This window comes from Erythranthe guttata, chromosome 10 (assembly GCF_056151865.1).
Source record: "Erythranthe guttata isolate IM_541 chromosome 10, IM_541, whole genome shotgun sequence".
Classification (NCBI taxonomy): domain Eukaryota; kingdom Viridiplantae; phylum Streptophyta; class Magnoliopsida; order Lamiales; family Phrymaceae; genus Erythranthe; species Erythranthe guttata.
In genome coordinates, this window is record NC_142542.1 from 1,278,061 (window position 1) to 1,330,804 (window position 52,744).

Below are 52,744 nucleotides of genomic sequence, written 5' to 3' on the forward strand. Positions count from 1 at the left end.
CAAAATAAACTATGATAACATAGTATTTATTGGTTGACTCGATAAGTTATCTAGTTAATCAAAATTAATGTTTCCAACTAAACGAGGCATTGGTGTACGAATGTTGGGGTGATTCTAGATGACAAAATTATACTCACACACTTCAATTTAAAACGGGTGGAAGACATTTTCTTCATTTATAGTATAAATCATGTCTTTCAAATAGAATTTCTTTTCAATAATTAATTGTATCTAATTAAGTATATGTGCCTTTCAATGTATTTAAGTGATCTTCAAATCAAATTGAAGTTTCGATTTGATGCAAACCAGACTAATTCAACACCAAAATTACTAAATAAATAAATTAATTAACCATGTTCACTTACATAAACAAATTAATTAATTAATTAATTAGTGAACACTGAACACAATCAACATTCTAAATACTACTTATATAGTATTTCATAAATAGAATAAAGAAATTAAACAACACAAATAGTCAGAGTAAATTCCGCAATCCGACGTGGAATTACAAAAAATTACGAACTTTAAAAAAAGTCAAAATAGAAAATAATGAATTTGGAATGTAGACAAAAACCCATTGACCATAAAATATCAAAGAATATAATAAATAAATAAATGCAAAGAAGAAAATCACATAATAAGGCCAATCACACCACACATGATCGTCTCTTCTCTTTCTCTCTCTGTGTTCTCTCTCTCTCTCTCTCTTCTGAGTTGTTTCGTTTGCACCTTAGATTACGGTACCATCTTCCGATGTAATAAAATCAACAAAATTTAATTTAATTAAAAAAAAAAAAACAGCTCCCTTTTTTTCCCTTTTGCCACCGTACAATTACAATATACATATACAACACACAAATTCGCCACAGAGAAAAAAAGAAAGAACAAAGCAAACGAGCGGCTGAGCGTTAATGGCAACTTCTCTCTCTCCTACTTTCTCTCTCTAAGCCCATAGTTGGGTTCTCTCTCTCTCTCTCTTGTGTTTTCTTTCTTTCCTGACTTTGTTGACTTCAAAAAATAAATAATATAATTCCCCCACCTATGTGTGTTTTTCGAGCAATGTCAAGCGGCGGAGCCACCACCAATTCAGGAGCCAACAACAACGCCACCCAAATCCTCGGTGGTGCAAGCGTCACGCACCACCGCCGCCGCGTTGCCGAGCAGATGAACGACCCGGAGAAAATAGATAAGCCCGCAGGCGGGGGCGCCGCCGATCAGGCGGCGGTGCAGATCGCTCTGGACCATTCGAAGAGCGATGTGAACGAGGAGGCATTGTTCAACAACGGCAACAACATGATTTACCAGCACCACCCGGTGGTGAGGTATTTCCTTTCCCGGAAAAGGGTGCCGGAGAATTGGGTTTTGTGCGTGGAGGAATGTTTGTTGAGTGCTTGTGGCGCTTTGGGTTCTTTGGCATCGAGGAAGAATATCGGCCGTACGGTTTTCATGTGCCTTATATTGATGGTGGTTGTGTCGGCGTTTCTCAAATTTTCCTTCTTCATGGGCGGCGGCACGGCGGTGGAAGCCGGCGCCAAGATTGCCAGGATGGAGAACCAGATTTTGTTCATACAGAATTTCAAGAATAATTTGCTGTCTAATGCCCACAGCGCAGTTTTTGATTCGGAATCTTCTTCCGGCGCCGCCGGTCAGAAGCGGCAGATGAAAGAATTTCCGGTGAGTTAAAAACTAAAAATTTTGATCTTTTTTTTAAATTTTTTTTTAAAGTGGAAAATTGAAATAAAATAAAACTGAATTTTTGAAGTTTTATGGAATTGCGGTCAATGATTATTGAATTTCTTGGATTAATGATTCTGATTTTCTAATTCAGGTATTTAATGATTCAGATAATCACCAAATTTTAATTGAATCCTGATAATTAATTCAACTTTCCATGTTTTTTTCCAACCAGTGTTCCAACTTTAAAAAACTCAACAGACATTCAAGAATGGGTGAATTTAATAATATTATCCTGGGAATAATATCATTAATTCATGGGTTTTTTTTTAATATTTTATAATTTAAATAAATGGAATAGTAGTTTGGAATTTTAAGTTGTTTATTGACCCAAAAAGAATGTCAGTGGGGACGGCAAATAAATTGTAGCCAGACAGAAGTTTCCTATAATTGCTATCCATGTGGAATTCTACTGATTATTTGACCGTTGTGCTGCTATTTTTCCCTATTATTTAACAACCAAAATAATAAAATAAAAGGAAAAATAAATAAATAAATAAAATATTTGATTTTTTTTAATTTAATTTTATGGATTATTTCTTGACAGGTACCAGAAATATGGATGAAACCAAACAGCGACAACTATTACCAATGTATAGCTCGTCCGAGGAATCGCATACGTACGTAAAGATTCATTTGTTATGTGCAAACGAATTTTTTTTTCTCGACATTTAATTTAATTTAACTGTTTTTCGAACTCGTTCAGGGACGAAGGCTGCAACGAACGGCTACATTTTAGTTCACGCGAATGGCGGATTGAATCAAATGAGAACAGGGGTAAGAAATTTCACCGATAATATGTTTTATTTCGATCCCCGTTTGTCGTTCGACCATAGCCGTACTAACTTTTTGTTTCGATTTTTTTTTGAAAAATCCCAGATATGTGATATGGTGGCAGTGGCGAAGATTATGAACGCCACTCTCGTTCTTCCTTCCCTCGATCATGACAGCTTTTGGACAGATCCTAGGTAACGGTTTGGTTATTCTTGTTACTTTTTAATAATAATATGTCGTATGTTTTTATATATTTATTTCGTTTCTTTATCAAAACAGTGATTTCAAGGATATATTTGATTGGAGGCATTTCATTGAAGTGTTGAAACAAGATATCGAGATAGTCGAAAAATTGCCATCGAAATATGCATCGAAGAATCCCTTGATTAAAGCACCTGTCTCTTGGTCCAAGGTATAGTACTAAAAAAACTAACCATAGTTTACTTCAGATTCTTGTTTTTTTTTTTTTGGCGTCGAAGATTAACCTCAAAATGCTCGTTCGATAGGCAAGTTACTACAGAGGAGAGATTCTTCCTTTGCTAAAGAAACATAAGGTGATCAAATTCACCCACACAGACTCGAGGCTAGCAAACAACGGCCTCGCTTCCTCTATACAGAAATTAAGGTGTCGAGCAAATTACAAAGCCCTTCGCTACACCCCGGAAATCGAGGATCTCGGAAAGAAATTAGTCGAGAGATTGAGAGACGAAGGAGAACCCTTTATTGCTCTTCACTTGAGGTAATTAAAATAATCTTTTATGTTTATATAACTAGACTAGGGGTAGAAATCGGACTGATTGGACCGTAATTAGCATTTTCGGAAAAATTCTAATTTTTTTCGGAAAGTGAAAAAAAACTAATTCCAATTCCGTTCCCAAAAAAAATTGGAAAAATCGGAATTTCGAAAATTGGAAAAAAAAACTTGTTCCAAAATCGGAAAATTTCGGTTCGGAATAGGGCAGAATTTGGAAATTCCAACTTTTATTCGTTTGTAATATGAAATACATATTATATTGATTTAAAATGTTATTTTGGGGAAATTTTCGGAAGTTTTGGAAATCGGAATTCGTATATATTCCAATTCCGATCGAAAACAGAAAAAAAAAATCAGTAAGAATTGGAAATTGGAATGAAAATGGAGTTCCAAAATCGGAAATTATGTGCTAATGTCTATCTCTTTTTTTTTTTTTATTCAGGTACGAAAAGGATATGCTAGCGTTCACCGGCTGTGACCACAACCTAACGAAATACGAAGCCGAAGAACTGCGTGTAATGCGGTACAACGTGAAGCATTGGAAGGAGAAAGAAATCGACAGCAAAGAGAAGAGGTTACAAGGGGGATGCCCAATGTCACCGAGAGAGGCAGCACTATTTCTCAAGGCAATGGGGTACCCTTCTTCCACCAAAATATATATAGTTGCGGGCGAAATCTACGGTAACAACAGTATGGCTGCTCTCGGAGCGGAATATCCCAACGTATACTCTCACTCAACCCTCGCAACGGAAGAAGAGCTTGAACCCTTCAAGCAATATCAAAATCGACTAGCTGCATTGGATTATATTATTGCATTGGAGAGCGATGCGTTCGTTTACACGTATGATGGGAATATGGCTAAGGCTGTGCAAGGCCATCGTAGGTTCGAAGGATTTAGGCGAACAATAAATCCCGACAGGTAAATTTCAAAAAAATTCAATATATTTTAACATAATATAATTACGGGTGGAAATTCCGATCGGATTGGAACTAGCATTTTCGGAAAATTAATTCCAATTTTGATCCAAAAAAAAATCGGAAAAATCGGAAATTGATGTATTATAAGTGCAATTTTTCGGAAATTTTGTCGGAAATTAAAATCGGATCGGAAATCGGACTTTTTGGTCCGATTTGCACCCCTAAATCGACATATATAAATATATATGTGTATACTAAATGCATTGCTTTTTTTATTTTCAGGTTGGAATTTGTTAAACTGATTGATTCATTGGATTCGGGCTCGATTTCTTGGGAAGAATTTGCTTCGGAGGTGAAGGGCCTACATTCGGAGAGACTCGGTGGGCCGTACCTAAGACAACCGGGGCAATTACCGAGGCTCGAAGAGAATTTCTACGCTAATCCATTTCCTGGATGTGTATGTAATAAAGATCAACGGCCTGGTGGTTCGACTAGCGCTGCTTCACAAAGATAGGTTTATTTTTTTTAATTTTTTTTCGGGTTTTAGTTTTATAGTAAAAAAGAAAAAGGAAACATCGAAAACGAAATCGAATACTGTATAGTACACAATGTGAATTGAAATTGGTACAGGTAAAAATGGGGTGTACCATAGCAGGAAAAAGGGTCACACAATAGGGAGAGAGAGAAAGAAATTAAATGTGATCTGATTAATGGTTTGTGAGGTGTTGTTACAATTGGTGAAAGATTAAATAGCACCAGCCTTTTGTGAGCTGAGAAGTTGGTTAAATATTTTTGGTGATAACACACACACCACAGGGTGTAAAACTGTGTAGAGATAGATAGATACAAATGTTTTTTGTTTTCTTGCTTCAGAGAAGTACAGTACATATAATTTATTCAATTTATTTTTTCACTATTTATTTGTGTTCAAGCAAACATTATTATGAGTATACTTCACATGCTCTGCAGTTCTTGCAAGAAAGTTGTAAAATTCTTGCTATTTCGATTTTGTTATGTAGTCTCCCGTCTTGTTAAAAGTTGCCACTTCGTGACTCGGCTCAACTAGGACTTTCTCCAGTGCGCCGTTTACGGTTCCGACGACTCCACTGCCCGTCTCATTGGAGTGGAGTACATCGTATCGGGTAATATCTTCGAGAGTTTATCTCCGGATGAACAGAAACTATGGCATTCCCATGCGTACGAGATTAAATCAGGGTTTATGGTGAATCCTCGGGTACCAGAAATGGTTCTGAAACCCGAACTTTTGCAAATCTCTCGAAGACCTACGACAAGTTTTGGTGTACGTGGCAAACTGAAATAGGTGATAAGCTTCCGATGGGTTGGCCGACGCTAATGATGTCGTCGCAGCCGGTGAATATTGGGGTGGTGCGGCTGGAGTTGGTGGCGAAAAAGAACGAGAAGTACAACATATTGAGCGAGGGTTTGAAGAAGTCGAGGATTGAAATAGAATGAATTAAATGATGCCAACAGACCATATTAGCAAACATGGAATCTTTAAAACTTTGAGCTCGTGACTCGTGAGAAAGAGTTGGAGGAGGAATCTTTATGACATTCTATGTAGCACGGAAACGGGGATACGGGGAAACTGGGAAACGGATACGGGAAAGGGCATGTTCCAAAAATGGGGATACAGGAACTTGGGGGAAATTTGTAAATATTAAAAGTGTAGGGGTTATATTTATAAATATTCTATTTAAAAAAAGTATTTATTTATATATAAATTCTTTTTTAGGGTAAATTAGTAAATTACAACCACCCCTAGGTATGGTCAAATTACGAAACCCCCTCCTGTTAGGGTAATTACGACCACCCCAACTGTAAATATTCTTACACGTTCATCCTTGCGGATTTCAAATTTAGTGGAACTTTCGAGATTATATGGAATATTAGCACTTTTATATCCGCTTTATCCCATTCGACCTTCATATTTTGAAGCAAGATGAGTATAATATGTGTTTTTCGGCTTGTAGATATCAGATGTGCATCATAAACTGTATTTTACACAGAACGGGTACAAACTATAGCACATTCCACGAAATCTAAATGGTTATGTTGAATTTGACACCATAAGGATGGATGTGCAAGAAAAAATCATAGTTGAGGGAGCTAGATATAATTATTCAAACAAAATGGATTTTTTTTCGTAAATTGACCATTAGAAGTGATTGTAATTTACCATTCTTTTTATATATTATTTTATTTTATACACACATATTCAAAATAATTTTTTCTATCAACTATCAATTTGCAAATTGATCATTAAATCATTTAAATAATTTGAAATAACATAAAATATTTTAAAATTTGCTATTCAGATAGGTTTCTAACTTTTCAAAAATTACAAAACAACCCATAAAGTGTTGGACACGTGTCTTTCGAATTTCCGACACAAAACACATAAACATTAACATGTTGAAATTTGAAATTTCCGTACAATATACTCCACATGACATTGCTTAACAGGGAAGTGATTAATGTAATTAATTTTTTTATTAAAATAAAATCACAATTACACGTAAATAAATTCGACATAATTAATCATTCACACTGAAAATAAAACCGGCTCAACGGATTCCCGAAAATCACTCGACCGGAATCCTAACTTCATTTTTCCTAAACGGCGGCAGAGTCCACGGCGGGTTATACCTAGCCAGCACAAAATCCCCGGCCGCCTTACACCCATCTCTCTCCAGAAACTCCGTCAGCTTCTTCACCTTCTCCGCCACCACTTTCTCACCCGCCACCCCGCTGAACGTCACCACCGCGTACTTCTTCCCCTCCTCCTCCCTGATCACAACCCTCTCATCCACCGGCCGCGGCGCGTCCTCCGCCTTCACGTACGTCGACGGAAGTATAAACCCCATCGTCACCAGCTCGCCGCCGGACTTGGTCACCACCGGCACGGTCATGGCTATCTTCTCCGACGGAGGCGGCGCCTTCGTTATCACCGGAGTTGTCATGGCGATGCTCTCGGCTTTGGTGTTCTGGGCTTTGCCGAATGCGCCGATGTAGTTGGCTAAGATCGGAAAACCAGCATCTTTGTCGTTTTTCAATTGGGCGGGATCGTAGGTTATTTCGGCGACCACCGCCGGCGGGTATTGTCGGATCTCGTAATCGTTGTTGGAGGATACGACGTCGTACTTGGGAGTTTCAACACCGATTTTCCCGAACACCATACCCATTTTTTGTAAATATGTTTTGGGAAATAAAAATATTAAATGTTTGAATTGTTTCTGTATAATGTGCTGATATAAATCAAATATATATAGATACAGATTGAGTGATTGAAGTAGGAAGGTTCTTGGAATTGAGATTTACTTGAGGAAGGAGTAATTCGGAAAAGCCTTCTCAGTTTGACTGTGAGGAAAATGAATGGCGAAGAAATAAGGGTACAATTGTGGTATCAGTTATGCCACGTTGCTCACACATTAAACCCCGAATTCGTATTTATTTACTTATTTTTATTTATAAATGTGCCTCATTATTCGACGGAACCTATGCTACACTATCAAGTCCAACCAACGAATCAACTTATCTTGCATAACCATATAAATTAGGGTAAATTACAAACACCCCCTGAGGTATGGTTAAATTACAAAAACCCCCCTCTTGTTTGGATAATTACATCTACCCCCCCTCAACTATGATTTTTTCTTACACCTCCACCCTTATTGTGCCAAATTCAATATAATCATCTAGATTCCGTGGAATGTGCTCTAGTTTGTATTCGTTTTGTGTAAAAATGCAGTTTTCGATGCATTACAAACTGATATACACAAGCTAAAAATCACATATTATGATCATCTTACTTCATAATGTAGAGTTTGAATGGTATAAAACGGGTACAAAAGTGATAATATTTCATATAATCTCGAAGATTCCACTAAATTTGAAGAGCTGAGGGGGTGGTTGTAATTATCCAAACAAGAGGGGTGTTTTTGTAATTTGACCATACCTCAGGGGGGTGTTTGTAATTTACCCCATAAATTACAACCATCTCCCTGAAGTATGATCAAATTACAACAAATTCCCTCTTGTTTCGGTAATTACAACCACCCCTCACCTATAAAATTTAGTGGAATCTTCTAGATTATATGAAATATTATCACGTTTGTAACCGTTTTATCCCATTTGAACTCCACATTTTGAAGCAAAATGATCATAATATGTGTTTTTTGGCTTGTATATATCAGATTGTGATGCATCAGAAAATGTATTTTTACACAAAAACGAGTACAACCTAGAGCACAGTCCACGAAATCCATGTGATTATATTGAATTTGACACCATACGGGTGGAGGTGTAAGGAAAAAAACATAGTTGAGGAGATAGATAGAATTATCCAAACAAGATGAATTTTTTCGTAAATTGACCATGTCTCAGGGGATTGGTTGTAATTTACCCTATTATATGAAGTGATAACGATGAACTTGATTCTTCAACAAACCAAAAACACTTTGGCTAGTAAAAAACATTCTTAAATCATTCACCGAACCATGCATCTACAGTGTTGAATAATACGAGTATGATGGTGGATTGAACTGTCAAACGGCAACAAGCAAGCAGGCCCACGACGAAATCATTCATGAGTTACTATTTTAGATAGTGTTGGCCCATTCTTTTACAAATTCTAAGGACATTGGATTTGGGCCTATTAAAATGACAACCAGAAAAGCATATTTCAAATATAAAATTACATTGACACATATAACTAATTCGACATATTTTAGAAACATATAATTGTTACATAATGCCTCAACATTTTAACGAACCGGCCCAAAACTAAGTCGACCGGAATCCTAACTTCGTTTTTACGTCAACGTCACCAGCTCGCCAGCAGCCTTGGTCACCACCGGGAGTCATGGCTATTTTGTTATCTTCATTTATAATTTTAATAAGACAATGAATTATTTGTCTGAACAATTCCACTTAGGTAATATCAAAATCATATTAACACGATTATGATACCAAAGTTAATTTTTTATTCTGGTAAAATAAATTGGTTGAACGTAATTGAAGAACTCTCTTAATTCAAACTGGTGGAGATTTCAAGCATTTGCTGCAGGATCTCATGAACCCCACGGTTTAAAGTAGCTTAATTAATTGATTGATTGCAGAAACTGGATTACATCAAATCATATACAAAAAATGATAATTTAAAAATCATAAACTAATAAGAGAACTCAAAAGATTAGTAAATACTGGAAATATTTGGATTTCAGAATCACGAAATTGTCATCAAATCTTTCCAAGAAAGAGCAGACAGACAGCGTGTATTATTTGACATCATTAATCCAAATTAAATTTAAATAAAATATATTAAAAAAAAAAAGGGTGGGGGAAGCAGATCTCAGAATATGGAATATTCCCCGTGAGTTTTCTTCACTGACAATCAAAGTGCAAGGATAACATTTTCACAGTACTCATCTTCGATACTCTTCCTCCCATCAATCCTTTTTTTTTTAAAAAGAAATAAAAATAGCGAAGGGATCTCAGAAATGCAAAGTTGATCTTCAGATCCAAAATGGACAATCAGATAGATAACGCAGTTTTATAAAACATCACCGATCCAGCGCCAAAAATCCAAAGATAAATAATTGAATCGAAAAAACAAAACCAAATGAAATCAACGTAGAATCAAAAATTCCCGTAAGAAATAGAATGAAGTTAATTTAATCTCGGAGGTTTCATTTCAACCAGGCTCGGCAGATAAATTAGCTTCTTCGAGAACGGATATTAAAAGGGGCGATCGAGAAACCCTAGGGCCTGTGATACGACGTCGCAAGGCGTAATTATAGGGGCATTCTGCGGCCCACTGGATTGGACCTAATTTTATTCATCTAGAGGCATTCTGCAGCCCACTGGATTGGGCAATTTTGCAGCCCACTGGATTGGGCCTAATTTTGCAGCCCAATCTATGTGTTATATATAACTGAACATGTGTCAATTGACTCATATTCAATTCTACTCGCCAACAGTCGCTAGGCCGAGATTGTCACATATAGTTAACCTAGTCTGATTTACGTCTCTCGTATAATTTATAAATACGAGAGTGTAAGTTTACTAATTGCACCTATATATATGATAGTGTACGAGAGTGTAAGTTTACTCATTACACCTATATATATAATAGTGTATGAGAGTGTAAGTTTACTCATTATACCTATATATATGATAGTGTAGATTTATTCGTTGCTCCTACGTTATCCAAAAAACACTATGTATATAATAGTGTATATAATGTTCAAATAGGAAGAAACACCATACATTATAGACAATCCAAATAATTGAACTCTTATCTCTTAAAGATTCATATTTTCTTTCTTTTTTTACCAAGAAAATCCAATTCATGTTTCTTACTTGTATTCACTAACAAAATCACTATGCAAAAGCAATAACACTATGCAGAAGCAAAAAGTTAAATCCGAATGAAGTTTCTCACACATGAATAATACTTCCAAAATACACAAGAAAATTCATAATCATTGAAAAAAATTAATATAGTCCCAAGATAGATATAAACCATACATCTTCTCAAAATGAAGCTGTATTTCAATGATCAAGCCATACATAATAGGATGATATTGCAAGAATGGTTGATCATTTTATTACAGCACCATACCAAAAACCACAAGACTCTCAAATTACTAGCAAACATGACATGATTTACAAACAAGAAAACACACACTCACACACATACACATTGTCTCTAATCTGCAAATCCCAACACCTACTTCTTACCATCTTCGACGGTTTTCTTATCTAACGAAACGCCCGATTTTTTTCCCTCGAACTCGTCTTTTTCCACAGCAAATTCCTCAGGCACGACTGGTCGCCTATTTCCGAAGACAGTCCACACAAACAGCACCAAGAAAGCCCCCAATGCACCGCATCCAGTTCCGAAAATTAATGCAGCAAATATTCTTAGAGCACAACTATCACTTCTCTTAGGAACCTTAATCTCGTCTCCCTTCTCTGAAAGACCCTCCGGATCCATTGGCTCTGAGTGCATCCAATGCGGCATAGTTCTTGATTTGAAGCTCCACGAATAAATATTAATCTTCTGCGAAGAATTCCCACTCGACGAACTCAATCCCACGCTAACATTCTCGTTCCTCCACATTCTCGACAAATCAATCGGGTAAGAGAGCAACGGATCAACCGGCCGATTTTGGCCCAATTCACTCAACCTCACTTCGAATCTTTTACCACTCGCTTCGTAATCGATCCACGCCTGCAACTTCTCTCCGCTGTTTAGCAACAACCTTACCGACGAAGCATTGCTCACTTTAACAGAGACAAGGCTTTCGACATCTAGCCCGACATGGTTGCTATTCACATCGCCGTATTTTTCATCCTTAAACGTGTCGAATTCGACTGCAAGAAACTTTGTTTTTCTCTCCCCCAACATTCCCATAGACCCACCATCGAATAAATTCAAAGGAAACCCAAAAGGGAGCATGACAAAAGCCAAGCCATCCCCTTTTTCCTTAGACATAGAAAAAGCAAAGTAACTTGAAAAAGACACCATTTTTCTTGATTTTCCTTCAACAAGATTAATGGGTTTCTTACAAATGAATCTCCCAGAAGTAAAAACCCCAGAACCAGACATTTGGATGGATGCATTATCCTTAGCAACCTTAGCATCCCCAAACAGTGAAAGCTGGGACCCAAAGTTTGAGTCTTTACCAAAATTCTTGAAAGAAAAGGTTATATTTGGCTCGCCATTGATAACTTTCAAGAAAATATTAAGTAACAAGAAAGCTAAAAAGTACCTGGAAGAGGAAAAAACAGCCATATTTGATCTGGGTTTTTCTCTATGAACAAAACTGTGTGCTTTTTATTCTGGATTTACAATGGGTTCTTGGAAAAAGCCCATGTAGGAAGAAGTAAATGGTGAAAGCTGGATTTTTTAATGAATTTTTCTAGGGTTTGAGAGCAGAGGTATGGAAGAAGCTTGGGGAAATGGGTAAGGGATGGTGGGTGGTGGGTGGTGGTGGTGGTGGTGGTGGAGGGAGGAGAGGGGCTGTGTTTGGGAGGTTGTGAAAATTAAATACGTTTTTTTTTACTTGTTTCTGCTACACTGTCTGTTTCACTTTTTTTTCTTTTTTTTCTTTTTTTTCTTCAGAGTGGTTGCTGACTGAGGGAATATAATATGAGATTCTTTACGATTATGCCCTTGTATTATTCTGAATTTGCAGTCATGGTCCTCTTTTCATTTACATTTTGCTCTCTAGTGCTTGTAGTGTTGCACTTTTGAGTTGTCCTTTGAAGATTTTATAAAAGAATTATGTAATGTCAAATGACCAAGAATAAGACAATTTAATAGAACATTTAGTTTTTCAAAATCAATGCTTCATACCTAACCACACATTATTAATTATTTAATTTCATAATTGGATTTAATTAATAATTTCTTTTAGTTATTGAATATTCAAATTTATTGTGAAAATCGAAACATTTGAATTATTTTAAGAAAAGTATATACAATAAAGATAATTGCTACTTCTCTCTTAAGTCCTAACATAGTAATATATATATACGTGGGGTAAATTACAACCATCTACTAAGGTAGGGTTAAATTATGAAAAAACCTTCATGTTTGGATAATTATAACTATTCTTAATTATGAATACCCAACAGGGGTAGGAAGATTCATGAGGGGTTTTTTTGTAATAATTTCATCCGCTCTCCTGATGAAGGACGTGTAAAAAGATTCATAGCTAATAGTGCGATTGTAATTATCAAACAAGAGAGATTTTTTTATAATTTGACCGTAACTTATAGATGGCTGTTATTTACCGCATATTTATGTGTGAGTAGTGATTAGTGAATTGATCACTGTTTACTGTAAAGCCTTACCATTAATATCTTTATCAAACTTTACTTAATATTTTATATATATATATATATATATATATATATATATATATATATATATATATATATATATATATATATATATATAAAAGAAAAAAAAAGATACGTTGAGCAGTGAAACGTATATAAATACTACAGTGACTTCTTGGTCTTCACCCGACAATAAATAAACCTGCTCTGAGCTTTTTGGCTACTGTGATTACTCTAATCACCCAACACTTCTTTTAATTTCCTGCAATAATAATTAATAATAATAAGCTTTATAATTATTTATCACACACACACACACAGCAAACAGATAATAACCGCGTGCATGCTCATTGTCTTCTTGATTGATACAACGGTCTACTCCATGTATAATACTTACAGACAAATGTGTATCTATAAATACTGTGTGTTTGTATAAAAGAAAAGAAAAAAAAACACACACACTTGAAACAGATATATATGACAGCTTGGCATGTGGACCTTTAGTTTGAGGAAGAGGACGGCTCACTGTATTTGTTTAACGAACTTTCTTTGTCTTGGTCATGTGCCTCTCCCAACATGCACATGTACATTTTTTTCATTTTATTAATTATTTATTTTCACTATTTGCTTAATTAGCTGTTTTTTTTTTCATTCTCACATTTTCATTTAACTGAAATGCTAAATCCTACACTATTTTTACCAAATCATGCACATAATTAAAAATATTTATCTTTCTAAAATCTTCTCTCTCCTTTCCCACCCTGCTTTTTTTTTCCCTAATTTTTTCACAAAATCACACACTAAAAATATCCCTAGCATTCCAAGTTCGAATTTGACAAAAAATTTAACATGTTCAAACTAAAATAATTTGGAATTTGAGGAAAAATTCGAAATAATATGAATTTGAATAATTAAAAAGGCTTAATGAAATTGAATAAATATTAAATAAAACGGAGCTCATTTTATTTTATGATTATTCACGTAAAAATTATTGAATTTTGAGTGTCTTGGATAAAATTATTTTAGAGAGAATTTTGGTAGAGAGATAATATTTTTTTTTTTAATTTATGTGTGGGATTTAGTAAATTTTAGTGTAGAATTTAGCACACCCCTTCATTTAATTATCATAATATTTAGTTATTTGTTTAATGTACTATAGTTTATTACTAAATATACTAGCCGAGGCCCAACCCAAATTGGGCCTGGCTCTGGTAATTAAGTACTGAGTGGTCCAATTTGTACCTTATTTTATTTATTATATTTTACCAAACACATACATTGGTTGAAACTTTTTGTCCAATAAGAAATCAAGTATTGCAATTAATGCCTCATTATGACAGCTAAGGCAAAGTTAAAGAGCTTTAATTTTGGTGGGTCCCTACCCACTTAAATTTATATTCGATTTTTTGTGGTGTGACTTTTGGTTTTTAAATTTATTTTCATTAATGGAGGAGAATTGTTGCCAAAAAATCGTGTTTGGTGACTCAAATTATTAGTTCCTTTTTTATTGTCTGGAAACTCCCTACTTTTAGGCTCGTTGGTTTGATGCTTTAAAGAATGATTAGATTAGGATTAAGATTAGGTGGTCTTGTGAAGAATATGTATCATAAGTATTATGTTTATGGTTTTAAACCTATTGATCATGTGCAATGAATATCCTACAATACGAGGATAGTAATCTGCTCTGATCATTGCTTTAAATTTGAATTAACCATAGAAAATCATTTAAATAATCTAATGAAAAACCCAATTATTTTATTGTCACTCGAAAAAATAAAAATCCAACAAAAAAGATTCACTAGAAGGTATGACAAAGCGTGATAACATAATATTTTCAAATCGACCCAATAAGTTATTGGGTTTGCCAAACATCAAACAAACGTCCAACTATTTAATTAATCATGGCTAATCATAGCTTATCTCTACCATTTCAACAAATCCAAGTCACTCCCAAAATTAATAAAAGATTTAATGACCACTTAAAAACCAGAAGGCCTGACATACATTTCTCTACATATTCCCTCGGAGTGTAAATATTACAACTCAGATCCTGTAATTTTAACTTTTATCACCTTCCTATCTGATCTTACAACAACATAAACAGACAGACTTTAACAACACTAAGACAAATTTCGTGATAAACTAATCTCAACGAGCCTATTTAGTTAATCATGGTAGCATTTAATTCGAATTTTCGAACATCTAGTTGCATGTTTATTGTCCTTGAGTTTTTTTTCTTTTTCATTCGTATTTCCTGTGCATTAATATATGATTTACCATCTAAGAAGATCTGCAGTAATTGCACGTCAATTCATCTCGACGGTAATTTCCTTGGCATCAATATCTGCTAAAGTTTCCTTCCCAAACAGTGTAAATCCAACTGTTGCCTGCAAGAATTCTTAGATAGTGAGACCACATAGACGCACGATTATCGCCAATTTAATTTAAGCTCGAGGTATAACTTTTGGCAGTTTACAATTCGATTTCAGTTTCTATCTGTCCATTCTAATTTATTATTGTTTTCAAAGTTCTTGTTCTTGAACAAGAACTCGATTGATTTTTTATCTATTAAATGGTTGCTCGTTTTGGGGGCAAAAGTAAAAACTTCACTACGTAAATAAAAGGATCAAACAAGAGTACATACCAGCCCCGTTTTCTTATCAAGCTTCTTAAGTGTGCCTGAAAATCCGGCAAATGATCCAGATAAAACTCGGACAGTTGAACCAGTTTTCAAGGAAGTAGATTTTCCCGCTGCAGCAGCTTTTCTACCTCGTACACCACTCTTTGTCTGTGTAACCAGAGGAGAGTCTACAGCCCCGTTTTTCTTCGCTTCACTCGCTTTTAGCTCTTCTTCTTCAAAAGCTCGATCGGCTTTCTCCTGCTCTTCCTTTGCTTGCTTTTTCATTGCTTCTATGTCATCTTCATCTACTGCCCTAGGTAGATTTATCTGACGCTTTCTGCACATTTCAATATTTTATCTATCTCCCATCACTACATGCAAAACGACAACGAAAAAAAAAAAAAAAAACCATGCTTCGCAATAGTTTACGGTTTTGTGATCGATTCACAAGCATCAACTTTAGCAATATATATTCATAATACGACTATGCAATATTTACGTCATGCATTGCAATTCGTTATAATGAACAAGAGAGAATGCTTACGTATTTCCGACCTTGGAGCCAATAAACCCTCCAACACCGTCACATTCTCTAATGAAGTCGTGTAACTCCTTGTTCAATACAGCTCTCAGAAACACGCATCCGGGAAATAGTGGTTTCGGTTTTACAGAGATGATTCCACTCTTCAATTTTTTTTTGATTTTCACCGATGGAAGATAAAGCTGCAGATCACCATTAATCCACAATCAGAAGAACAAACAAACATTTCCAGCTTCAACTCTACTCAAAATTTGAACAAACCCTAAGCAAGGAACTCAATTACAGCAATTTCAATTCGATCCATTCAACAACAAAAAAAAAACATAATAAGAAGAAATTGGAACAGAAAAAACAATGTACCTTGAAATCCATACTAGGGAAAGTTCGGATCATAGCACGGGCCATTCTCTCGGCGGTTTCTTCACCCGTAACCCTAGAAACCCTAATAACCCACCATTGCTCCCCGAGCAAGGCGAGGTTATCCAAATTGAGCTCCTCCGTCCACGAGGCGTAGCGTTTGGTCGGCTTCTTGATGAGCTTCGTCTCGACATCGTCCTTCCAATTGTACGCAGGTTTGCTCTCTCGTCTCTCGTTCCTCATCTGCCTTCTCTCTCGACCAGTAAGCGGGCTTTCATCTACAGAATTGAGAGTTACAGTGATAGTTGATAATTTAGGTTTCGTAAATCTGGGTTTAATGGCGGTGGAGAAAGGGGAGAAGAGGGGTTTTGGGTATGGGCAGTGACTCCATGAGAGGAGCCCTTGCTTCATCTTCTTCGTTGAGCTTCTACAGCTGATGATGCTTCTTTTTTTAGCTTTGCTCTGTTTTGAGAATTTGGTTTTTGGTAGTGGATAACGTTGCTGGAGAGAGAGTGAGTATTTGGGCTTTGTATCGGGCCTATTTGGATCCAGCCCGAATTTGTAAAACTAATTCTTTATTGGGCTGGACTTGTTTACTATATTGTTTAGGGTAGAAATTGGAAGGATAGAATCGTAATTAATACTTTTTAAAAACTTGATTTTTTTCATAATAAAAAAATTGGAACGGCGAAAAAATTTCGAAACGGTAATTTTCGGTACCGGATCAACGAAATTCAGAAGATTATATTTTTAATCACCTAAAATATAAAATATGTTGCATTTATTAAATTATAAATAGTTTACTTCTTTTGGACAAATTGAAGTGTTCACAAATTAAAATGGGATCGGAAATCGGATTTCTCATATTTATTATGACGACAATCCTACAAAAATAAAAAATCGAAGTTCTTGAAATTCAGAAAACAAAACATATAACATAATTCGGAGTTTTAGAAATTCGGAATGAAAATAATTTGTCACCTAATAATTTTTAATTACTTAACTCATAATTGATTTTTTAAATTCCTTTGATTGTGATTTTTGATATATTTTTCTCCAGTCAATTTCCAAATATTTCATTTTTAGAAAAAAAATGAAAATATATACGTATACACTACAACTTGTATTAGGTAAAAAATGTTTTGAATTTTTTACCAGAAAATTAATAAAAATAGTATCAAAATTATTAATATTATAAGATTTCCAAAAAAATCAAAATTTATTGCTTGTTGAGATTTTTTTCCAAATAACAATATTAAATAGTAAAAAGAAAAATATTCAATATTAAAAAGTTGAAATATTTGGTCAGAATGAATACAATTCGAATCCGATTGTGGATCCAAATAATTAATTTTGGAGGGAAAGTAAAAAAAGTTAACCCCAAAAATCACCCGCTAAAAATAGCTGAACGAACAATGGAGCAAAGCTTACCTCCAAAAAATTTGAAATGCTCCCGCGTACTCTTCTCCCTCCTTCGTTTTTTCTATTCCCTCTTTCACACTATTCAACACACCGTCTCTCCCATTTTTTCACTCTATCCCAATCTCGCATCTGCATTTTATTCTCCGGCGGCCGATGGGAAAACAGGTGGAAAAGGGGAAAATGGTTAAGCAAAGCAGATCTAAGAAACAGGAATTCGTGGGCAAAGGTAAGGTAACCCCTGTTCAGATTGCGTTCATCGTCGATCGTTACCTTTCCGACAATCGTTACGCCCAAACGCGCACCGCTTTCCGCTCCGAAGCGTCAGATCTGATTTCCAAATCGCCCGTTCAGGAGGTAATTTCGTAGTATTATGTTTATTTTTTTTCAGCTGAAAATCTGTGGTCGAATTCGTTTGATTTATGGATGTTTTTTTGTAGGCTCCGAAGAGTTTGTTGAGTTTGGGGGCGATTTTGGAAGAGTACATCACGCTGAAAGAGACGAAGGTGTGGGTTGACCAGGAACGGTGTCGTTTGGAACAGGAAAATCTCCGGGTGCAGAATTTGCTTAGCGGCATGCAGGGTGTCATGAACGCCTATAATTCCGGCGGAAGTGGCGTTTTCACCCCTCCCCTGCCGCTGCCTCCGCCGCCTGTTGGATCTGCGCCTATGTCTTCCCTGGCTGAAGCTACAGTTGTTGGGCCCGCAGGTAGCAATTTTGCCCTAATTTTTCTTCTTAGTTGACTTAGATCTGATTAATTTGGATATCAAAATTGGCTTATGTTCTTCTTAAATTGGATCAAATTTTCCAGTTAATAGACTAATTGTACACCATTCATGTTTTTTTTCTTCCTGTAATTGACAATTTATTTATCACTAATCTCAAAAACTGTGTTGTTCTTCAGGCTACAATCCCATGTACAACACCCCAGCTATGATGTCTACATCCAGGCCCTCCAATAATCGAAAACATCCGGTCGATTTCTCGACGCCTGTTATGTATCATAACACAACAAAGAGAAAACAATCCAAGTGTGTCTCAGAAGGTCCTGCCCCTTCCAAGAAATCTCGCAGAAGCACGCAATCCAAAGGTATATATATTGTGTTTTTTTATTTTATTTTTAGTTCAAGTGTGATGCTTGTGATTGGTTGGTGCTGATTTGTTGCACGGTGTCATCGCAGATGTTAACTCAGAAGAAAACCAACAAAAATCAGTGATAACTTCTGCGGCTCAGTCGTCTGCTTGTGATAATGCTCGAAGCAATTCGCCAGTACAAGGATGTAACAATGTGGCTAAGTGTCTGTTCAATCAAGAAACTCCATCTCCTCCATCTAATTCGTCTTTCCCCAAAACACCCCCACGAGCATCTTCTTCTCAAGCTGAAAAGTCAACTTCCCCGTTAGAAAATCATTCAACTGCTACTTCCAGTAAAGAAACCACTCCTCAAACAATCACATCTTCGAACCGCACAATTATCTCTTCGGAGACTATCCGTGTTAGCCCCAACAAGCAAATATCTTATTACTCGATAGAGAAGAATCACACGTTAACTTGCTCACCGCTGAAAACCAACTCGAAGAGGTCTAATGTGAAGGAACACGTTAAGGGAAGGCTCGATTTTGGCACTAGTGAAATGCCGGTGATTCCAGAGAACCAAACACCGGAGGGTAATACCTCTACTTCTGAATCGGAAAAAGAAGGGGATATTCTTGGTTTGGATTTTCCTAATTTGGATGCTTTGGGTGTGGATTTCAACCTTTCAGAGTTTCTATACAACTTTGATTTAGGAAGTGATGGACTCGATTTATCTTCGAACGAAACACTTGATGATTCTTCTCCAGATTCTCATTCAGGGTACGTAATTGCACTGTCGTTTACATGAATATTCCTCATTGTTTTTTTTTCATATATATATAAATAATCTAATCTACGTGGTTATTTCAGGTCACCGCTTACTTCCGAAAACGTTGAAACGGGTACTAGACAAGTTACATCGGAGTTTACATCCACCATTTCAGAATATCGTAGTGAGAAAGACACGAGTTTTGTCGGTAAGAACTTGAAAAACTTCAGCCTTGCTTTTTTTTTTTTCTTCTTTTTTTTTTCTTTTTGTTTCTGCTATGAAACATCTAAGTTTAATTTAGTGATCCGATTGTATGTGAGCAGGAACAGATACTGTTGCAGCTATGCGATCTGTCACAAAACGTATTAGAATTGTCAGTCCTGGTAAATTTCTCCATCTGAATTAGGCTCGACTAAATTTATTATTTACGTTACAATCCATAACTTTTATCTGACGTAGATATTTGCTTCGTTTGCAGTTAAAAACACGAGGCAATTCGGGTCTGGAGAACCCGTCCAATAGAAATTAACTGAAGGAAACTATTGTCTTAACCTGACATTCTTACTTAGTATTTGATTATACTTACATTCATATTTCTCATGTTCCCACTCTACTGAGGTTTTAACAATGGTGTATAGGAAAACAATCTTCGACGAATTTTGTTAAATTCTTAATTAAATGAATGAATCCACAAATATTTTGTGCTACTATTCAAATAAATACTTCTCTAGTTTCTCGACTTCATCTGGGCTTCCAACGAATATCGGAGTACGCTGATGAACCTGCACAAAACAGAATCATGATTTTATTTTTTAATTTAAAAAAAAAAATCCTTAAATATTCCTTATATGTTATTTAATTTACCTCGGTCGGTTTAATATCGAGTATTCGTCGCCCTTGTCGATCAATTGACTTCCCACCAGCTTGCTCTATCAAATAGCTCATAGGTGCACATTCATACAACAGCCTCAAATTCCCATTCTTGCTATTTTTATTGTCCGGATTTCCATAAATACCCCCAACAAGCAACATTCGATGAATCTCACCCACTAGACAACCTATGTACCGGCCTGAATAAGGCTTCCCATTCGGCCCCGGTTTTCTCAAGTCATCCAAGTACTTCTTCAACTTCTCATCAAACAAATCATAATTACCTTCGTTGAAAGAGTATATTCTGTTGGAATTCGGAATCTTGATGTTTTCATGCGTAAGAACAAATTCTCCGTAAGTCGGATCCAATGTGAACGCATACACTCCTCTCCCTATCGAAAGTGTGAACACCACCGAACTCGAATATAGGCAATAGCCTGCCGCCAGTAAGTTGCTTCCCGGCTGACAAACACTCACTATGCACTTTTCTTCTGCTTGATCGAGCTGTTTTTTTTTCAAGAAAAAAAAATACAAAACACATTATAAAAGTGTAGATAAGTTAGGCTTATACAATCGTTTAAAATAAAGGAATTTACGGTGGAATCATCGTCTAAGTCGAAGATGCATTGCTTATCAGGGCCGTAAATACCGAAAATCGATCCGGTGGTTAAGCTAGTGTCTATATTAGCGGAGCCATCAACGGGGTCGAACACTACAATGTAGTTTCCGGAATAAGTCTCTTCGACGGCAACCGGTACATCCTCTTCCTCCGATGCTATAATCCCGGTTCTGCCACTCGATCTCAGACAGTCGCAGAACAACTGAAACATACAATATACAAACATTACTAAATAATTCACCTCATCAAATACAAAGATCAATTAATGGTTGAAAGAAAACCTCATTGGAAATGACGTCGAGTTTTTTCTGGTGTTCGCCTTGGATGTTGATTGTGCCGTGAGCTCCGGTGAGATTGATGATGCTGGATCTTTGGAGAAGAGAAGCTATTTGTTTGCAGGCTAATGAAATGCTGGATAGTACTATTGTCAGCTCTGCGTCTATGTGGCCTGATTGTTCTTGCTTCAGTAGCCATGTTGTTAGGTTTTCGATTTGGTATCTGTTTTTCTTGATTTTCGCCGGGGTTAGGGCGGGGGCGGCGCCGCCGATTTCGACGGCGGTGCAGCTTATTCTGGGATGGGAACTGCTTCTGGGATTTGGTTGTGTGCCGCCGTGTAGGCGGCGGCGGAGATGGGGAGGAGAGAGGCGGGAGTTGGAAAGAGTGGGTGAGGCGGAGGCTGAGCGGAGGTTGTTGTTCCACCGGAATGTGGGAACTGCTTCGGCCATTTTTTCTGTTTGTGATCTCACTGTGTGTGTGTGAATGATTGGAGGTGCTTATCTTTGCCAATTGTGTGAACATGATTGGTTAATGGTGGGAAGATTGAAATTACTTTTGATTTTGTCTGAATGAATTTGTACTTTATTCATATTCACCCCTCCCTTTTTAAATTGGGTAAATTACTGTCAACCTCTGAAGTATGGTTAAATTTACGAAAAATCTCTCATGTTTGAGTAATTAGAACCATTCCTTAAGGCTTAATTCCACTTTGCACCCTTGAAATATACCATTTTGGCACTTTGCACCCTCGAAATAAATTAGTAGCACTTTACACCCTCGAAATACAATAAATCATGCATAATGCACCCCAAATGAATTTTTAAAGCTAAAAAATATAAATTTAATATTTTTAGTGATATTTTTTTAGAACGCCAAATGTCAAATATTTGTTTTATTCATCAATCAAATATGAGTATCGTTATTTGTATCGGTATCTATATCAGTAATGGTATCGTAATGATAATAGCAATGATAATGGTAATGGTAACGGTAACGGTGTTGGTATTGGTGTTGGTATTGGTATTGGTATTGGTAATGGTAATGATAATAGTAATGGTAATGGTAACGATGTACTCGCCTTTTATACACGGAAATTAAACCTTCGGTATTTAACTTTTTTCACTTATTTTGGCTGAATTTGTTATCTACATGAAATAATTTTTTTTTTAAACTTTGTATTGCGCATTGATCTTACTATTCCGAGAACTTTTTAAAATTAAATATTTATTTTTATGATGAATTCCCCGTGCAACGCACGGGTGAAGTACTAGTTTTTTTAGAACGCCAAATGTCAAATATTTGTTTTATTCATCAATCATTTTGAAACTATAAAGTTTAAGAATAAAAATACATTTCATCAACATATTTAAAAATTATATTTTTTTATCAAAATAAAATATTTTACGAAAAAAAATCATTAAGCTATTCCGTTATCAAGTTATCTGAAAATCATATTTCCTTCTAAATATTTTCACCTAATATTTTTAAACAGTTACATAAAAGATCCATTAATCGAATAATTTAGTGATAAAAGCTTATTTTTTATTTTTCTTTTGTAAGAAAATGTAGTTTTTTTTTAATAATCCAGTGTAATTTTTATTTTTTCGCACTTTGTCCGCTCGAAATTAAGTTTGAAGTTCAAGAAAATAACAAATTTTTTTTTTATTTTGTACCCGGAAAATAAAAACACCAATGAAAAATGAAATTGCCTTTATTATTCAATTGAGGGTGCATTGTGAATGATTTATTGTGTTTTGAGTGTGCAAAGTGCTATTATTATTTTTCGAGGGTGCAAAGTGCCAAAATGGTATATTTCAAGGGTGCAAAGCGGAATTAAGCCCATTCCTTAACTATAAATGTTCTTACATTTCAACTCTTATGTTGTTAAATTCAACAAAATTTTTTAAATTCGGTGAAATGTTCTCTAGTTTGTACTTATTTTATGCAAAAATGTAGTTTCTGATACATCACAATCTGGTATTTACAAATCAAGAGACACATCTTACGATCATCTTGTTTAAAAATGTGGAGCTCGAATGTGATAAAACAAGTACAAATTGGAGAATATTCCACATAATCTAGAATATTCCACTAAATTTGATACCACAAAGATGGTCGTATAATAAAATTCATAGTTGAGGGTGATTGCAAAATTACTCAAGCATGAGGGGTTTTTGTAATTTAATCTTATCTCAGGACGACCGTAATTTAGCCTTTGAGTAGATTAATGAAGTAATAAAGAGAGAAAAAAACCCGAGCATAAATGAATAATTAATCACCTTTTGAACCATTGATTCCTTTGATTTCCCAAACATTACATGATTCATAGTACAAATTTCACTTGTAGAAAAAGAATTAACTTAAGAACCAAAGCATGTTCATCAAAAATTGAATCTTTATCCACATTTACAATATGTTTTTTCAAGCTAAATACTTCTCTAATTTCTCCACCTCATCCACACTTCCAATGTACAAAGGAATTCTCTGATGCACCTGCACACAAACACAAGCACAAAAATCAAACTCAAACCCCCAAAACACACTCAAATTTTCCACAAACACATCACGAAATACAAACCTCGGTCGGCTGAATATCGAGAACTCTCGCATGCCCATCGGACCCTTTCCCACCAGCTTGCTCCACAATAAAGCTCATCGGAGCACACTCGTACAAAAGCCTCAATTTCCCATTCTTACTATTTAAATCCTTCGGGTAACCGTAAATTCCACCGTACAAAAGTGTTCTATGGAAATCGCCCACCAAACTTCCAATGTATCTAGCAGAGTACGGCTTACCGCTAGGACCAGGGTCCTTAAGAGAATCAATGTACTTCTTCAATTTATCGTCCCACATTTGGTAATTCCCTTCGTTAAACGAGTAGATCTTTCCCGATTTAGGTATCTGAATATTCTCCTGCGTAAGGACGAACTCTCCGAACATGGGATCTAATGTGAACGAGAAAACCCCTTTGCCTATAGTGAGGACGAATATGATCGAGCTCGAGTACATGCAGTAGCCAGCTGCAAGAAGGTTGTTTCCTGGCTGGCAAACGTTCACCACGCACCGTTGTACCACGCTGTCGAGCTGCAAAATAAAATACGAGGTTGGTTGTCTTAAAGATTCAATTTTTAGAATAGAAATAGTGTGCAAAGTGGGAGATTTTTATTTAATTTTATTTACTGTGGCATCGGCTTCAATGTCGGCTAAGCATTCGTCATTAGGGCTGTATATGCCGAAAATGGAGCCAGTTGAGACAGCTGCATCAATGTTGGATGATCCATCGAGAGGGTCGAAAACGACAATGTAGTTACCGGAGTAACTTTCTTCCACCGCCACCGGAACATCCTCCTCCTCTGATGCTATGATCCCTGTTCTTCCACTCGACCTCAGGCAATTAGAGAAAACCTACACATTTCACAATATTTTATTCAGGAAAAAAAAAACATAAAACCCAATAGTTGATTAATCCAATTTTCCCACATAACTTGTAAAGACTCAATTTTTACGCAAAAGATTGAATTTTTTCTTACTAAATCACCATTAATTAAGCTAAAATCTGACAATATAATGGTAACAGCCAAATGGGTAGTGGAATCTTGAATTAAATTAGGGCCCCATCGCAAATAAATATGCCTATATATTCTGCTGTACTTATAAACTACTTTTATCAGTTGTTATTACAGTATCTGAGTAAGATTAATAACAGTGTTGCAAACCTCGTTGGAGACAACATCAAGCTTCTTCTGATCCTCTCCCTGAATATTTACAGCACCATGAACACCAGTTAGGTTAGAAATCCCAGCTCTCTGAACAAGTGAGCCAATCTGTTTGCACGCCATTGAAATACTCGAAAGAACTATGGTAAGCTCAGCGTCGATGGTTCCCGCCTGTTCTTGCTTCAGCAGCCAGTTAGTCAGTGTCTGAATCTCGTACCCGCTCCTCTTCCTGGTCGCCGCCCCCTCCGCCACGGCCATGCACCGCACTCCTCCGCTTCCGGCCGCCGAGTTCCTCCGCCTGGCGGCGGCGCCGCTGATTGCGGCGGCGGTGGGGCATGAGGACGAGAGAGTGTGGAACGGGGAGAAGCGGGAGATGGCTTGGGAGCTGGAGAAGAGAAGATGGGACGCCGGCGTTGTGGCTGAAGCAGCTACCATCGCTACTTCTTTTTTAGCTTTTCTTTTTTTTTTTTTTAGCTTTTTTTGGGTTCTTGATAATTTGCCGATTTCTGACTGGCCATGCTTGATATTTTATTTTTTTTGATTTATTTGTTTGAATTTTGTTTCAGATTGTAATTGGAGGAATTGAAAGGCTGGTAAGGATTCAGTTTCTTGATGTGGGTCCCGCTTATCCTCGTCTACACATTTCTCAAACAGGATAGATTTTACGGGCCGTAATTTCGGGCCCAATTACTATATTATTACTAACATTTGGGCTTTAATTCTCTGGACTTGACTGAATTTGGGCTCGGTGAATTAAAAGTAAACCGACTTAATTCCGAATTAATTTAGATAATGGTAAATTCAACTTTCCCCCTTTACTTTGGTTCGATATCATTTTACCCCCTTCTACTTTCGCTTGTATTAATTTGTCCCCGTGCACTTGATTTTTTTTTTCAATGTAGCCCTCGACCTTAGTTTCCAGACCTTTGACTTTTGATACCGTTTGGTCTTAGGTTTGAAAATGACAAAAAAACCACTCATCCCAGTTTAAATAATTATAAAAAAAATAAAAAATAAAAAGAAATTGTGGTTGTCGTCGTGGACTATGCTTTCTCGTTGTCTTGATTTTTTTTAATAATTATTTAAACTGGGAAGGGTGATGTTTTTGTAATTTCATATTTTAGATCAAACGATGTTATTGAGACAATTTTTCAAATGCACGGGGGCAAATCAATGCAATCGAGCGTAGAAGAGGGTAAAGTGATACTGACCCAAAGTATAATGGGGAAAGTAGAATTTGTCCTTTAGATAACTAATGAAAAATTTGTTCCGGCAATACAAAAATTGAACTGGTAAATGCGACATCCATATTTTTTTAGGTTATTTCGTGTTACATCCGGTGAAACATCAGGTAATTTCTTACCATTGATCTACACACCAATGTAGACGTGTGTATACGAGTGGTAATGGCCGCCCTGTCTCAATTAAAGGTTCACTTGCGCCATTTGTCAACATAATAAAATTAGTTAGGCACATCCACTAATAATTCCAATTTCAAGTTATTGTGATTACGTAAATCTCGTTTAATTAACACTATAGTTCCATATTTATTCCACATTACACACATTAAAAAAAAAATACATAAATCAATGTTGAGTAATTAATTATTATCAAATCATTAGTGTCCTCTTCATTGAAAAATATACATACATCAACTATGCTCCACGATTGTCGCTTGATAAATCAAGAACGCGTTTTTTTCCAATCTTTCATTTTAAAAAAATAAAATAAAAATTCTTAAAATATTCCAATTAAATAAGTTTTATAATTTATAAAATACTTAATTTCTAATAAAATATTGAACAACAATCATGATTATAATTATAAATAAGAAATATATCATTTAAAGTGGAGAACGCACTAATCTTCAGTGTATTTTTTCATTTTACAATTACAATCTAAAATCAAAGTAATTTTTCTATTACATAAAAATAAAAAAATAAAAAAAGAAAAAATAAATTAGGAGTACTTTCCAGTTAGCTATTTTGTCACGAAAAGAACAAAAAAAACAAGTCTTTAATTTGGACTAGTTCAAAATTCGAAGCTTCCAATCATCAGAAACTTCATGCGTATAGACGCCCTAACACGTCTTTGCAATTTGTTATTCTTCAAACCCCAAACCAAACGCCATTTTTCTAATAATAATAAATAATAATCAACTCAATCTTTTTTTCCACACACAAAAATATAAATTAAAAAAATAGTAAAAATATTACGCGTGGGCTCCACCAAATTCCATTACTAACCCTCGAGCAACCACCGATCTAGGTGCTTCCCAATTAATTTCAGAGAATTTGTCAATTCCTTTATTTTTTATTTTTATTTAATCATAAATTTAATCTCACTTTGACTCTCTCTCTTCTCTCTCTCTCTAGATTTGATCACCTTATATAAAGAAGATCCCCATTCACCATTTTCTCATCAAACCCCATTTAGCTGAATTATCAATTTCGTTTTTCATATCATCAAAACAAAAAAAAAAAGTTTTAATTCACAACAAAAAAAGGGGCTGCAAAAACAAACATCGAGAGTAAAGAATATATTTTTATGGCTTCTTCAATGAAATCATCATTGATTCTATTCTTCGCTTCCTCTCTCTTTGTTCAAGGAATTCTCGGTACGTACTTTTTTTTTTTCTTAATTAATTAATTATTATTATTATTCTGGTCTGCATGCAAGATTTGAATATTTTAATTAATTAATTGTGGATATACAGCGGAGTTGATCTGCGAGGATTTGCCGGCGAACAGGTGTTCGTTTGCGATTGCTTCGTCGGGGAAAAGGTGCGTGTTGGAGAACTTTTCCGACGAGCGTGGGACCCTAGATTACACGTGTAAGACATCCGAGGTTGTTGTGGAGAGATTGTCGGGTTACATCGAGACCGACGAGTGCGTCAACGCCTGCGGCGTTGACCGCGGATTCGTCGGAATATCCTCCGACGCCTTCCTCACGGCGGATTTCACCCCCCGTCTCTGCTCCCCCGCATGCTACCAGAACTGCCCTAACATCGTCGACCTTTATTTCAACCTCGCCGCTGGTGAAGGTCAGTTTTTTATTAATTAATCAATTAATTAATCCTATTACTGCATGGCTAATTAAATTAAATGCTTAATTTTGGGAATTAGGGTTTTTAATTAAGTGGTTTGAAATTTGTGTATTTTATTATTATAGGAGTGTATTTGCCAGCTCTCTGTCAGAAGCAGAAGTCGAACCCACACCGCGCCATGCTGGAGCTTCTGAGCAGCGGTGGCGGCGCCGCCCCTGGTCCGGTGGCTGCTGATGACCTTGTTCACGCTCCGGCTTACGCCCCTGCATCTCTCTAAATTTTTTATTATATTATTATTATTATAAAAAATGCAATTTTAAACTCGTAATTCATTGTACTACTATTGAGATTTTCATATCATCGTTCAAAAGGGAATCATTTGTGGTACGTAGTTTGTTTTAGACCGGGTTTTGATTCGGGTTTTCGGCTCTCGATTCGAGAGTTGTGTATGTGTGACATTCAATCCATATATTTTTTTCTTACAATAAACATTACTCCCTACGATTTTCGATCTATGCTTATTGAATTGTCGATCTAACTATCATCGTAAATCAGTCGATAATCTATTTTTATATATCTATTTTTATTACAAGTAAATAACACAATGCGTGACTCGTTGATCAATTCCAAATTTAAGGCGTGTGGACTTTGTAATGTATTGTATTAGTTTGTTAAGATTTTCTAACGTCACAAATAATGAATTGTATATTAGTAATATTTATTGGGTTTGTCTTATGTTCTAAAAAATGAAGTACTTTACCAAATTATCCTTCTATTATTTTTTTATTAAATTAATATAAAATTGATTAACATGGAATTGTCTAATTTACACCCTACTATATTTTAATTAAATAATTAATTTAAATTCATTGTGACTGAGTTTTATTTGATAAATAATCGAAAAAAATGTATTCATTAGAAATCGAACTTGTGACCTTTTAATACATTTATCACTCCTAACCATCCAAGCACATTAACTTATTATAAAATAATTAACCATAATTGTATAAATACTGTTAATGCAAATATTAATTGCAACATTCATTATTATTAAATGGTAAAACCCGAAACCCGAAACTCGAAAACCCGAAACCCGAAAACCCGAATTAAATAAATTATTAACAAATTTAATAAAATAAAGTTTGAAAAATATAAAGAATTGCAGTTCAATATGCCAAACATCTATCATTAAATATTAGAAGTATTAATAAAATCCTCAATTTAAAAATGTAAAGAATGCTCAATTAAATAAAAAAAATGCATAACTTAATTCAAACTCACTTATGTTATTTAATCGATAGTGTGGCAAATCCAAATAAAAAATAAAATAATATGTTTATTTAGAAGAAGAAAAAAATTATAACTCATTCCAATTAGTAGTTTTCTTACTTTAAAATAAAATTATATACTACAAATACTATATTGTGAATTTTCTTTTAATATTGAATTTAATTAACTAGTAAGATTTGAATCGATGAAGTACAAACCCTTGCAATTAGTAAACATTATTCAAATATTTGAATCAGTTGCTTAACTATTGACATAACATGTTACAAAATTGATTTAACTATTTATAAGTAATGTGTAATATCTTTTTAATTCAATTTTGTCATAAAAATAATATATTTAATTCCTAACACATGTAAGAACCTAATCGTAAATCAAAATATTTTATCAAAGCGTAATATTTGAACCAATTAAGCTCAAGTCCTTTCAATTCGTAAACATTATTCAAATATTTGAATCGATTCATTAGCGCGCTCAACTATTGACAAGAACGTCTTAATCAAATTAACTATTATTAATTAAAGTGTAATACATTTTTAATTCAATCTTATCATAAAAAAATAATTCCTAAATTACGCAAGAATCAAATTATAAGATTAATTAAAGCGTATGATTTGAATAAATTAAGCGCAAATCCTTTTAATTTGTAAATATTATTCAAAAATTTGAATCGATTAAGTTCAACCACTGACAAGAACGTATTAATCGAGTTAACTATTTATAATTAAAGTCTACTATCCTTTTAATTCAATTTTAACAACAAAATAATAATTTAATTCGTAAAATCGTAAGAATCAGATCGTAAATCGTAAGATTTAATCTAACCATGAACCGATTAAATCTTACGATTTTTACCAATTAAATTTTATTATTTTTTATAATAAAATTCAATAAAAAAAGGTTACTAAACTTTAACTATACACAGATTGATTAATATGCTATTGTAAATTATTGAGTTTAACCGATTCAAATATTTGAATATTGTCTACGAATTGAAATGAGTTGAGCTTAATCGATCAAATCTTTGAATATTGTTTTTGAATTGAAAACACATGAGTTTAATTGATTCAAATATTACGATTTAATTAAATCTTACAATTTACGATTCAATTCAAACTTCAAATGCTTTCGAAATTAATTTTTAACTTACACGAGTTGAACAACATTTCCTTAGATTTTTAAATTATATTATATAAATATTTGTTAGTATGAGATATTTTTAATATATAATAATAATAATTATATGAGAATTAATAATTTATTTAACATTATTTATATAAGTTTTATAACCATTATAAATTGTAGCTCTGTGATATATATCCGTATTGTTAGTTTATTGTCAATTATGTGTTGTGTGTTAATGGTAAGTATTCTTGTATGTTTTCAGATGGTCACAGGTTCGAATTTAGGTTGATGCAATTTTGGATGGGTGGTTTAATGATTTTTACGAATAATGATATAATTGACGTTATAAATTTTAATTCAGCAATAAATATGTATTTAAAATTGCATTAAAATAGAGAGGGTAAAATTGACATTTCATTAATAATTTATAATTGCTGATTTTTTTAAATAATAATTGTAAAAAGGGTATTTGCGACAATATATAAATGGAGAAAAAATAGGTTTTTTTTGCTGGGACACGTGGCGCAATATAAAGGGGTATCTCATAAAAGTTTAGAACATGGGATCTCACCCTAGAAAGACCCATATTTATTTGGACAACCAATTAATTAAAAAAAATAATATTCTAACAAACTTATCACACTTCTCTCTAATTTTCACGTGTTAATAGTTAAATGTAAATAAAAAACAATTAAAAAAATATGTACGGCGTTTAATTATTCACAAGAAAAATAATTAAAAACACACATTTATTTTATTGCTTAAATTGTGAGAAATTGAACAGTTTTGACTGAGAATTATTATGGTACATGACTGCTAAAAACAAGTCCAAAGAACAGGTAAATCAAGCTACATATACGAAAAAATTGGAACATACAAAATAATTAAATCACAATTCCCCAAAAAGACTATATATTAATTAATTTTCCAGTAGTTAATATTAACATTTAGGAAAATCCGGAGGCGGCGGAGGCAGCGTAGTCGACGGCGGCCCATTTTCGACAACAAAAGCCGTAGCCAAACCCCAAGGCAAGTGCACGTCCAAATGACAATGCATCAACTTTGATTTTAGTAGCGGGTTTGGAAAAGTGTGAATCTTATCAACCGGACATATTATTAGCCTCTACTATTTAGTCAGTAGCACCTTATAGCGGTAACCAAACGAGCCCTAATTATTAATACAGCGGTTATATAATTCTGAAATAATAATAATAAAAAAGAAAAGATGATTATTATGATCAGCCAATAACAGATTTGGGCCAAGAGTTAACAATACATTTAGCGGGCCGGCCAACGAGAAATCGGATGAACAATTAATAGTGCAGCCCATATAAATGTTTCATTCGGGCCCAATCATTATAGGCCCGATCACTTGTACGATTCTATTGATTAGGGTAGAGTCGCGTTTCCAATAAGCCGTTTCTAATAGCAGAGAGCAGAAAACTTACCGTAGGTAAATAAATAATGGAGTAAAAATAAATTCATTCACTCCCCGGAAGTATATATGCCCTATGTACGAGTCTGTGTTCACGTCAGCAGTTTCAGTCAAAACAGTAACGAAAAAACCTCTCAGGAATTCCAATTCAGAAGAGGCGGTAAATTATTTTAATTTATGGAAATTGACACTCAGGCACCGGTAGAAATGCACGCCCACGCCGGCGGCGGCGGAGAAGAAGACGCCTTGGTGGTGCTCGGTGGCGGCGGCGGTCGGGCGAGCAAGAGATCACTCGACCGGGTTAAAGGACCCTGGTCGCCGGATGAGGACGCGATGCTGAGTCAACTCGTGAGTAACTTCGGGGCTAGGAATTGGAGTCTCATAGCACGAGGAATTCCTGGCCGATCGGGAAAATCGTGCCGCCTCCGCTGGTGTAATCAGCTCGATCCCGCCGTTAAACGCAAACCCTTCACCGGTAATTTTTACATCCTCCGACGCGTTAAATTCTGAATTAAATTTGTCTAATTCGCTATATGGATTCCTGTTTTGCTATTATTGTCAATTTTCTAGTCGTTTAGGAGTCTATTATTTTCCTTTGGGTGAAAATTTAGCGCGGCAATTGCGCCCCCTTTCTCTTTAGGTTAACTTGACAATGGAACATGTTGACCTACCATTGAATTGAAGACTAAGAATGAGAAGTATAGTATTTTCTATTCGTTTTAAAAAATATATTTCAATTCAAATTCCACTAGCCCAATTGTATACTTGACTTGTATTGCTTCAAGTATGCACAGTCGATTGTCTGCTGCACAACCATCTCCGACCGTTATAACATGCTCGATACGCACGAGTTTCCTTTTCAGTTCTAGGGTTCTGATAGAGGAAAAGTACTTCAATTTTTTTTTTTTTATCTATTTTCTCATGGCTAATTGAAACTCGAATTGTTGCAGATGAAGAAGATCGTATGATACTTCAAGCTCACGCTATCCATGGAAACAGATGGGCATCAATAGCAAGGCTAATGCCCGGTAGAACAGACAATGCAATCAAGAACCACTGGAATTCCACATTGAGGCGTCGGTGCATGGGGATTGGTAAACCTATACCTATGTTGGAATCCACCAATATGGTCGAAGATACAAGTTTCGAAAAATCAAAGGCGGATTCCGAAGAAACACCATCGTGTGGAGATGCAAATTCTGTCAGGTCCTATGAAGGAAAAGATGAAGGAAAAGATGCCACCAGCTCTTTTGAACTAATAGAAGACAATGAAGAAAAAGCTCAATCACAAGTTCAACTCAACGATAAATCGATACCCCCTCCTCCTCTGTTTCGTCCTGTTGCTCGTATTAGTGCGTTTAACGTTTATAACAATTCCGTGGATGGAGCAGAAAACGTGTCTCCATCTCCTAGGTTGCCCTTTCTCCAAACCTCGAATTCCGAAGTGGGAACTTGCAAATCTAAATCGCTAGAACAATTAGTCGGTGATATATTGGTCCCTCACAGATGTGGCCATGGTTGCTGTGAGAATCCCGGTGGGGTGACCTCATTGTTGGGCCCTGAATTTATCGACTATACGACACCTCCATCCTTCACAAGCCATGATTTGGCTGCATTAGCAGCGGATATAAGCAACGTTGCTTGGTCTAAGAGTGGGCTTGAAAGCAGCACCATTAAAGCAATGGAGAATATGGCTAGTGGGTTATCGTGTAGCAGTCAACAAACGGGGCATTTTGAAGACAGTGGAGAGAACGAGAATTCGAGCTCCGATATGGGAAAGAACGAGTTGATATCAACCCCAATGATTAGGCAACCTGTATTACTAGCACATAATGAAGTTGGGAGCGATTGAGTAAGATGTGAGCAGCTGTTTACGAATCGAAAGAAATTGAGATGATTCTGCTCCTGAAATCTTTATTTACTTGTGGATTTGAATCTTGCGGTGATTAGATATCTATGTTGCTAATTATTGACTGAAGCGACTAATTTGTGATGATAAAAGATAGCTGAATTTGCGGCACTTTCAACGGTCTGGACCAGAAATCGGGCGATGGTTGTTTGTGCTACTGCCAGCAGCGTGTTACGAAGTTCGAGATTTATTTATATATCAATTTCTTCTGACGATCATTTCAATTTTCTCCAGGTTCGTTCTCGTCTGATGTAAGTTTCATTTTTTTCTTTGATTACATTCTTCTAACTAGTCAATGTGTTATTAAATGCCCGTTTGAGTCTGAATTGGGATAGGAAAGTCGTAGTATTTAAGGATCGTAGATTAGTAGGTTTTGTGATCCATGTTTATTGCAATGTGTTTGAAATTAACTGAGGTTAAGCTTATATTTGATTGGATTAAGATTGTCTTGCACCTATGTTTATGTGTATCTGCTTTATAGTTGACCACTCGATGTTTAATCATGGAGAATTAGAGCAGTAATCTTTGGGTGGTTAAAAAGTATGATGAATGAAGCGTGCTGTATTGTGTATGATGAGTTCTTATTGGAAAAAATAGAAATGATTATTACTCCACAGAGAAAAAGAGGAGGGAAATAGTTAGGACAAAAAAAAGATAAGCAGTGATGGTAGTAATAATATGAATGAAGAGTCACATCTCTGGGCTCTGTTTGGCTCCCCCCTTTTGAAATGTTGAAAATGGGATAAACTCTATTCAGTATTCATTCATACACACAACATGCATGTTCTAATGCTTTACTCATGACCCTACTTGTGTATAACTGACACCTCATGTGCAGACAAAGTTGCTAATTACTAGTTTGGCTGGTAAATAAATTTAAATTGAGCATAAACATATTATTTGCTTTTGGTGAGTAGAAAATATAATTATTTAAAGAAAATTAAAGAATCCGAATAACATGTAACACAATCTTTAGGTGGCTTTTGTTTGGGACTTTTGAGGTGTAAATTAGCAAGTGTTTGTTCCAAATACCATGTTTTGGGGGATGTTCTTTTTCTTACATTCAGCAACAAAAACAATAATGTGTGGTACGTACGATGTTGGAGTGAACTTGAATTGTTCATGTATTATTATTATTATTATTATTATTATTTTACACGGTGGAAAGTGCAGAATATTTTAATTTTGCTAATTATTTATTTATTATTTTGGTGGTAAGGGAGAAGAGAACCCATTAAAGTTAAAACAATTCACTTTTTCTGGTGTTGGGGAATCTAGGAAAGAAAATAAGAACTTAATTAATTCACCATAATAAATAATTATTTCCTTTAAATTTTAATTACAAACTTACAAATGAAGGGTATAAAATGGGAGGGTGGGACCACTGAGAATCTGGAAATAGTAAATATCGGCGTGAAAGCAGTGGACACACCATTTGACCACAGGTGGACCACCTCTCGTGTCTTCCTCCTCCTCCCTTTGCGTGTGCAACACAAAATGACTGTCATTTTGATTATTATTTTTTTTTATTATTTTCATAACAATAATAATAATATTTTATTTTTATATAAAATTCAATATTTCCTTTTATATATATTCTTTAAAAAGGGTAAAAGAAAATGTAAATTCTCACGAGCTACTAAAAAAATGTTATATTTACCCATGTCTCTGGGGTGGACCATGATTCAGGATCACATGTATCTCTCGAACTCAATAATTACATATTGGATATATTATACACAATACTAAATTATTAGGTCTATCATTAAATAACTCAGAGGTTTTTCTTTTGGATAAAATAAGGATACAACTCTGTTTGATATTTTACGACATGTTTACAGAATTATTTCATTAAAACTTGACGACGTTGATTTATATTATTTTCATTATCTAATTCATTGTGTGAAACAAAATAAATATAATTGTTTTTTTTTTCCCTTAAAACTTGACGTATAAGCTTGGTAAAGTGGCAAAGGTGGCAAAGACCAAAGTCAGTCATGGAATAAAAACTGAAGGTGTTAATGACGAATAATTAGTCATAATTATTTTTTTTAAACGATAAATTACAGTCACGATCCCTGAGTTAATGTCAAATTACAAAAAATCCCTCTTGTTTGAGTAATTACAATCACTCATCAACTATGGATCATCTTATACGTCCACCCTCGTTATGTCAAATTCAACAAAATTTTCTAGGTTTCGTGAAATGTTCTATAGTTTGTACTCGTTTTGTCAAAGAATGGAGTTTCTGATGAATTATAAATTTATAATCCAAGAGACACATCTTATGATCATCTTATTTCAAAATGTGGAGCTCAAATGGGGTAAAACTGGTACAAACTGCAGAATATTTAACATAATCTAGAAGATTTTATTAGATTTGATACTGCAAAATATTCAACATAATCTAGAAGATATCACTAGATTTGATATCGCAATGGTTTGCGGATGAAAAAATCATAGTTGAAGTTTTAGTTGTAGTTACCCAAATATGAAATACCAAATAAATAAATCATAGTTGAAGTTTTAGTTGTAGCTACCCAAATATGAAACACTTTTTTTCGTAATTTCAGTTTACCTCAATCGGTGGCCATAATTTACCATTTGCAGAAAATTAACTAAATAATCGTGTTAAACATTGCATTATCTTTACTATAACAACTAGGTCTCAAATTTTATCTTTTTATAAACAAAACGAAGTCAAGATTAGGTGAACCACACTTCGAGTTCCCAAAACAAATCCACCACTAACTACTGTTTTTTTTTTTCGCTGTAGAATTCTTGTTTGTTTCCTTCTTAAACTCACAACTTCATTTTTCTCTCACCATTTCCACACACACACACAACCGAAACACTAGAGGACACACTTTCTTCTCTGTGTCCGTATTTTCCTTGTTGGAATATAACCCACCAAGCGTCACTTTCACTTGCAGAACAACCATGGTGTCTTCAAACTAACCACATTATAATTCAATTTCTTTAATTTCACCACATGGGCTCTTCCAAGATTCTCTTTTTTTTTTTTTTTTTGAATCAACAAACAAAATGGGTTCTTTAAATCTTCAGTCTTGAACGCTTTTTTTTTTTTTCACAATTTGCATCTGTTTCTGGTGGGGTTCTTCCAAAAAATGGCAGCTTTAGAAATGTCCCACATAGATTTGGAATGCGGCTGCCGGAGTTCTATGGGCGGCGGCAGCTCCACGGCCGAAGAGGAGGAGGAGGAGGAGAGTGTTTGCTTCTCCGACGCTGATGACGGGTCCTGCAATTCCCAGTTCTATTCCACCGTCGACGGCGACGGATCTTACGACGACTACGGCTTCGCCTGCGGCGGCTCCGAGATTCTGGAGGAATCTAGGAGAGCATCTTCTGCAGCTGATCCTTCTGACTATGTGCTTGATTTAGAAAATGGTGATGCTAATAATAATACTAAGGCCTGCTTGGCTAATTTTGACAGAGATTGTAGAATTTGTCATTTGAGTTTGGTTAGTAGTAGCCCGGGTTCCGGTATCGCCATCGAATTGGGTTGTTCTTGTAAAGATGACTTAGCTGCTGCTCACAAACATTGTGCCGAAACTTGGTTCAAAATCAAAGGAAACAAGTGAGTTTTATTTATGTTTTCGCGATTTTTTTTTAATGTTTTTTAGTTACCGTTTTTCGTCGATTTTGCGTCATTTAAATGCTAGTGTTAATGCTGATTCATTTGGTTTGTCAAAGTACATATGTGAGTTGGTTGATTATCTGATAAGAGAATGTAGATTAAGAAATGTGATTATGGAAGATAATTAGTGTGAAAAAGTAAAGCAGAAGAATAAAGCAGTGGAGCAATTGCGTTAATTTCGATTTAAGCACACCCGATTATTCCTTTCTAATGAAATAATTGTTAGCATTCTTGAGATTCTCTTTCTTTATCAAAGTGGAAACTCGACCCCCCCCACTTGGTACATCCTATTTCCCCCGATTAATGGTTTGCCGGTCCTCGATTCCAAAGTTATCATCATCACTTTATTGTATGTTGAATTCAAGGAATTCGGTTAAGTGTCGGTATCACAGCTATATTCTGATGCTAAGTTTTATAGTATTTCTCCGACTTATATACGGCAAAAATCGCCCTTTATTCTTATCACTATGCTTTTTCGTATGCAAAAGATAAAAACGTCGATAATATGAAGTCGATAGCCGTTAAGAGAAACAGATATTGACAAAGTCTAATGTCACAATATGCAATAAATCCATTTCTTTAGCATATGTAGTAATACTTCTTGTCTGTAGATTCTTTGCTTTCATTTGATGTCTTTTTTCCCGATTAATTTGCCTAAGCTATCTAGTTCATGTATATTACAAGGTAATTGAAATAATTTGTTTTCAGGACTTGCGAAATTTGCAACTCGGTTGCGCGTAATGTTGTGGGGCCCAATGATATCGAGGCTGTACAGCAAGGGGGTGAGAGTGGTAGTGCTACTGTGGGGGCAGGCACACCCTCAGCTCCTGCACCCTCGGCCACAGAAACTCGGACGTGCTTAAACGGTCATCGGTTTTTAAATTTTCTTCTGGCTTGTATGGTTTTTGCGTTTGTCATATCTTGGCTTTTCCACTTCAATATCCCATCATAAGCATTTCTCTCGTACGATTCATTCCTCGTAGAAAGAAGATGATGGAAAAAATTGTAAAAAAAAAAATTGATGCCGGATTTGCATTGCATTGCAAATATAATTCGATAAGTACTTGTATAAGTATTCGTAGGCTTGCATCCTATGTTTCTCCATTTGATTATTACAAGTTAGATTAATGTTTCTATATACTGCAGCTATAAGCGTTTCTGATTTGGCGCTTTTAAGTGGCTCTGAAACCACTCCAAAATAAGCTGTGTATTTGTGGTAAATTACTAAAACCCCTGAACTTAGGTTAAATTACGAAAACACCCACACTTATCCGCAATTACCAAAATTTTCCCGACGTTTGTTTTCATTTTACATTGACCCCCTTTTTGTGTGATTTTCTTGAAATCTTCTACAGACTTGACATTTCTTTATGTTATGGAGCTATGACACAAAATCTTTACTTGTTCTTAAATAAACAACTTCACACCTTTTAGTATGCCATTACCCATTTGAGGGGAATTTTTGTCTTTTTAAAAATAGCATAAAGAAATGCTCGGTTTGCAGAGGTAGAATTGACATTTATCGGGAAATATTAATTGGAATAAAAAAGATGCTGTGAAAATTTACACCATAAGGGGGTCGGTGTAAGATAAAAACAAACATCGGAGGAATTTTGGTAATTACGGATAGATGGTGGGGTATTTTTCGTAATTTATCCCAAGTCCAAGGAGGTTTTCATAATTTACCTTTTAATTATACAATGATTTGAAAGCATGCGAAATTGATTTTCATAATTTATACAATGATTGAAAGCGTGCGAAATTGAAATTTGATGGACTTAGGCGCATAAGGCCCAATTAATTTCTTATGAAAGCCCAATTTTGAGTCTTAATAAAATCCCTTATCAAATATTATATAGCCCATATTCATCATTTAAAGGTAGATGAAGTTCCCTTCCACGTAGGACCGCTAATGAACGGTGTAGATCTAGTAAGGCGCACGCTAATACGCTATGACCTTCCACACCATAAATCTATGCTTGTAGACGTCTTTGGTTTCGTCTGCCTCAATTTAGGGTTTAAGTAAACCTTTTTCTACTGTTCAAGCCAATCCAGATTTTCATTCTCATTTATTTATTAGGCTTCAAAATAATTGAATTTTAATTTGTTAAATTTCTCTGTTTCTCCATTTCGAGATCCATCCAATGGCTGCAAACAACGCCGTTCCATCCGCTTTTGAGCGAGAGCAGGTACTTTCTTCTATGATCTCTCACAGTACAAAGATTGGGCGGATTCTGTGTAATGAGATTTCGGAAATTAGGGCTTTTGATTCATATTTATTTTAATTTTGATTTATTTTGTTCGTGTGTGCACAGATTATTGGGATGATGGAGAAGGAGATGGAATATAGGGTGGATATGTTTAACAAGTAGGTTTTCAGATTTTTATTTATTTTTAATTAATTGCTCCATATGTGCTGTTTTGTTCACTTTTTCTTGCTTTAGTCTAATACTGTTTAGTTAGTGTATTTGCTCAATGCTGGATTGTAATTATGATTGTTGTTCACTAGGAAATATAATTATTTTTTTTTCCTGAATTGGGAGTTCCTAATTGTTTAATAATTACGATTTGCGGAAGTAGTTTTTTTTCCACCGCTCTTCCTGGTGTAATTATCTGATGATTCCTTCATTTGATTCAGGCTTACCCACACGTGTTTCAGCAAATGCGTCGAGCACAAGTAAGAATTGCAGATCCTATGTTTCTCGTTGAAGCTTGAATTGGATTATTAAGTTGTAGAAATATTACTTTGTATCATATAACAAATGGTTTTTTTTTTGTGTGTGTGACTATTAATTAGAGTCATCTATGTGAGTCGTTTACGGAAGTGAGATTGTCATGCTTTCAGGTACAAGGAATCTGAGTTGAACATGGGTGAAAACAGTTGCATTGACCGTTGTGTTTCAAAGTATTGGCAGGTGAGTATTTGTTCTTTTACGATTCACTTTGTATTCATAAGCTTATTGATATCTATTGTCATAGGCTTTCGATCCAGGTGTTCGTTTATTACCTATTAGTGTATTCTACACGCGTATATGCCCTTTAGTTTTGTATAGTGTTAGTTTTCTCTCTTAGGAGCTTAAAACATAAGTCTTATATAGGAAATGAACCGAACCTTGTGAATTCTTAATTACTTATTCAACGCATCAATTTCAAAATCAAAGATGTAGTCGTTATAGAACTAGAAAGTAGCTGCCACTTATTAAACGTGCAACAATTTCATGGAGAATTATATTCATTCGAAGTCAAACATTATAAGCAGTTTTGAAATTTAACCGTGTGTTAATTTCCATGGCTCTGTTACTAATTTAGTGAATGTGGAATTCAGTAGTGGAAGTTAAAGATGGTAACTTCTTGAAGAAAGAAGTACTGTGGTTGCAGTAACACCTGTCGTCGTTATAAGTTTCGTTTCATTTATCTATGATGTTTGTTTTAAGAATAAAATGTAGCTGAAATAAAGTTACAGGTTTGTAATAAAGAAGCTTATTTGTTATCCAACTTCTATTACATCATTTTCTTCCCAATAGAAATTGCGTGGACCATACCCTTTTACGAACGTTTCTAGAGCATAGAAATATTTATTTCATTGATTTCTACAAGTCTTTTGGTAATTTTTCCTGCATGCCCTTTTGACGGTTTTCATATATTTAATGCAGGTGACTAACTTAGTCGGCCAACTTCTGGGAAACAACCGACCTCCGATGTAACTTTTGCTATATTGACTTTGAAATGAGTATACATGGATTATGTTGTATTGGGCTTAACAAGCTCATTTTTTTAGCAAATAAAAAATTGAAGCTCGACGGGTATTATTTGCATACTTGTAAGTCGCATAGGAATATCTTTTTCAATGTAGTACTATTTATTATCTTATCGACTATTTTCGAGAGTATTTAAAGAGCTTTTTCTTATATTTGTTGAATTTGTTGTACTCACTACAGTGTTGAAGAATATGTTTTGGTATAATGTGGAACAGATGGAAAAATCTAGAAAAAAGAAAATATATATCAAGAAATCAAATGAATTTTCATTCCACAACTCACAAAAAGCTCAAGAAAATCGAGCTGTAGTTCACAACTTCTGGAAATACGAAACCTACCAAACCAATTCGAAGTACTTCTGTGTTCGTCTTTTTTTTTTTTTTTTTTTTTCACGAAACGGAATGGGTAAAAAGGCTAAATACACGATAATCGAATCAAGAAAAGGAGAAATCTATACACTTCTTTCTATTTTTTGATTTTTTTTTTTAATTTAGTTTCGGCTTCGTTTGGCTTCCAAGTTTGTAGCTTCTTTGAGTGATTCGTGTGCATCATTTTCCATTCCAAGTGTAAAAAGACAAGCTGCTTGAAGATGAAAAGCAGTTGACCAATCTGGTGAAATAGCAAGTGCTTGCATAGCATCTCCCAAAGCTTGATTTGGCATTTCACTCATCAAATAAGACAAGCATCTCCGAGCATACACAGTTGGCGACACCATGGTCCCGCCTTCGATAAACTGTTCGTCATCATAAACAAACTCGTATTATTTATTACTTCATTAATCACAATTATTATTACATTACATTATCCATAATAACTGTATTACCTGTGAGTAGCAGTCGATGGCTGTTGTGAAATCCTTGGCTCGAAAAGCAGCATCCCCTTGCTTCTTCGAATTCAATGTCTCTTGCATTTGATTCGTCCACATTTGAAACGATAGCTGCATATATCCAAAAAAAAGAAATTAATTAATTTAACTCGTAAAAAAATAACGATCTCATAATTTTTTTTTAATTATTATTTAGAAAACCTCGTTAGCAATTCCTTCATCGTCTTTGTACCCAGCCTTATCCAATATTTCGTGTATGGCAGTTAGATCCATTCTCAAGCATGCTTCACCCATGGGAGTCAACGACAATGGCTGCTGCTGCGTACAGTTTGCGTTTCCTTGTGGGATTCCCAATAAAACATGAGAAGGAACCTAATTCATGCATATCAATTTAACACGAAAAATTATTCGTCTGAAAATCAAGAAAACAAAGAATAATTTTTGAATTATATTTCATCATATACATATATATAAATACCTCGGTTTCTTTCTGAAGGGACATGAGAAAAGTGACTAGAGACTTAGTGTTTGGCCTTTCTCGAGCTTCGTATTGCAAACAACGTGTGGCTATACGAACCAACTCAGTTCCATCATCGTTCGAAAAATGACCCTCTAAACAAGAATCCATTAGCATCAAATAATTTTTGCCACGGATCAGATCAAGTGCCTAGAAAAAAGACAATCGGAAAAAAATAAATGTTTAATAACTAATTGAATTACTCTAATTAAACATTTATTTAATTAGTTTTCCGTACATGGCTTGGAGGTATATGCTTGCCACTTAGAAGATCTAGCAGCATTGTACCGAAGCTGTAAACTACACTTTCTGGAGTTACTCTTCCTGCATAAATATTATCACTAAAAGTATAAATCAACGAGGCAACAAATCAATCACGAGAACTGTAATTATTATTTCAAGAAAATTCTCAATTCTTGATATATGAAATATGAAATACGATTATACCGGTTCTCAAATACTCCGGGGGAGTGAAAGCTAGGTTTGTACTGTAACTTTTGCCGTCTCTACTATTCTTCATTAGGCCGAAGCAAGACAACCTAGGATTGCCATCCTAAATAAGAGAAAACATACAATATTATATGATTTGAAATTACGAAAAAAAATATATATATATGCAGAGCAAATTTTCACCTGATCGAACAAGACTCTGTAAGCGTTAAGATCGTGGTACAATGCTCGACCTCTGCTACTGCAGTAATCGAGAGCTTGAGCCAAATACAAAGTAACCCTCAATCTCATTGCCCATTTCATCGGTTGATTTTCCCCTAAATCAATTTCCAACGATCAATACACTAATCCATGACATTTTAAAACAATTTCAACAAATTTCAAATCATCGAACTTTTAGGAACAATAAAACCAACCTCAGCCACCTCTAAAGATCATGATTTAAATTAAAAAAAAAAACACACACACACAGATAAACAAATAGTATACAGAAAAAAACTCACAATGAAATAAATGTTTAGCCAGGGTTTCATTAGGCATAAACTCTGCCACTAACAGTCTCTCCTCACCATCAAAGCAACAGCCAATCAGATTAGCCAGTCTTTCACTTCTGAGATTCCCCACTGCCTTAGCTTCATCCTTCATTAAACCAATAATCACATGTCAAAAGACAATTTCAGACAGCCAAACTTTGGATTACAAAAACAGGTGAAAATAAAATAAAAAAATTAGGGGCATCAAAAGTAAAACATTGTGCTGACAGTGAATTGGCGAGAATCAGGCCAAGCAGATTTGTTGAAGCGCTTAACAGCAATATAGCCTTCGTTTTCAAGAAAGCCTTTGTACACAACATTAGGAGCCTTTTCGCCATGCTCGGAAACAATGTTCTCCGAAGAAAACCCACTTGTAGCAGATTTCAGCTCCTCCCAGGTAAACTCTCTGAAACTTGGCAATGAATTCTTCTCCCCATTTTCTACAAACCCACAAAAATAAAAAATAAATAAATAAATAAAGACTGCATTTTTATGCAAAACCCACAGAAAAGAACAAATCAAGATTGTGAAATTGGTGAAAAGTAAACTGACCCAGATCGGATGATTGAAGAACAGAGGGTTTAAGGTGAGAATGCCACCAGCAGAAGGATACTTTTGAGCAGCTTGCGCCCATTTTTTGTTGAGATGATGATGATGGTATCGAGATTAAAGATTTGATGAAACTGAAAAAATGTGTTCTTGGTTTTGGGGATTTTAAGGAAAGAAGAAATAGTGATTGTATTGGGTGGTAGAAATACCAAAAGCATATTAGCTTTTCAACATAATTCAAGAGCATGCATTATTATTAATTATTAATTATTATTTTATATATATATATAAAGAAAGAAAGCATGGAGTTGGTGTGTGTTGAGTACTATGATGATTTAATTTTCATGTGTTCCACTTTGGTGAAAAAGTATATATCTATATATATATTTTTATATATATATATAAAGAAAGAAAGCATGGAGTTGGTGTGTGTTGAGTACTATGATGATTTAATTTTCATGTGTTCCACTTTGGTGAAAAAGTATATATCTATATATATATATATATATATATATATATATATATATATATATATATATATATATATAGAGAGAGAGAGAGAGAGAGAGAGAGAGAGAGAGATGTGTGTGTTGTTTTTCCTGGTTTTAGCTTTCTGCTTTATGCTGCCTTTCAACTTCCTCATCATTCCTCTTTTGTGCTCTCTCTCTCTCTCTCTCTCTCTCTCTCTCTATCTATCTCGTAGGTGGCGTTTTATTTTATTTTTATTTTTGCCTTGATTATTATTTTATTTGGTTAAATTACAGAATATCTGGAAGAAGTTTGTATCTGGCATAATTCTTTCCTGATCTGCTGCCAGTATGGAAGGTGAAACGCAATTTTTTATTTAGGGTTTATTGAAATGATGGATCTTGGGATAATCATACTTAATTTTCAAGAGAATTAAAGAAATTCAATGAACACATAAATAAATAAAAAATTGTTCAATGCGTAAAGCTAATAAATATGGTGAAAAAAATTATAAATTAAATTAAAAAATGGCTGGAAAAAAGGGTCATTTTCTGTAGTGCAGAGGACAATATTCAAAAAATATTCAGTGACGTTACCAAATCCTCGTCTGCTTCTTTAGTTAAAGTTTCACGAGACCTAACTTTTGACAATTTAAATTTTGTACTATGATTTAAAACTATATGAGTTGATAATTTAAATTTTATACTTGATATCTAGGAAAGACTCGTTAATTAAATAAAGTTGATTTCCAGACCTGACCTGTCCTTTTTTCACTATATAATAATATTCTATTACCATATTATTTGACTACGGCACTACCCTATTTATTCTCAATTTTCTTTTTAAATTATTGGAATAAAATTTCTGAATTTTCGCCAAATTTATTGTTACATTCTTATTAGTTATTATCCCATGTAGTAGTTTAATTGGTGATAACATAGACAAAGCCGAAAAATGGTCCCTGCTAAAATACATAATCAACCCCAAACAAATGCAGCCTGTAATAATTGACACTCCACCGAGGCAAAAGCCGGCAAGATGCCGCAATTATGATCAATGAACCACCCCCCACCCCCCCCCACCCCATGCATCCTCTTCATTACAATGTAATGGGTAAAAGAATGAGCATGCAAAAGGGAAATAAAAGTGTACGTTAACATACTTATATATACTATACCCCAATTATGATAACACCCTCTCTCTCTCTCTCTCTCTCTCTCTCTCTCTCTCTCTCTCTCTCTCTCTCTCTCTCTCTCTCTCTCTCTCTCTCTCTCTCTCTCACACACACACACACACACACACACACACACACACACAACTATGTGTTTGACTGTAGTTTATAGAATTTGATGCTTAAATAAATTTGGGTGCATTATAGGTAGTCCTGATGAAAAAATGAATGAATGATGGTGGTGGGGGCAGCAGCCCCCTTATCTTTGAGACAGTTTGCCGCCCAAAAGTATCAACAATTAGGAGAGCACATGCCTCTTAACATATATATTATATATATATAACTAGCTGTGTACAACCCATTTTTTCCCAAAGTATATAACAAGCCAAATATAATATATATATGTACACACAAGAATATATATCTATGAATGTAATAATATGAACAACAAATCAAATATTGTTTCCAAAAACAAACAATATCTATGTGTAATGTCTTGTCTGGTTGCAAAAACTTCTGTTTTTTTTTTTTCTAGAAATAATCTCTTAATTGGAAATTAATAATCTCTTTGGAAAAGCCAAAAGCCAAAACAGAGAGAGAGGAAAATGCTCAAATGGAAAACAAATACATTTGTCCCATACCATAAGTAAAGATATCAAAATCAATCATAAACTTGAAGGTTTTAATCGCATCGGCGGTGTTGCTTAAAGTCCGGTCGGTGTCGAATACGGGCTCTTCTCCCCGGCGACCCTCTGCATCGTATTTCAACCTATCTTTGTTGTATTTCTCACTCTCGATTTTGAATTTCTCCATATCGATTTTTAATTTGTCGATATTAGTGCGATACATGTCGAGTATCACTCGAACATTTTCGGTATTCGTTATACAGTCTGTACGCCACCGTGCTTGCACAACACCCATATCAAAAACACAATCTTTACGACCTAAGAGTGCGGCGTATGGATAAATTTTTCGACGATGTCTTAGATACATTGGAACCAAATCATCATCATCCTCGTCATCATCTTCCGGAAACAATGTTAGCGGGGGATATTGGAATTCACTTCCACTAATATCATAAGCATAGCCGGGAGCGAAACTAAACCCATCGATCCCGAAAAAATTGCCACGGGGATTATCAAATAGCCACAATTCCGACGACAATTGGTCCCAACTACCTTTTTCAAGATCGAGGACAAATATTCCAATGTCATTCTTAATCAGAAAACGGGACTCGGTCTGGAATCCATATGTTTCAATTCCCGGAGATAAATGCACAACGCGAGGGGGAGGAGGCAATCGCGGGAGAACTTTCCACGAGTCCGCTTTAACATCGTACAACTCAAAACTATCATTGTAAAATCCACCGTTAATCCAACGGATATCGGACGAAAACACTAAAATATAATTACCGTCCGGTGTGGGAATTGCTTTAGGTGAAAATTTGTTTTCATGCATATCGTTGATCCTAACTAACTCCTCTTTCTGCAACAGGTAACCGGATCCATTTAAAATATCTTTAGGTATCACAAATTTTCCGGCAAATCTTCCTTCACAGCCGTTTCCGGTTACCGGTTGGTGGTGGTGTTTAGCTCCCTCAAAAATATATAGTGTCGATTTTAGAGCACAAAAAGCTGCCGCGGGATTAATTCCTTTCAATTTGAATCGAATAGTGGGTTCCTTATGCCTGAATTCATCGCCGCCGCCGCCGCCGCCGCCGGAGGATGAATCCAAATCCGAATTCGAATTGACAATGTAAAATTTAAATTCGTCGGTCTCGGGATTACCGGCCAAGCAATGAAAAACTACACAGACACTTGGTGGTGATAATAGCTGCCTTTTTGCTGAAGATTCAGGTTCCATTTCGAAACGACGCCGGTTAGTCAATTGAGAAATTTAGGTTTAGGGTTCCGGGAACAAAATGAACATGTGTTACGTACTGTAGTAGTACACAATATTCAATAATAAATAATCTCATAAATTCATAATTGAAGTGGACTCTTGAATCATATAATATATATATGGTCGGCCCATATATTCAGTTCGGGCTGGGCTTGAACCGATTAAATTGGATTCATAGGCCCAATTACCATTTGTGACATTATACAACCTCCAACTAATTTTTTTTTTTTTTTTTTATAAATCTCATATATATCTTCAATTACTCAGTAATATATACGACTCCTAATTTTTTTTTATTATTAAAGTAACTAGTACTATTATTTAATAATAATCTTCACACATAAATTTATTTTTTGATAAAATAATTAGTAATTATTGTATAATAAAATCTCCAACATTTCAAAAACAATTATTCTTGTCCCACAAAATTCCAAATGATAAATTTTAATTTCTTTTTTTTTAGGGAAATAAATTTTAATTTCTAAGAAGTAACAAATTAATATTAAAATAATAAAAAAATTCTAAAACTAGCACATGGGATAAGCCAATTTTTTCTCAGAATCCCAAATAATGTAACGTAGTAGACCCCCCATTGGCATGTGATGCAAGTGGCCACTACATCAAAACTATATAATAATAATATAATATAAATATAAATTTCATATAATAAAATAACAACTAAAAATATTACAACTGACAAAATCACAAGTTTCCCCTCTGTCAAAAGCATGTGCAAAATAGACATGTCAATTTCATTACAAGTGTGGGCATCCCATGTTGTTGTCTCAATATTTAAACCAGACAGACATAAAGAATTTCTCTATTCATTTTCTTGATTTTATAAATTAAAAAACATAATAATAAGTGGGAGATAATCATTAAATTAGAAAAATAAAGAATTCCATTATACAATATGCTGTTACCGACCACATACAACCCCACCCCCCCACAAGCTGTAAAAAGCCATCTTTTCATTACAAAGTCGCATTTAAGAAACTGTTGAAAGTAAAACACGTTTTTTGATCAGCAACTTTTACTTTACACACCATTGATTACAGCTTCAACATGCACAACATTTCCTTCTTCCATAATCTTCCCATTGATTTGAGTTCTTGGCCTCTGATTTAACCAAATTAAAATTCATAAGAAATTATAATCGAAGCTAATTTATTTATATATATTTATTAAATATATTTATAAATACCCAGTCAGCAGAATCTCCGGAATTCCCATTGATGAGTTTGTGATTCTCTTCCTTAGTCTTGTTATCCTTTGTTATCGGGAGGAACAATGTCGCGGATCCATTAGAACGATCCGGAAGTTCTGCAACGTGTATTTCAAACTAATTAATTAAAACAATTAACGGATAAAAATTACGGTAATTTGATAAATTTTGGGGAGTGTAATAAATTCACTCACCTGGCAACTTTTTGTCGAGAAAGAACACAACCAAATTAACGGTGTACCATGCCACGACCACATCGACAGTGTAGTGCTTACGCGATGCCACGATCAGCAAGCTTTGAATCACGACAGTTAACCAAGCACACTGCTTCACGAAACTGCCACATCAGAAAAACGAGTTTAGATTAACCATGGTTAATAATTCAATTTTTAAAGCTCTTAACAAAAAGAGAGAAAAAAATATATAAATTGAAGAAAAATTACGTTCGTGTGCCATATTTATGATATGTCCGAACGAAGACAAGAGAGAATATCATGTGAGACGAAAATATCAAGTCACCACAGCCGTAAAGCATCCCCCTTGGAACTGCATAACCAGACGAAGAAAATAAATCTTTAGCACAAAATATCGAGAATTTTGAACAATTAGAGAAGTGAATGTAAAACGGCAAGAGAAAATTAACCTATCAATAGAACTTCTAGAATACTTTCGGGACGAGGCAGCGTTGCAAGCTTTGAACCCTACATCATTCAGAATAAAGAAATTAGGAAATCAAGAAAATATTATTAGCACAATTTTTTTTTTATTATTTCTTTTTACCTCTCGACAATGGTAGTTTGGACCGGGGAGTTGGGTAGAGTAAAAAGTTATGACCCGAAGAATTTGACAAGCCTGAAAACCCATAGAAAAATATGGGAATTATTTACGAGATACGTAGAAATTAAAGAATTAATTTCTTTGTGAATTAAAATTGCACTTACGACTAAGAAAGCCAAAGCCCTGCACCATATTAGGACTGTGTAAATTTTCTTGCTCTTCAGTATGAAAGGATGGAAAGTCCACTGCATTTAGCATCATCACAAATATTTAGAACTTCAAACATAATCGACATTTTTTAGGGGGGAACAAATATTTCGAGTAGGAAAAAATCTCACCAAGACAAAAGACACGAAAATGAAGGTAAACACAGTTTCGCTAATGTAAGCTCTTTCTTGTCCGAGTTCCTACAGTTCAACGAAGTTTGTAGCATAAGCAAAAAGTCACGAAAAGTAATATAAGAAGTGAAATGAAATTAAATAAATTTATTATTATTTTTTTACCGGAAGAAGAAAGAAGCCGGCATCTTGAAGTGTTGGTCCTGGCCGATGAAAATAATGAATTCCTCGAGCTGCTAGCCCATGAATGTACTATTGACAGGAAAAATATGGACGACGCCACGTATTAGAATCTAGAATAAAAATACTATTTCAAAGAAACCCGAGGAAAATCCCGACTTTTGTACAAGAACAAGGATGCATCAGACTCACTATACAGATTACAGAGTGGTCATTCGACAAATCATATTCCCTAGTTTCTATGTCATAACATTTAGCAAAGGTTCTTTAAAACCATATTTAAACAACATGGCAAATCCATAACTACTTGAGTGTAATACAATTACAAATAACTATATCTAATATCCTATTATCCTACTTGTTCATATGCAACCCACAACAGCGAAATCGAAATCCTTCCTTCACCGATTTTTTTTCTTTTTTTTTGTTTTGCGGGTTTCGACCGTTAACTCAGATTGGTAAATTTGATGTATAGAACCGTCGACAGCTCAAAAGCAATAAGTAATTATCACAATCGAAATCCCATTTTCCAAAGTACCGGTTCTTGATAGTAATGAATTTCAGTAAAGACTACATAACACAACATTTTCACCATGCATTATAAATCTATGACATAGCATAGATAAACTCAGACAGAGATCACAACCATAAACATAGTATGTATGAACAAACCTGACAAATGAGACCTCCTAAAATATACTTCCAATTTTCTGCAAGTAGGTTGAGTTCTGTTGTGGTTTCCGCACAAAATCTCTTCCATGACTTTACACCACAAAAAATAACAAACAAATTAGAAAAAACCAAACTTTAAATAAATAAAAAAAAAAAAAAAAAAAAAAAAAAAAAAAAAAGTTAACCCCAAAAACACTTTATTTAAAAAGAAAAAAGAAAATCAAATGTAGGGGTAAAAAGGGCCAACCTTTGAAGCCTCGCGGCGAATGTAAAAAGACATCTTCTATTTATTTGATAGCCAAAATAACAGCAGTGCCATATTACATCAATACCAAACTTTTTCCAGAACAAGCATCCATCATCCTTCTTGTAATAATCTTTTTTTTTTTCTTTTTCTTTTTTTCTTTTTCTTTTTTATTCAAATTCAAACCAAGAATTCACCTTTTCTCGAGAATTCCGCTCAAGATCCACAGGAGGGAAAAACCCAGATGCCAAAATTGATGGTATCTGAGGATAATTATCGATCTTTAACAGTGGCAGTGGGAAAAGTAATTTTGAAATTGAATTATTGGAATTGAAATTGAAATTGAAATTGAAATCACAAAAAGGGAAGGCTGTTGAAAACTGGGGTATGGGGAGGGGGTTGTACTTTTCTTTATTTTTTCTCCTTATCTCTGTATGGTAGTTTTCTCTCTCTCCCTCTCTCTCTCTCTCCTCTCTCTCTCTCTTTCTCTCTCACTAAATATATACTAAGCTTTGTTTTGATTTGTCTCCTTTGTCTGCTAAAACGCGAGTTGAACACGGAGAGACAGTTGAGAAGGGAAGGGGAAGTTGCATACAAATAAATAAATAAACAATGGGGGGTTTAAATAAATAAATCGAATTAATAATTATGTCTGTAACTATTTATTTTTCAAAATTAAATAAAATATTTGGTCTTTTATAATTTTTATATTTTTTTTATTAAATATTCGAGTTATTGACGTGGTGGGTTACATTGGCCAGGTCGAAATCAATTTCATGATCCGGCCTAAGCCTGCATTAAGGAATTTTATATTTAATTTAAGAACTATTTATTAAGGAAAGTATTAATAATAGTGAATATATGGAATCGTTTTTATTGTATTAGGGGCTGTAAAATTAGTGTACCAACTAAGCATGATTAATGGATCCAGTTTTACCTGCCTTAATTAGTGCAACAATTTTGTCATACCATACATGGAAATTGAAACAAAATTTTCAATTTCTGTCTGTCATACAAATTTTTTTCAATTTTGGAATAATATTTTTTATTTTGATTTTTTGTTCGATCTTAATTCCTAAAAGATTTATTTTGTTTCCAAAATTATATTATATATCAATATTTGTGCAATTTGTATTATGGGTTAATATAAATAAAAAATTTTGTATTCCTTCAACTTAGATCCGAAAATTTACAATTTGTTAACAAATTTTTTTATTCAAATAAATTACGGCCACCCCTGAGGTCCTGTTAAATTACAAAAAATACTCTCATGTTTGGATAATTACAATCACCCCTTAACAATGAATTTTCTCACATGTTGACTCTTGTGGTGTCAAGTTTAGTTAAATACTCTAGAT

At 34.8% G+C, this 52,744-nt stretch overlaps 13 protein-coding genes, 1 long non-coding RNA gene and 3 other non-coding genes across 17 annotated transcripts; 7 read left to right on the forward strand and 10 right to left on the reverse strand.

Moving 5' to 3' along the window:
- Positions 1–616: 616 nt before the first annotated feature.
- On the forward strand, positions 617–5,099 carry LOC105953022 (O-fucosyltransferase 19). Its single transcript, XM_012976637.2, has 8 exons — positions 617–1,677; positions 2,285–2,357; positions 2,444–2,514; positions 2,617–2,705; positions 2,791–2,923; positions 3,018–3,250; positions 3,708–4,184; positions 4,466–5,099. The coding sequence occupies exons 1-8, from the start codon at positions 1,045–1,047 to the stop codon at positions 4,695–4,697; spliced, it is 1,941 nt and encodes a 646-aa protein (XP_012832091.2). The 5' UTR covers positions 617–1,044; the 3' UTR covers positions 4,698–5,099.
- Positions 5,100–6,672: 1,573 nt separating this feature from the next.
- On the reverse strand, positions 6,673–7,604 carry SOUL-1 (SOUL heme-binding family protein). The gene has a single exon (XM_012976636.2). The coding sequence runs from the start codon at positions 7,384–7,386 to the stop codon at positions 6,787–6,789; it is 600 nt and encodes a 199-aa protein (XP_012832090.1). The 5' UTR covers positions 7,387–7,604; the 3' UTR covers positions 6,673–6,786.
- Positions 7,605–8,823: 1,219 nt separating this feature from the next.
- Positions 8,824–9,519, forward strand: LOC148767236 (uncharacterized). The gene is made up of 2 exons (XR_016033898.1): positions 8,824–9,019; positions 9,322–9,519. It is a non-coding gene; the product is annotated as an uncharacterized LOC148767236 (long non-coding RNA).
- LOC148767237 (small nucleolar RNA snoR27) lies at positions 9,415–9,503 on the reverse strand. Its single transcript, XR_016034170.1, has one exon. It is a non-coding gene; the product is annotated as a small nucleolar RNA snoR27 (small nucleolar RNA).
- A 26-nt stretch (positions 9,520–9,545) lies between the features above and the next one.
- On the reverse strand, positions 9,546–9,643 carry LOC148767238 (small nucleolar RNA snoR26). Its single transcript, XR_016034171.1, has one exon. It is a non-coding gene; the product is annotated as a small nucleolar RNA snoR26 (small nucleolar RNA).
- Positions 9,644–9,688: 45 nt separating this feature from the next.
- Positions 9,689–9,778, reverse strand: LOC148767239 (small nucleolar RNA snoR27). Its single transcript, XR_016034169.1, has one exon. It is a non-coding gene; the product is annotated as a small nucleolar RNA snoR27 (small nucleolar RNA).
- Positions 9,779–10,667: 889 nt separating this feature from the next.
- Positions 10,668–12,493, reverse strand: LOC105953020 (lectin-like protein LEC). The gene has a single exon (XM_012976635.2). The coding sequence runs from the start codon at positions 12,000–12,002 to the stop codon at positions 10,935–10,937; it is 1,068 nt and encodes a 355-aa protein (XP_012832089.1). The 5' UTR covers positions 12,003–12,493; the 3' UTR covers positions 10,668–10,934.
- Positions 12,494–14,982: 2,489 nt separating this feature from the next.
- On the reverse strand, positions 14,983–17,076 carry PTAC13 (plastid transcriptionally active 13). Its single transcript, XM_012976634.2, has 4 exons — positions 16,576–17,076; positions 16,219–16,397; positions 15,699–16,011; positions 14,983–15,441 (listed from the first exon to the last, which is right to left on the reverse strand). The coding sequence occupies exons 1-4, from the start codon at positions 16,981–16,983 to the stop codon at positions 15,361–15,363; spliced, it is 981 nt and encodes a 326-aa protein (XP_012832088.2). The 5' UTR covers positions 16,984–17,076; the 3' UTR covers positions 14,983–15,360.
- A 915-nt stretch (positions 17,077–17,991) lies between these two features.
- LOC105953017 (uncharacterized) lies at positions 17,992–20,554 on the forward strand. Its single transcript, XM_012976631.2, has 7 exons — positions 17,992–18,348; positions 18,432–18,699; positions 18,896–19,081; positions 19,173–19,845; positions 19,936–20,042; positions 20,158–20,217; positions 20,313–20,554. Exons 1-7 carry the CDS (start codon positions 18,148–18,150, stop codon positions 20,354–20,356), a joined length of 1,539 nt encoding a protein of 512 aa, XP_012832085.2. The 5' UTR covers positions 17,992–18,147; the 3' UTR covers positions 20,357–20,554.
- LOC105953018 (fructose-1,6-bisphosphatase, chloroplastic) lies at positions 20,330–22,161 on the reverse strand. Its single transcript, XM_012976633.2, has 4 exons — positions 21,605–22,161; positions 21,301–21,525; positions 20,699–21,208; positions 20,330–20,616 (listed from the first exon to the last, which is right to left on the reverse strand). Exons 1-4 carry the CDS (start codon positions 22,046–22,048, stop codon positions 20,542–20,544), a joined length of 1,254 nt encoding a protein of 417 aa, XP_012832087.2. The 5' UTR covers positions 22,049–22,161; the 3' UTR covers positions 20,330–20,541.
- A 1,702-nt stretch (positions 22,162–23,863) lies between these two features.
- LOC105953014 (fructose-1,6-bisphosphatase, chloroplastic) lies at positions 23,864–25,906 on the reverse strand. The gene is made up of 4 exons (XM_012976628.2): positions 25,317–25,906; positions 24,781–25,005; positions 24,178–24,684; positions 23,864–24,092 (listed from the first exon to the last, which is right to left on the reverse strand). Exons 1-4 carry the CDS (start codon positions 25,749–25,751, stop codon positions 24,021–24,023), a joined length of 1,239 nt encoding a protein of 412 aa, XP_012832082.2. The 5' UTR covers positions 25,752–25,906; the 3' UTR covers positions 23,864–24,020.
- A 1,818-nt stretch (positions 25,907–27,724) lies between these two features.
- LOC105953016 (PAR1 protein) lies at positions 27,725–28,866 on the forward strand. Its single transcript, XM_012976630.2, has 3 exons — positions 27,725–27,933; positions 28,033–28,359; positions 28,488–28,866. The coding sequence occupies exons 1-3, from the start codon at positions 27,864–27,866 to the stop codon at positions 28,637–28,639; spliced, it is 549 nt and encodes a 182-aa protein (XP_012832084.1). The 5' UTR covers positions 27,725–27,863; the 3' UTR covers positions 28,640–28,866.
- Positions 28,867–32,192: 3,326 nt separating this feature from the next.
- MYB1 (myb domain protein 1) lies at positions 32,193–34,575 on the forward strand. The gene is made up of 2 exons (XM_012976629.2): positions 32,193–32,684; positions 33,160–34,575. The coding sequence occupies exons 1-2, from the start codon at positions 32,387–32,389 to the stop codon at positions 34,059–34,061; spliced, it is 1,200 nt and encodes a 399-aa protein (XP_012832083.2). The 5' UTR covers positions 32,193–32,386; the 3' UTR covers positions 34,062–34,575.
- Positions 34,576–36,805: 2,230 nt separating this feature from the next.
- On the forward strand, positions 36,806–38,975 carry LOC105953013 (uncharacterized). The gene is made up of 2 exons (XM_012976627.2): positions 36,806–37,716; positions 38,485–38,975. Exons 1-2 carry the CDS (start codon positions 37,247–37,249, stop codon positions 38,726–38,728), a joined length of 714 nt encoding a protein of 237 aa, XP_012832081.1. The 5' UTR covers positions 36,806–37,246; the 3' UTR covers positions 38,729–38,975.
- Positions 38,976–39,676: 701 nt separating this feature from the next.
- On the forward strand, positions 39,677–41,684 carry LOC105953012 (mitochondrial import inner membrane translocase subunit TIM10). Its single transcript, XM_012976626.2, has 5 exons — positions 39,677–39,965; positions 40,092–40,144; positions 40,415–40,453; positions 40,622–40,691; positions 41,430–41,684. The coding sequence occupies exons 1-5, from the start codon at positions 39,921–39,923 to the stop codon at positions 41,478–41,480; spliced, it is 258 nt and encodes an 85-aa protein (XP_012832080.1). The 5' UTR covers positions 39,677–39,920; the 3' UTR covers positions 41,481–41,684.
- A 94-nt stretch (positions 41,685–41,778) lies between these two features.
- LOC105953011 (serine/threonine-protein kinase BSK6) lies at positions 41,779–44,746 on the reverse strand. Its single transcript, XM_012976624.2, has 10 exons — positions 44,413–44,746; positions 44,089–44,300; positions 43,831–43,966; positions 43,511–43,644; positions 43,325–43,430; positions 43,116–43,201; positions 42,839–43,027; positions 42,562–42,732; positions 42,358–42,471; positions 41,779–42,267 (listed from the first exon to the last, which is right to left on the reverse strand). The coding sequence occupies exons 1-10, from the start codon at positions 44,654–44,656 to the stop codon at positions 42,025–42,027; spliced, it is 1,635 nt and encodes a 544-aa protein (XP_012832078.1). The 5' UTR covers positions 44,657–44,746; the 3' UTR covers positions 41,779–42,024.
- Positions 44,747–48,811: 4,065 nt separating this feature from the next.
- Positions 48,812–52,185, reverse strand: LOC105953007 (phosphatidylinositol:ceramide inositolphosphotransferase 2). Its single transcript, XM_012976619.2, has 11 exons — positions 51,390–52,185; positions 51,143–51,232; positions 50,456–50,542; positions 50,291–50,359; positions 50,117–50,197; positions 49,956–50,027; positions 49,819–49,876; positions 49,619–49,721; positions 49,370–49,512; positions 49,155–49,273; positions 48,812–49,069 (listed from the first exon to the last, which is right to left on the reverse strand). Exons 1-11 carry the CDS (start codon positions 51,420–51,422, stop codon positions 48,989–48,991), a joined length of 936 nt encoding a protein of 311 aa, XP_012832073.1. The 5' UTR covers positions 51,423–52,185; the 3' UTR covers positions 48,812–48,988.
- Positions 52,186–52,744: the final 559 nt, after the last annotated feature.

Bases quoted from the DNA above. Each gene is read 5' to 3' on its own strand.
- LOC105953022 (XM_012976637.2), top strand. From the start codon at position 1,045: ATGTGTGTTTTTCGAGCAATGTCAAGCGGCGGAGCCACCACCAATTCA. The intron at 1,678-2,284 runs GTGAGTTAAAAA...ATTTCTTGACAG, and splicing joins GGCAGATGAAAGAATTTCCG to GTACCAGAAATATGGATGAA. The intron at 2,924-3,017 runs GTATAGTACTAA...CTCGTTCGATAG, and splicing joins CACCTGTCTCTTGGTCCAAG to GCAAGTTACTACAGAGGAGA.
- SOUL-1 (XM_012976636.2), bottom strand. From the start codon at position 7,386: ATGGGTATGGTGTTCGGGAAAATCGGTGTTGAAACTCCCAAGTACGAC.
- LOC105953020 (XM_012976635.2), bottom strand. From the start codon at position 12,002: ATGGCTGTTTTTTCCTCTTCCAGGTACTTTTTAGCTTTCTTGTTACTT.
- PTAC13 (XM_012976634.2), bottom strand. From the start codon at position 16,983: ATGAAGCAAGGGCTCCTCTCATGGAGTCACTGCCCATACCCAAAACCC. The intron at 16,012-16,218 runs GTAAGCATTCTC...TGAAATGTGCAG, and splicing joins GGCTCCAAGGTCGGAAATAC to AAAGCGTCAGATAAATCTAC. The intron at 15,442-15,698 runs GTATGTACTCTT...GAATTCTTGCAG, and splicing joins TTGATAAGAAAACGGGGCTG to GCAACAGTTGGATTTACACT.
- LOC105953017 (XM_012976631.2), top strand. From the start codon at position 18,148: ATGGGAAAACAGGTGGAAAAGGGGAAAATGGTTAAGCAAAGCAGATCT. The intron at 19,082-19,172 runs GTATATATATTG...GTGTCATCGCAG, and splicing joins CAGAAGCACGCAATCCAAAG to ATGTTAACTCAGAAGAAAAC. The intron at 19,846-19,935 runs GTACGTAATTGC...TGGTTATTTCAG, and splicing joins TCTCCAGATTCTCATTCAGG to GTCACCGCTTACTTCCGAAA.
- LOC105953018 (XM_012976633.2), bottom strand. From the start codon at position 22,048: ATGGCCGAAGCAGTTCCCACATTCCGGTGGAACAACAACCTCCGCTCA. The intron at 21,526-21,604 runs GTTTTCTTTCAA...TGTATGTTTCAG, and splicing joins TCGACGTCATTTCCAATGAG to TTGTTCTGCGACTGTCTGAG. The intron at 20,617-20,698 runs GTAAATTAAATA...TGTTTTGTGCAG, and splicing joins TCGATATTAAACCGACCGAG to GTTCATCAGCGTACTCCGAT.
- LOC105953014 (XM_012976628.2), bottom strand. From the start codon at position 25,751: ATGGTAGCTGCTTCAGCCACAACGCCGGCGTCCCATCTTCTCTTCTCC. The intron at 25,006-25,316 runs GTTTGCAACACT...TGAAATGTGTAG, and splicing joins TTGATGTTGTCTCCAACGAG to GTTTTCTCTAATTGCCTGAG. The intron at 24,093-24,177 runs GTTTGTATTTCG...GTTTGTGTGCAG, and splicing joins TCGATATTCAGCCGACCGAG to GTGCATCAGAGAATTCCTTT.
- LOC105953016 (XM_012976630.2), top strand. From the start codon at position 27,864: ATGGCTTCTTCAATGAAATCATCATTGATTCTATTCTTCGCTTCCTCT. The intron at 27,934-28,032 runs GTACGTACTTTT...GTGGATATACAG, and splicing joins CTTTGTTCAAGGAATTCTCG to CGGAGTTGATCTGCGAGGAT. The intron at 28,360-28,487 runs GTCAGTTTTTTA...TTATTATTATAG, and splicing joins CAACCTCGCCGCTGGTGAAG to GAGTGTATTTGCCAGCTCTC.
- MYB1 (XM_012976629.2), top strand. From the start codon at position 32,387: ATGGAAATTGACACTCAGGCACCGGTAGAAATGCACGCCCACGCCGGC. The intron at 32,685-33,159 runs GTAATTTTTACA...GAATTGTTGCAG, and splicing joins TAAACGCAAACCCTTCACCG to ATGAAGAAGATCGTATGATA.
- LOC105953013 (XM_012976627.2), top strand. From the start codon at position 37,247: ATGGCAGCTTTAGAAATGTCCCACATAGATTTGGAATGCGGCTGCCGG. The intron at 37,717-38,484 runs GTGAGTTTTATT...ATTTGTTTTCAG, and splicing joins TTCAAAATCAAAGGAAACAA to GACTTGCGAAATTTGCAACT.
- LOC105953012 (XM_012976626.2), top strand. From the start codon at position 39,921: ATGGCTGCAAACAACGCCGTTCCATCCGCTTTTGAGCGAGAGCAG. The intron at 40,145-40,414 runs GTAGGTTTTCAG...CATTTGATTCAG, and splicing joins AGGGTGGATATGTTTAACAA to GCTTACCCACACGTGTTTCA. The intron at 40,692-41,429 runs GTGAGTATTTGT...TATTTAATGCAG, and splicing joins GTGTTTCAAAGTATTGGCAG to GTGACTAACTTAGTCGGCCA.
- LOC105953011 (XM_012976624.2), bottom strand. From the start codon at position 44,656: ATGCTCTTGAATTATGTTGAAAAGCTAATATGCTTTTGGTATTTCTAC. The intron at 44,301-44,412 runs GTCAGTTTACTT...GTGGGTTTGTAG, and splicing joins TCTTCAATCATCCGATCTGG to AAAATGGGGAGAAGAATTCA. The intron at 43,028-43,115 runs GTACGGAAAACT...TCTTTTTTCTAG, and splicing joins AGCATATACCTCCAAGCCAT to GCACTTGATCTGATCCGTGG.
- LOC105953007 (XM_012976619.2), bottom strand. From the start codon at position 51,422: ATGTCTTTTTACATTCGCCGCGAGGCTTCAAAG. The intron at 50,543-51,142 runs GTTTGTTCATAC...TCCTGTCAATAG, and splicing joins TAGGAGGTCTCATTTGTCAG to TACATTCATGGGCTAGCAGC. The intron at 50,198-50,290 runs GTGAGATTTTTT...TGCTAAATGCAG, and splicing joins TTTTCGTGTCTTTTGTCTTG to TGGACTTTCCATCCTTTCAT.